This window comes from Falco punctatus (genome assembly GCF_963210335.1).
Source record: "Falco punctatus genome assembly, chromosome: 1".
NCBI lineage: Eukaryota > Metazoa > Chordata > Aves > Falconiformes > Falconidae > Falco > Falco punctatus.
The window spans coordinates 62,223,894-62,295,982 of record NC_137580.1 but is presented as its reverse complement, the minus strand read 5'-3'; positions in this window follow the sequence as shown (position 1 = coordinate 62,295,982).

Genomic DNA, 72,089 nt, shown 5'->3' with positions numbered 1-72,089 from the left:
CAATCAAGTGTTTCATGACTTCACCCTTTCAGTTACTCAACCAAAATCACATTTCTCAAAGTGTTCTATTGAATTTACCACAAAAGCAGAATTTCAGAATGTGATATTATATGAGAAAAACTAAACTAAACTAAACAAGATTGTCAATGTTTTTCTGGTACCCATATGATACCTAAGGATCTGGATTTAAGAAGAAATAAATTTGTTTTCTGTGAAAAAGAGTCACTGTGGGTGAGCAGAAGGAATAATACAAGTCTGGCTCGCTAGGGCTGGCACAGAAATTATGATGGAGCTCATCTTGTAGCCTGTCTCTGTGCCATCCCAGATCTGCAGCTTAATTCCAGCTGCAGCACACCTTCTCTAGAACCAAGTCTTGCTGAATTGTCTGTGGTAAGAGAAAGTCACAAAGCTGCAGGAGCTCTGTCAGTAGCAATCCTCCCTGCTACAGGAAAGTAGCTGCAGATACTGTTGAGGGCTTGTCGCATGCACCGTACAAGCCATGCTTGGTAGTGGTTATGTTTCAGAGGAGAATAATGGTGTTTAAGATGCTTTGTTTTCTGATTCTGGTCCTCCTCACCCTTAATGAAAGGAGAGTTCAACAAAAACACATTCACTGTGGAAAGAGCCTGAGTTATGTTACAGTCATCTACAGATCAGCATCATCTCCCAGGAGAATACTTAGTGAAAAGGCGTAACCCTAGGAAAGCAACAAGGGAAATGGATGTTAAAACAGGTAACCATTCCATAAATGTGTGTGAACTCATCACTGAATGATAGTTGCCTGCTTTTGCAGGGAGCTCAGGCATTGTATAAGCACAAGTTCCATGCTACATTCAGGAAGGCAGCAAGACCAATCTGAGTTTAACACCAGTTTTTGTTGCTGTACAACATACAGTTCCATGGTTTCCTGGTGTAAGACTGTAGAGGGGACAGGTTTTGGGAAGGGCACAGTTTCTGAGCTTCTGAATAGATTTTGAATTCCCAAATGCACGTAGAGGTCTCAGAAATCCTGCATTTTCAGAAGATACAAAGAAATGCCAGTTAAATGTTGGGCTTGGGTATCTGGACTACACATGTAACCCACTCAACAAAACAGGCACATACAATGAAGTAGCAAGACTACATAAAATTTAGTCTGAGTTCAGATCAGTTCAAGAAAAAAAAAGGTAATTTTTTTAAATTTACTTTTACAATACATCACAGTATAATTTTATTTAAGGAGAATGACTATCAGTTATCACATAATGGAAAAAATGGATTAATACATAAACACTCAGAAAACATTTTTTTATTCACTTAGCTCTGTATTTGTTTTTCCTGGAAGCTTTCCTCAGAAACAGTAATTAAAATAAACTAACTACTTGCTTCAAATGTGATTTCAGACTTTTAATGGTTCTGACACCAAATGCCCTTGTTTCATGGCACAATAAGTACATTTTGGTTTATTTTTGTTACAAACCTCTTTCTGTTCTCTCCCCTGTATTCTGTATAACAGCATCCTTTATTACAAAAGAAATGACTTGGCTCCACTTACCCCTGGAGGGAAGTTTACACATTCATAAGATGTTTTCACAAAATGTTTGGTTAAAAAGTGAAAATGCTGCCATGTTTTATAAATGGAAATATAATACTTTTTAAAAGGCAATTGTTGTGCTAACAGTTTGCTCACTTGAGACTGTGACTTCATTTCCTATGGAGCTGAATTGCAATATCTGAAAGGAGAATGCATCACTGTAAGAAAACACTGTCACTTCAAGTCCTGGATTAGCAGAGGCCAGGTTTCTCTGTCATATCACAAACAGGATAGAAATAAAGTTCATGTCCTATATATGATTACCAATTTAAAATGTCTTGAAAACACTAATCTCATTGCCTACACTCATCTGTATGGATACAATGAAGACGTTGCAGTTTGTTTTCCCTTTATATATCACTTCCCAGTTCTCAGTGTGATAAGTCAAAAGAAAGCTGCAGCTTCAAGGTAGTTGAAAATATACTTTGTAAAAAACCAGAAGCTATAGGGTTAAAACATTGATCATTTTATATCCAGTTCAGGAAAAGTATTTATGTAAAGGGACTAGGAAAACTTCTGTCCAAAGGTTTAAACCAAGACTGATCTTTAAAGGAGAAAATTAATTGTAAACTCCATATGCAGTATTTGTCACGCAATGAAATTCAAATACCTCATTTGGAACCAGGCTCTGTGTTGTGGTTTAACCCCAGCCAGCAACCAGGCACCACGCAGCCACTCTCTCACTGCCCCCATGGTGGGATGGGGGAGAGAATCGGAACAGTAAAAGAAAGAAAACTGATGGGCTGAGATAAAGACACTTTAACATGTAAAGCAAAAGCCACACACGCAGGCAAAGCAAAACAAGGAATTCATTCACCACTTCCCACGGGCAGGCAGGTGTTCAGCCATCCCCAGGAAAGCAGGGCTCCATCATGTGTAATGGTTACTTGGGAAAACAAACGCCATAATGCCAAATGACCCCACCTTCTTCTTCCCCCAGCTTATATACGCTCAGCATGATGTCCCATGGTATGGAACACCTCTTTGGCTAGCTCGGGTCAGCTGTCCTGGCTGTGTCCCCTCCCAACTTCTCTTGTCCCTGCAGCCCTCTCCCTGGCAGGGCCCAAGAAACCGAAAAGACTTTGACTTAGTGTAAACATCACCCAGCAACAACCAAGTCCATCCATGTGCTATCAACATTGTTGTCCCACCAAATCCAAACCACAGCACTGCACCAGCTACTAAGAAGAAAATTAACTCTATCCCAGCTGAAACCAGGTCACTTATCTTTATACATATAGCCTCAACACCACATCTGTACATTCCCAAGCTGTTGTTATTTCACCCTCTCTCCTCAATGAATGTGAGAGGCAAGGTCCTCATATAATAGTAATTAATTAAATTTTCATTAAATTCTTAGTTTAACTACAGATGGTGTAAATCACACACCACACATACCCTAAAATGGGAAGACATCTTTAGAAGAGCTGCTTACTCTAGGATAGGGTTCTTTCTGGTTACCTTTCTTCAGTGCTGGAAAACTTACGGGTTGAAATATTCTTAGCCTTTAGTACAAAAAAAAAAAAAAAAAAACCCAAAAAAAAAAAAGGAAAGTTAATGAAAACTTGGCACCATCTATTTCAAACTGTAAAAGAAAAATATTGCACTGTAAGAATATAGAGTCTCACTTCTATATTATATTTAGTCTGGTAGCAGGCTCCTGGTAGAGGCCAGTAACCATTGTTTCAAGATAAGGCACATAATAACTGAGAGATAAGCTACTGTAGAATTACTTTCTTCCTCCCGTGCTTTGATACTGAAGATTTATTCAATTATCATGAATACTTATGGAACTAAATTTTATTTACAAAGACAGATGTAGACAAAATGCAAGTAGAAATTAAAGTTCATGTTGATTAGGAACATCAAATGACAAGTTCACAATAAGGCAATTTAATAGGCTATAACAAACATCCATGTGAACATCAAATATTTTTTCTCTAATTGACATCTTTAGAATATCTGATCTGCGTTAGCTTAGATAATGTGTTTATTTATATTTCAGTATATAAATCAGAATTCATCCTGGCAAGATCTGAAATAAAACTGTTTACATTTCTTTATCAACAGAAGAAAAGAAGACCCTTGAAATTATTACAGATATAAACTGTGTAAAGAGAACAAATTTTTGCACCACATTGAAAAAAAATCTATCTTCTATAACTGAGCTATATGAGTTATTCTCTGTGGAACACATTAAAAAGAAGGAACACATTTTGAGTTGTTCTGCTCTACTATGCAGGTCTTAAAGTCCACATTCACAGACTAGTAGTAATTGCAGCATTCAGTGTTACAATATTTATGACAGATAAGGCAGTCAACAATACCTAGTTAAATTATTGTTTCCTATATAACTGAATAGTAAGAGCGGTGAAAATGGGATTGACATAGGTCTCAGCCAATTGGTAGGCAATGTCAGAATAAAATATATTTCTGGAATTCCCTCTCTCATGCATATAATGCGTTAGAAAATATTGGGTCACCTATAGAAGATTTAGTCACACTCATCCTTTTCTTCTGAGAAATAACCAGAGGAGAACTTGGAAGTGGTACTCAGTTTTCCATAAAGGCCTGAAAACAAGATCACTCTCCAAAGTAACAGGAGAGCTGGTTTAGGCTTACTTCTTAGTTAGGGAGATTCAAGTCCACCCATCTTCCTTTTCCAGAAAAGTATTGTAAATACCGTGGTAAAGGACAATCAGGAGAACTCTATTAATTTTAGGGTAAAATACTCTAAGGTCTATAAGGAAAAGCAATAAAAGTGTACAGCTTAGGACGCAGCCAAGAGACACACTGGAATCATAAAAATGTTAATGCTTGTTTCTCATGTTAGCCGTGTATTATAAACTAGAGATATAAATCTAAAGATCTAAAAAAATTAACCTGAAAGCAGGCATGAGCATCAATGTTTATATTAATTTGATTCAGTGACTTAACTACTGCATCTTGTACCTTAGTTCAGTGTCCAGAAATAGATTTTGTTACTATTATTATTATTTTTTAGTTATGATGTTTTTAAAAAACTTAATTGTCAGGCAGGATTCACCACACCATTTCTCAACACTCTTGCTTTAGTGTGTTATCAATAATAGAAGTCCCATTTTTTTAATGTGAAACAGGACACCAGTTATACTTATTAGATGTATCATAGACACTTGAATAATTATAGTCAAAACATCACTTCCCCTATGAGAAATCTGTTACACCTGACAAACAATGCTTGTTCCTCAAGCTTGTGAGCGGAAGTTATATGTCAGCAGAAAATGACTACAGAATTGTTAATCTATTCCCTATGTATGTATACAAATCTTTTGCTGATGATAACCTTTTTCCCTAGTTTTGACAGCATTCATTTGGTTAGGACGACAGTGTAGTGAAAAAAAAAAAATGTTCACATGTTGCTGTTTTGACATGTGTAGCTTATTTTGACCCTCCTAGGATTAAAAGGTGTGGCCAACCCTTCAGAATTAAGTTTTCATGTACTTCAAAGTAGGGATTTTTTAATGAAAACGGGAATGAGATAGCTAATTGGAATAATGATATGAAGTCTGTTCTACAAAATGAAGGTAGTAGGAACAGATTTTGCAGGACAGACTCTCACAGAAAAAAATGGAAAGCTCTTATAACTGTCGAACTATGTGGGAATAGCTGCTGATAAAGAATATAGTTTCTGACTAAACCTTATTGGAAAGTGATTTTTTAGTTTGAAATTTTCACGTGGGACTTCTGAGATGTTCCAGGAAAAGCTGGTCAAATCTATAAGGTCACACTTAGCAAACATAAAGTAGAGTGAGAGATACTTTGATACATTGCTCCAGAGAAAACACTTGTTTAAGACTCTCCATCTGCCTAACAAAAGTCATGGTGCCTTCACCATAGTCCAGCACTTCAAACCCCATGACTATAAACAACTTAGACATGGTCAGCTAAAGAAATGCAAACATGGAGATGGACAAGCTGCTTTTAGGGATAGGAGAACAAAGAGATTAAAGGAATAGTATCTAATGTATATAAAAGAAAACATAAATCAAAAAACCAGACAACAAAGTGAAGTTGCAGCCCAACCAAGAAAGAGCAAGGTGTAGTAGTATGCCAGCAAATACATAAGAAACAGCCCGAGTCAGATCCTGAAGTGAAGGAAAATAAGTTATCAACATGACTGTCCTCCCAGCAAAGGACTCCAGGTGATGAAAACTTGTGGCTATACACACACAGACACACACACTAAGCTGAAGCCATTAACCTTAGGGCCCAGAGGAGCATAACACAGGGAAGTGAGTTAAATACCAGAAAGTGTGTGTATAACAAATTTAACTCTATTACTATGACTGAGAATCTTTCTTTGCAGAGATGTTTATCTATTTTCTTTTTCTTTCTCTGTAAGAATCAGATCTGGACTAGAAATGTTTCCTGGATGAGGCTATTATGATCTTATATAAACTAATGAATTATGCGCTTTATGTATAAAATGTGTAACATGGAGCAGATTTTGAGGATACCACAAATTACACCAGTGAACAGAGTAAGTAAATTACCTTCAGATTTCTTAGCTTAAAAGATAAACCGAAGTACACAAAGCATGATATCAAGAACCAAGGAACTTAGATTTACAGTGTCTCAAGAGACAATAATACCACTTAGGCCACAAATGGAAAAGCAGGAGAAAAAACTGAGGGGAAAACCAACACTGAAATAATTTGAAAAATGTCTACATGCTGTGATGTTAATGTATTTCTACCCAAAAAAGAAGTCAAAAGATTGAACCTGTCAGCAGTTTATTTAAGGTTTGTACGTAATCCCTGGGTGGAAGGACCACAACAAAAGAAGTTAAGGCATGTCTATCACTATGGGTGGTAATCACATTTTCAGAGCACTATGCCAAATGACTGCAAAGTAATGATTTTGTTATTGCGGTGGTGGGGCAGGAAATACAGCAATCTCTTCTTCCTGCCACCTATATTGGTCATTACCTTGCCCCTTCTTTACTTAAAAGCAATAGAATGTTCTCTTTCAAAAGACTTTCTTATTACCTTTTCCTTAATCTCTTTATTTTCTAATGGAATCACACTGGGTCTTTCTTATTTGAAGAGGGCAGTCATTTTATTAGTTTCTTGTTTGTTTGCTATTCATCATCTCAAAGGGAAAAGGGAGTGTTGCTTAACATATGTAATGACTATAATTCTGCAAGTGGCTGTTCCAAAGCTATTCATCTAGTACAAACAACTTTACTATATTTAAACTGACTACCTCAGGGAATGAGTCTGGTCCAAAACATTTTTGAAAACTGGTCTATTTCTGGCTGACTTTTCTCAGTAGAACAAAAGAATCTAGTCCAGACATGGAAGAAGAGGAAATGGAACTTCCTATGTGTTTTGTCTTACTGTCAGCCTTGAACTCCAGTTTTTGATAGTAAAGTTCTTTAACTATCCAAGATTTTGCTGGAACCTCAGTTTATGGATGCTCAGGGATTTGGCGCCAAGATCATCTGCAGTTCTCATAAGATTCTGAAAAACGGGTATTATCTTCCTTTGTCTCTTGAGGTTAAATCCAATATGATTTCACTGGACCCACTTCACCAATAATCATAAACATAGTCTTTTGATAAAGTGGCTGATTTTTTATTTTTTTTTATAAAGGCATGGTTGGCAATAACATTTTATTTTGTATTTAACTAGTTAAAGAACTCAGACTAGAAGACAGAGACCTCATACTGATTTTCTCATGCTTTGAGAAGGTTGAAATGAAGAGAGTCTGAAACTCCAGAGACATGAGCATATGGAACCATAGAACAGAATCATAGAATCCCTTAGGTTGGAAAAGACTAAGATCATCAAGTCCAACTGTGTGTGAAGTAATAGATGCATGTTCTCCATAAAACTATTCCTCTCTAAGAAACACCTTCAATACATAAGAAGGACACAGAAATGTTGATTATCCCAGTAGTTAAAATAATATTAGTTATTTCCAGTGTGCCTTATAATTTCAATTCTAAGTACCAAATAATCTATTTCAAAACATATGTCGATTTTAAATGTCATTATGCTGTAGTCTTCAGTGACTAATTCTGCTCTGAATAAGAGAGAATATACACATATGGTTTCCCTGGAAGAGACCACACAAGGAATAATCATTCTGAGGAAGTGTTTGTATGCTGGTTTTCCTCTGTTCCAGGAAAAAATAATTTTCATTAGTGTAACTGGTAGTTTATTGCTATTTTTCCCAAACTCTTTTCTTGTTTGCATCCATCTTATCTTTGAATGCTTTCTTATATAGCAGCAAAATAATATATTTCAGGAGACTGCTCTCTCATCACATTCTGTAAGTCTTTAGAAGTATACAGAGCATAGGGAGAAGTATCAATATATTGACAAAGGGGAGGCAGTTTTATTAGATTTTTTCTTTTAGAAAGAGGAACAACTTGTATTTTGTGAACACAGGCCCCAGAATACAAAAAAAAAAATCTGAAAAACTGCTTGAAAATTTCTTTTCCTGAATGAAGGGGAGAAGGGAGAATGTTTTAATAAACAGCATAGATGAGAACTCTGGATTTAATTTCTGTGGAAACTGAAATTTTAAATACACTTTTATTTATTTATTTAAATACACAACACCTAATCTGTGAGAGCATTGTACCAAATATGTCCAGGAAACAAAGAGGATTCTCTATCAAAAAAATCACCATAATTGCAGGAGACAACTGAAGACGGGCAAAAAAGTATCTCAGACATGAATAAGGAGCTTCTCACAATGGAAAGAATGGTTTCAAGTTATCAGCTGTAGAAAATTCAACAGAGATTTCTGGCCAGCTCAGGAAATGAAATTTCCTATCGCAGATAATAAAGGTGTATGAAGGTTTTCTTGAGAGAAGAGAAAAGAACTGTTTAAGGATTCTGTTTTTATTAACATAGATTAAGCTATAAATTAAGATACTGGTTTGAATATTAAAAAGCATGAATAATAAGTATTGTAATGAATTAAATAAATCCTTTCAAATGGCACCATCTATTAAAATGTGTACAGTTTTTTCCATCATTTATTACTGGGGGTCAAATTCAACTTAATCTTTATTCAGAGCCACTCCTCTCCATCATTATGAGTTTTGCTCATCTGTATTGGCACAACCAATTTACTTTCATGTACCTCATTCAGCTCGCCATCCCTTATTAAAACCCTGCTAACAGTGCTGCTTCCACAGAATGACTGACATGAGCAGCTACATTCCAAATGCAGTTTCTGTATCTGATACATGAAACTCCATATTTACCTCTGAGTTCAGGACCTACAACGCAAAAGGAACTCCGATGTACTTCAGGATGCTCTCCTTAATCCTGGTCCTTAGGAGAGTAAGCATTCTGTTTAGTTGTGTGTGTGTGTGTGCATATCAGAACAGTTTATAAGTTCAACACAATCATTTGCCAGACTGAGGTGATGTCTGAGTGTACCACCCACGTATGTGCACATCTGACAAGAATGTTTCTGTAAATGTTGTGGAAGAAGAGAATGCCTAAGAAGTGTCCCCCCTTGGAGAAGCAGCCTGGCAATTTCTGCTCACAGTTGAATAGTTCAACTCACATCACTTCTAAGCCTGACTAGGAGAGATCCTTTGCTAGCACCTCTCAACCTTGCATGACTATTAGATGTCAAAAATATTCAAAGGTCTGATTTCTGTTAAGGTAATCAAGGGATGATCAAAACCTTGCACAAAACTCATCCTGTAAACTCATCCTGTATAAACATTTGTGGTTTTGTTCTGAAATCTAGTTGTTTTCCCAGAAATGTGTCCTCTATAAGAGGGCTTTCAATGGCATTTTCAAATGGCAGTGAACACAACAAAAATGACAGACATCTAGAACTGCTCATAGCCTCACATTTAGGGGCCTTCATTGCACAAGGGGTTGCAGGACCGGCCCTAATCTCTGTTCTAGTGGAGAATGGGATTTAATAACCAGCTTCCATGTCCTTTACCTGTAAGCAACTGGTGTAATATCTTCTCATCACAATCCTAAATTGCATAGTTAAGCTTTTCAAATTATACTTTAGGTAGTCTTATATCCTCTCAATGAAATTTCAGCATCATATGGAGATGCATTATTAAATGTCTAGCCAGAGCTTTTCAAGATCTTGAGGATAAATAGTTGCTTCTTTGATTTCATACACAGTTCTTTGGAGCTGATTGAGAATAACATTTATGTGTCATCAAGGAAAGGAAAGGATTCTAGTAATTCAAATTTGTATTAATACATTTTGTTAGAGGTCTTTTTTCTTGCAGCTGTAAAGAAGAAGGAGGTATCTACAACCACTTCATACCAGAAGTTTTATGGTGCCCATTTTTACCACTTCAGACTGCCTCTAAATCAGGTAATTGTAGGAGGAGGAAATATCCATGCTTTCTGTATCTGCTACTTGTCCTTTCTGAGGCCTTTTATTAAATCCCCATGATATATAATACATATATGGAATACAGTCTTTGCAAAAAAGCTAGTTGCCTATCTGGTATAATCTGGAAGTACAAATCAGCAGATTTTGAAACCCATTCTCCTGAGGCAGATCTTGAACTAGCATAAACGGGGCTAACACCACTGAGATTAGCAACCTACACAGCCTTGTCAAGACTAACCTACTGGTTCTAGCAAAACAAGCACTTTTAACAATAAGTATATGAAAGCCTGATTTTTCAATTTTCTAGGTCTTTGAAACAATGCTTCCTTGATGTAAAGATGATAGGTCTTGTTAGAGATTACTGCAATCTAACATAAAGCTTTGGTGCCCCACCTGCATACTCAGAACACGTGTGCTGGGATAGTTATGACTACAAAGATGTTGTAACCCTGAGCACATCTCTGACAATAAATCCAGCAGTCTATATTGCCTCTGGAGAAAATCTACCATGCAGAACACCACTGGAAAATAGTTACCCTGTTTTGTTCATTTGTTTGTTTTCTGGAGATTAAAGGACAGGTTGTGTATTGAAAAGAAAAACAAAAGAAAACGCTGGAGTTTCTTACATTCCTAACAATCCTTGACTGCTAGACCCTTCCATAGCCAATAAATTGGTTTAACCCCTCATATTTCCAATTTCTTTCTAGCATTTGTCAATGGAGTGAGGACCCTAGTTGAGCTCTGATCACGGATTAGCATCTCCTCTTGCATTGCATTTTATCTTCCAAGTTTAGGATTTACCTTGTCTTTAATAGAGATGAGGGCATGGGGGGGGGTTACATCATATAAGGTTTTCTGTGAGATTTCATTGGATGCCTTTCCTGAAGCTGGTGGGGTTTTGCCTGTAGGGAAATAATTAAAAAAAAAAGTAATAACCACATAAAGAATATTCTGTGGCAGAATAATGCCACCATATAGAAAAAGCATGTCACTAAATAATATGCTTTAGAAAGGAACTTTTTTTCTAGACAACTGAGCTTGTATCAAGATTTAATTAAAAGTATATTATTCCATTTACACTTCATTACGTTATTATCTGTTCATCTCATGGAAGGATCTTTAAAGACCAGATTAGTCTGAAATCTTCACAGTATCAGAACATCTTAAATCAAGAAGTAATTTTAAATCTAAACATATTAGCTGGTGAATGGAACTGGATAGAACTATAAGAGCAATTATTAGTTGCTTTTAATGACAAGGTCTAGCCCTTTGGTCACAGTGGATGATGAGTCCAATGAGTCCAATGTTGTAGTGAGCAGTCATGAATTATTTATCAAAGGAGAGTTGATTAACAAGAGAATTTAACACATGCCAGTGAGGTTTAGATTCCTGCAATGGATAAACTGTCACCTAAAGGAGTCTTCACTTATGTGTGGGATGGAAAATACTAGAGCTATATTCTTTAAAAAGAAACAGGCACTGTCTCCTTATGTCACTGTACGGGGAAGCCTACAAGGCTAACCTAGGGTACAGGTTAAGGCAGGGGAGAAGAGAAATATGACACTTGAACCTTACCTGGCACTGGTAACCACATGAAAATTTCATTATTTGTTTTAACTGAAAGGTGTGGTTTTAAAAAATGTAGTTTTCTTAAGTACATATTTATTTTGGAGATTTATACCACTATACCAAGATATGGTGGAGGTGTGGAGGATTTGCTTTCTTAATATCATATTTTTCTCTAGCAAGCATTAAAAAGAGGCTGAGCAAAGTAGCCGTTACTTATCATTGCTTGAATTTTTTCTAGATGTACGTACTGGAGTGGAGTTACAGTTGATATGCTAATGCGAAAAATATTTGGACTCCACCTAATGCAATATCACAGCAAGATGTACATTACCTCATTAACAGTGTTTATGCAGAGACCTGACAATTCATTTATACTTTACTAATACATTGCCATTGCTAAACTCTATTTTCCTTTTCTGTTTCTCTTATCTTTCTGTTTTGTTCCAGTTAAAAATGTTAGCTATTTAAATCACTATAAGTTGCTGTCATAGGTATATAAACTGTTGAAGGGCTGCTTATTCAACTGTATATGAAATATATTAGTATATTCTGCTTTATCCCAGATAAGTATATATGTAAAGTAATACCATTTACCAAGTTACTAAGAGGTGGTTTAGTAACTCTTTTTCTGCCCCCTTCTATCACACATTTATTTTTTCTAGTCTCCTGAGATACTAGATAAAAATAACCTAGCAATGTGAAGATTTTCATTCCTGGTTTTGATGCCAATAGAATTTAGGTAGGAAAATCACGAAGAAGGAGAAGATAGTGAACAATGCTTGAAAGCTCTATCCAGTCCTTGTCCCGTCCTTATGCTTTGTGCTTTAGAAGTTTTTTAATGGCATCTGTCGTGGACTTTATCACACCATTGCTGCACTGAACTTAGCCAAGGGTAGCCTTTAAGGGTTAAAAGCAGTATTAGTCTCGTGTTGCCTGACCTAAACAGCAGAGACATCAGACCTCCAGGGAATAGAATAGACAAGTAAGAAAAAGTGTGTGGTATTATGAGTCAAATAATTAGTTAAGACCTGGATTTCTTTTCTGGAAGTTACTGATGACATGTTCAAAATAGTCAGAGCCTTTTTTTTCATCTTGTTTCAAGACACGGTCATGAGTTTAGTCTGTCTGTACTTTGAAAACTGAGAAGCCCCTTAAAACAGAGGGTCTAAATGAAGCTCTGTCAATGCTGTGTGTTGTGACACAGCACCTTTACTGAAGCTGGCTGTGACAAATGGTGAGGCTCTGAACTTTAAAGGACAATGGACAGGTTTGAAATATTATGCTTTCCCCGATTAAAAATAAGGAGAATAGCCATTCTCATCCATAAGAATCTGCCACTTCATATAATTAAATTTTGGCAGACAACATACAGCAGGTGTATTTTAATTAAATCTCTCCTCTATTACATCAGGAACAGTATGCTGTCTCTGTGGCTCTTCTCCACCTTGCCCCCCATCCCTCCTCCCCTCCAATCTCTCTAAGTAGCTGAGATACTCTCTGGGAAAAGGTTAGACAATACCTATAAGCAGGGACTAGAATTCACTAGAAGATTTTTAAATAAAACTAACTCATGGGAAAATATGCCTTTTGGCAAACAAAAATGTTGCATTTAAACAGTTAGTTCATGGAGTATAAAGATTACTTGTGGTCCTGATCTATAGATTTCATTTGGTAACACTTTCTGAAATCTAAATATGAAAAAAAAAAAAAAAAAATCTTAGAACTGGTATAGAATTTAGTCTTTGCAATAATTTTAACATATTATTTAACCTTTTTCACACATAAATTAAACGCTTGTAAAATATATTTTTACTAGCTGATCTTTTCACTAACATCTGCTGGTGCTTGCAAGCTCATCGAAAGATAATCTTATATATACTTCGCCTTACTGGATGCTAGGGATCTATATAGAAAATAGAATCCCTATTATGTTGAAAAAAACCTTCACAGGACATTAAATACATTTATATAATGTAAACCTGGAAGCTATGTTTTAAAATGTAAGCTAGGATTTAAAAGAAGTTTAAAAGTGAATGTAGTATATAGCGTAAATGGAAAAAGAAGTAGGCACTATAATAGCATCACAAAAGAAACAAACTTGAATGCAGACATACAATCATAGTTTTTTGCCATATGCCCTAAATGAATTGCTACACTATTAGTTTTGACTCATCATGGCAACATTTCCTTTCCTTTCTAAAAATTTATTTTCCTTTCATTTCTTCACTGAATCTAATCCTTTCTAATTTCTTTAAATAACCCTACTTTTTAAGGGGGGTGGGGGTGGGGGGGTGGGGAATATCCAAAACTTCTGAAATGAACCAGGAACAAGCAAGCTGGCATTTTGCAGAAATTCTGTATTTCTCTATGACCTGTATTTTTATGGTAATTGCAATGATGAGGAATCAGTATGTGTTTAATTTTTTTTTTTTTCCTGTAACCCATTAACTAATATGTGATCTGCTTTTCTTCAGTGTCTTGTTTTGGGAGGGTGTTTTAGGAGGACTAAAACAAGCCCAGGAAGAGATGATGGAAAAGCTTGTCTTATAACCACAATCATTTCAAATACATTTTAAAGTTTATTTTCATTTCCATCACATGGAAGTTCCATTTATTCACATGACAGCTTAACAGGATGAACCATTCTTGAAATTAAATATTTTCTAAGTCAATAATAATAAATGACCACAGTGAAAGGGAATTAAAAGAAGTAAGAATATATTTTAAGCCCCAAATTCCAGTGACAACCATTTCATTTACAACCTGAATACGTGAAGTTTATTTTGAACTGTTCTACAGAGAGAAAAAAAAATAATACTGTTTCACATTATAGTGTCCCATATGATCCAGACTATTCACTGCAGTTTTGAAAAGAAGTATTTTGGCATTCCTAAAACTGCAATGTTTCATTCTGATTTGTTGGAATAGCCTGAAGCACTGTGATGTGAATCACTTAAGAAATGAAGTTTCGTTTTCCTGTGGTGCACCTAATGTGCAATAGGTTCTGTAGAGCCAGACCGCCTGCACCCCTCCTCATTCTGTAAGACAATATGCGCATCAAATTTTGCACTATAAGTGACATCATGGAAGATGAAGCATTGCAGGGATGCTGCCCCATATGAAGGATGGGACTATAGGGATTAGTTGCCTCATACAGAAAGCCATGTACCATAAGAAAAGTTGTTTGAAGTCCTTGTGCTCAGTTAAAATTCTCTACTTTGGCTCAAATAAAAATTATAATGAAGTATATGCTAATTTTTGAAAGGATAATATATTTTTTGGCATTATAAAAAGCTTTTCACAGAAATCAGTTTTCCAGAAGCTACATTTTCTGTTGGGAAATTCCAATGGAAAACTCATAACCAGCTCTTGTTATAAATAAATTTCTTAAAAGCACTCAAAATGTGTTCTGACTGATGCTATACATGGCTCTAAGAAATGTACTGGACTAGTTTTTTTAACACATTCCATTCCTAATGCCAAGCAGAGCAGCAAAACGCCCTCCACCGTGAAGCCCTGAGTAGTCTGCAGGGTGCAGACCACCTGGGGATGGCATGCCCTGCTGGGGGGCAAACAGCCCCGGTGGAGTTTATGCCATGCAGGCAGACCTCCCAGGGTACCAATGCCATGGGGCTCCGTGGCAATGCACCTCCTGGCATCCTCTCAGACTCATAAACTCTATCACCCTCTGCAAACCTGTTAATATGTGTTAGAGGCAACAGGGCTGCCCTGAGCAATTATCACCACATTGGGAAATCAGCTGTTTTTCCAGGAAAAAAAAATAAAATAAAATAGTAGTTTGTTGGTTTTGCTGAATGCCTTATCTACCTGAGACAAAATACCTCAGTGCTGACAGTTCGGCATTGCTGACGAGATCTTGCTTCTGCATCCACAGGAAGTTTGGAGCTGGGGAGTTTTCTTGACAAAATTGAGCAGCTCTGGTAGTTTTCTCTCAGTATTTCTGGACTTGCAGAGATGAAATAGAAAATGCTTGTACCATACTGACACAGCCCGTTAAAGGAAAGAGAGAATGAAAGGTGAAACAGAGAAAAGTTGAAGATACATGCTGAAGGTTGAGCCTTCCTTCATCAGAGCCCACAGATGCAGAAGATTACTCTGGCAGTGAATACGCATATTCCTGATGTCAAGATCTACAAGACAACATGGGGGGAGGGCGGGAAGATAATTCACTTCCCTCACACATTGAATCAATGTGAGATTCCATATGAGCATCATCCCACGGAATAAGCAGATTGGTTTGCTTTTGGTTTGGGTGAGGAGAGAGAGGGAAGGTGCATTTCTTGGAGCATCTCTGAAAATTGAGGTTGGAGCACTCATGCTGCAGGGTCTGCCATTAGGACTGCAAGCCAGGTACAGCTCCATGCTCTCCCGACCTGCTGCACCCTTCAAGGTGTCAGGGGAGCTGAGCTGGAAGAAAAACAACACACCAAAAAAGGTGCAATATAGACTGTTGTAATTTGTCATTGCCCAAACACTACTTTATGTATTCCAGGTTCTGCATATATATCTTCTTTGGGAGAACTGTCTTACACTGTGCAGGTGACACATTAGATTTATTCTTTACTTCTTCATTACTCAGTTCAGGTTGCTTTTATATTTTCTCTCCTCCTCTCCAGCCCTTACAGATTTACAGCCTTATGCCAGCTCCCTCACGTCATTGACACTGTTGCATTTGACTTCTGCCTGCTATTTTAGCTATTTTAACAAGATACTTAATATTACCTTTCTACTTCAAGATAATTAAGTTATATACTAAGAAGAATGCATTTCTATCAATCAGTCTCCATACCTGTAACAACTTGATCCACCATGTAATGCCATTTTAACATTTTAATAGATAATTCTGCATGAAAGAGTGTTTTTAAAACTTTTCTGTTTCTGTCTCATTCCACTATAAACTGTTTGGTTGCCACCTCCGTACATTCTGGATATCCCTGACTTTGATTAGATTAGTCAAAATTAGATTTTATACTCACTTGAATGATAGCTGAACAGCCCTGGTGTGGGACTGGGGTAGTTACAGTAAAACATATTCATATTAATTGCTCAGTATTAAAGTATAATAAAATATTTGTACAGCAGCTAGCAGTCTTTTTTGTACTGCCGTAAGTATTTGCTGGTTTTGTATTAACAAATTCATCTTTAATAGACTTCTAGTTGACCTGAGGAAAAAAAAATATCTTTAGCTTGCTATTTTACACTCTTCTATCAGTCTCTTCAAATATTTGCATTACAGCATCACTGTTTATCTAATAGATCATCTGGTGCTTACCTTCCACATGTGTGAAAGCACTGCATCAAGACATAAGAATAGTCATTCTTAAGCCTGGTTTGAGAAAAGCATGTCTAATCAGTGATACTGGTGTACACCACTAAAATATGCTGAGGTATACCAAAGCATACTCTAGTATAATCCTAAAATGCAGCACAATCATAGATTTATAACCCTCTTATTAAACTGGTTTCTGCCCTTTATATACAAGGAATGCCTTGTCAGTATTCACTTCCTTAATACAAAAATTAATCTGGGAATACCTACCTACACTGTGTATCTTCTACTATTTAAAGTAATATGAGTATATTTTAAATATACTTCATCATTCTTGTTCCTGGCCTCTGGACTCCTTTATTCTATTCCTGTCCTTCATTCCTTCACCTGCTTCCTATTCTGCTGACAGAACCAATAATTTAGTGTATGAAATAAATTTAGAGATAAAACATTTTTTCTGGTGATAAAACATATTTGATTTGGGATTATATTTTTAAATGCAAAATGTAAAGCCTTTCTTCTAAAGACTCACTGCTTTTTCCCCTTTTCTTTGATGCTGTGTGATTGATGAACCAGACATTTGAAAACTTTGAAAGCTTAATAGTTTGAATATATAAACATTCTTTTACATGTATGAATCATCCTAAGAAGTTAGAGCACAAAAAGCAGGGTTGAAAATTGTTAATTTAAATTGAACAGTTGATGTTGTTCTCCATCACAGTAGTTACTGTTTATTTTCTCAAGAAGAACATTTGGCAGATTTAGAGAATTATGTTCCCTAGAATCTAGAAGGAAGACTTATTGCAAAACTTAGAACAAAGCTCTTGCCCACATGTTTCGTGATGTGGTGTTAATTAGACAGTCATGGGAAATTCTTGCCTAATTCAGAGTGCTGGGTGAACTACCTATTTCCAGAGGGATCTCTGTCCTTAATTTGGCTTTGCTACATGAACATGTACTTTAGATAGAAACATCACTGTTAGATTATATCACCATGTACTATGTTGAACAGTTTATTACTTTGAAATTAGTATTACTAATAAAAGGTATTGTGGATCAGAGTAAATGTATTAAATCGGGCCTTAAATATTGATGATATACATACCAACAAGAGCAGCATTAGAAAATGGTGAGCATACAATTAATATATATAGACCACATATATAAACTTGTCCTCCCTTTCCTAGCTTAGTGAGGACTATATTTGAAGGAACTATTTAGATAAAGCTGTGGAGAAGCTGTGCTCATGAGATGTCTTCTCCAGGAATGCTTTCAGGTATTCAGCTCTGCACACTACTCTTCAGCCAGCATGAATCAAGGAGGCAGAAACTTCACTGTAATTAAAGAAGACACATCAGAAGAATGAGTATCTTATCAACCTAACAGTTCCCAGAACTGTTAAACTATTTCCCAAAAATAATAGGAAAGATTTCAGCAAAGGGAAGTGGAGCTCACTGTGGAGCTTCTCAAGGAAAAGGTGGGCACTGACATCTTCACTACGCCAGCACTGCTGCCCTTGTTCAAGCCACCTCCAAAAGCTGTTCTTGAAAAGAGCAGCTTAAATCCTGTCTCAGCAGGAAAGTATTTTAGAGACACACACAGTGCATTTCAGTAAGGGTTCCCTGTGAAAGGTCTCACAGAAGAGGATTCAAGCTGGTCAGTGGCTTTCTCATGGAGAATGATGATCTAGGGTTTCTCCCATTTAAGTCATAAACTCTGCTCTCTCCATCTATTCCGTCCTGGTTGTTCCCCTTCTAGTGCTGCTCTCCCAATGTGTTGTGCCCATGGGCAGCATAGGGGCTGCAGTTACAGTAAGCTGTAGAGGAAGGCAGGCAGGTTAATTAACACTGAAGATATACAGCTGTGGGCTGGCTTCAGGGGTGGTGGGTTGGCTGATGGGTATAATGTGCAGCTGTGGCTGGTTCCTGCTAAGTAATTAAATAGCTCTAAGGACCATATGGAGGAGGAACAGCTAGTGAAGAGAGACCTGGAAGAAGCAGAGGGAGGAAAGACAAGGAGCAGCAGCAGCAGCAGCAGAGTCAGGCAGCAGTGGGACTGGCCTGAAGAGGATGAAGAAACAGCACAAACAGTAGATGGACTGTTGAAACCTTGTGGAAGATTGGTGACTGTGCCAGGGCAAGGTGTGGGAACTTCTTACTGAAGTTAACCTGGTATGTCATGGTAAAAGTCTTGGTGCAGCTGGCTGGTTTTGATAGTGCTGCAACAGTAAGCCACATCAGATCAGTCAAAACAAGCCCTCTAACCAACCATGTTCTCTTGTCATATCCCTTAACTCCATATTTAAAGCACTGTTAAGGGCACTGTGATCTACAGAAAGTGTTTTCCTACCCCCCACCTCTGACTTAAATGAAACTGAAAGATGTCTCTTCCAGGTTTCTGTTCGGAATTAATGGTTAAGTCAGAATGAGAGATAGATGAAGATGATGATGATCAGAGAATACAATGTGTTTTTAATGTAAATGAGACATGTCCATTAGTGATGAGGGGTTTTCTGACTGCAGAATAACTGTGTGTAAGAATCTATGCAGAGAAGTTCTTGCTGAAATCTATACATGATATGTGTTGGGAAGTGGCAAATTGGAGATATGCTTAGCCCTGTATTGTTACAGACTAAATGTAATCCCGTGCCCAAAGGTCAATACAAATGTATTTTGACTCTTAACAGCACTTGAGAGCCTCACTGATCAATTTAGCTCTGGTGCCAAAGAAAACTAGTCTGTCTTTGAATCTGCAGAAACCACATGCTTCCACAGAGCCAGAATATTTTAGGAAAGTGTATGATGACTAGCTCATGACCCAGAGCATTCTGACAATTTAATGTAAAGCAAGCATGTAGGTCAGATATGACATTAACATGAAAATCACTCTCTCATATGTCTATTATTCATAATGTCTAGAGTGGTCTCTCACTTCATCCATGCTAAGAAACCTTTCCTCCATGAATGGCTAAATTCACCTTCAGGCAGAAATGAACCATAAAAGTCAAAACTAAAAGGTTAGCAAAAGTTATGAACAGTTATTTAGAATTTTAACATAAGTTGATAATTTAAAAATCTAGAAACATTGATTTTAGGTTAGTTCTAACCTCACCAGTCTCCAAACTATGTCAAATTTTAATTTCCAACTGATTCATCTATTTAAGATGTCTCCTTTTGTAGTGCAAAAAAAAATCTCTGGATTCTCCAGCTTTGGTCTATTGCGTTATCCTTGCTTATGTTGCCTTGGGCTGAACTCGGAGCTTCACCACTGACTGAAGCTTATGTTCCTCCTGTTAGGCTCTCCCTTATGTCTTCTTATTTCCCTGCATAATTCCTTTTCACTTGTATTTCTCGTCTCTGTCTGTTGTTTAACTCTGCTGACATGACATTATCACAGCCTTATGTCAGCTTTAGCAAGAAAACAACCTCTCCTACTACGCTGTAGTGAGCCTGTGACAGAGAGAAGTAAGCTGTCCAGCCATTTGTCTTTTTTGTCATCTAAAAACCAGTTTCAACAGAAACAAACCTCAGAACCCTATGAGCTTCCAGTCATCTTGGTTCTTTGTTTTTACTCAGGCAGAATGACTTTCATAATCCTTAGTCTAAGTAATTGACTTTCAAGCTTAACGTTTTCCTCATAAAACTTTTTACAGCCTACAGGAAAGGGAGTAAGGGATATTGTTAAAGTAGACTTAATTGAAATATCTGTAATATACTCATTATTTTCTCCTCCTAGTAAGTACCATTCTAAGGCTGCAGGGGCATATCTAAAACATCTGATGTGACAGGAAAGAATAGCTACCTACCTGCTCGTGTTGTTTCAATTGATAGTATTTCCTAATTATTTCACTAGGTCACTGTTCAGAAGGACAGGGTTGGAATTGTAAACATAAGCTAACTTACAATTCTCCAAACCATTGACAATTGGTTTGGTGTGGAGTTTTTTGGCCAAAGATATAAAATAACATTTATTTTCATTTCATTTTAATTTAGCTTTTGCACATCTTAAGCAAAATCGTTCAGGTCCTCAGTAGCTATGAATGAATATGCATAATTATAGCTGTATAAAATCTTTCTTTTATTTGGAAAGTATGCAATGAAAATGTGCAAAAAAAAAAAACCAAAACATTCCTTCATAGGAATTTTGCATGCAGGACAGACAGTTAAGTGAAGCCTGGCTTCTTCTGCCAGGAAAATCTACATCTGTGTTTTAAATTTTTAGGCTATTATGTGACACATTTCAAACCACTTCGGTGTTTAACATTTTCTAATATTGAGTCAAAATATTAACATACATTTCCTATTATATGGATGTTTTAATCTTACATTTCACCCATTTTGTTGGATGTGCACAGGTTATCTGGGATTTATGTGGCTAAGAAACAACTGCTTCAATCCTTTTACACTACTTACACAGTTTTGTGTAATTAGTCTAATCATGCTTATTCTACTCCTGATATAAACTCTGTGGACATCCTTTATATGTGGTCACAAGACCTTAACTTTTCCTGTAATATTAGAAAAATGAAATGTTTACAAAAAAATGCATTTAACCCTTCAAGCAAAAAAAAAAAAAAAAAAAACCACCAAACAAAAAAAACCCCACAATATATTTCAGTTAATTCAAAATGGGAAAAAAATTATTTAATGAAATTTGTTCAGTGTGCTATTTACATTACCAAAAGCTGGACTATTTATTCTCCTTCTCCCCATACTAAATTTGAAGTCAGCTGTGGTTCTGAGGATTTCTTAAACACCTGTTGACAAAAACTGCCATACAGCTCCATATGTTGAATTTGTCTACTGGGATACAACTAAGTTTCTCAGAGAGATTAACTTCTGCACTGCAGTAGAGCTCATTAAAAGGGAAGTTTCCAATATGCCTTATCTGAGGGAACTTCATTTCTCATTGTTATTCAGTTTTACACATTTATTGTGCACTTAAGAGGCCTTAGCTCATTAGGTACCAAGGACTCCAGAGGTTTCCTTATAAAATACACTGCAGGCAGCATTGCTTAGAAAGTCCTGTCAAGCTGTCATCATCTGGCAATTATACGAACCTTTTGATTACTTGTTATGTGCTACTTTCCCTAAAATTCTTGTGAGTTAAACTTGGGCAAAGGCCAGACATCCTTGATCCAAGTCAGCAATGTTGTGCAGGCTGCCTGTCCAAAGCATCCAGATCTACTAATTCACCACTGATTCCAGACAAACTTTAAATCTAATTTAATTTATATGCAACTACACTGTGAAATTGATGGCCTTTCAGAATAATTTTTTTAAGATCTCTGGGGAATATTTGTGCTCTAGGAAGGTTACCTTTGCCTCTCTGACAGCTGGATGTTTGGGCCAACATCTACCGATGTTTGTTCAAAGATTCCTATTGACTTCCATGGTCTTTGGATGATATTCTAGATCTCTAATTGGCCATCTGTGCACCCATTCACTATGACTGTCCATACATATTGGACCTGGCCACTACATATGCAGTTTCCAAAAACCATTAATAGTAACTCACTTTAAAATGCTATATTCAATAACTATTTCAGAATAATCTACTGAAAATGTCACCAAAAATTCAATGAACTCTATACCCAGGTATGAATGTGTGCTGGTATCTGCACTGAAATGTATAGACAGCACTAAGTTCCCAAATTGGCTTTTAGAGCCTGTTCAACTCTGGATATATAGGTTATCTTTTATGCTTGTTTATTCTTCTAAGGAGAAATCATGTACATTTCAAGAACTGTGTTGAAAGGCTTTAAAAAAAAATACTCACTTTGGCACTTCAAATAATAGATTGTTATTGTACCTTCCATTTATCTGCAAAAGTTACCAAAAAACTCCTCAGAAATAGATGCACAATCCTTATTTGAAACGATGTTTAAACTAATAAAAATTAAGAGAATGATTAATTATAAAATCATAAATGGAAACAGTTCACAGAACTGCTACTGTCAGGCATTTACTAATGTCACAGTTTCACCCCAACAAGCAACAAAGCCCCACACAGCCACTCGCTCAGTCCCCCTGCCCCAGTGGGATGGGGGAGAGAATCAGAAGAGCAAAAGTGAGAAAATGTGTGGGTTGAGATAAAGACAGTTTAATAGGTAAAACAAAAGCTGCGTACACAAGAGAAGCAAAACAAGGAATTCGCTCCCATCAGCAGGCATCTCCAGGAAGGCAGGGCTCTATCACATGTGACGGTGACTTGGCAAGACAAACACCATAACTCCAAACATCCCCTCCTTCCTTCTCCCCCCAGCTTTATATGCTGAGCATGATGCCATAGGGTATGGAATGTCCCTTTGGTCAGCTGAGGTCAGCTGTCCCGACTGTGCCCCCCCCAGCCTGCTTGCTGCCGGGGTGGGGTGAGGGGCAGAAAGGCCTCGGCTCTGTGTCAGCACCGCTCTGCAGTAACCAAAACATCCCTGAATCATCAACACTGTTTTCAGCACAAGTCTAAAACATAGTCTTATACTAGCTGCTATGAAGAAAATTAACTCTACCTCGTGCAGAGCCAGCACAACTAAGGACAGTTCCTGTAGCTGAAGAGGTAGTAGAAGCAAGTCTTTTTGATCTAGTAGGTCACAAAACAAGCACGCATGCTCTAGTTATCTTTGAAGTTCAGTGAAAAAATAAGCTTGCAGAAGCCAAGTGAATTTTACTGTATCACTAGGGAATAGAACTAGCTAGCTAGGAGAAGGCTAGTGCTAAAAGGGTTACCTATAGCTTTTGCTATGTGATGTTTTTCTCCCCTGATATCTTACTGTTTCTACAATTTGTTTTATCCCAATAGTTTTGGATTTTTCCAGAGCATACAAAGTAATGCTTCTCCCTGGATATTACATCTTATTAAACTTCAAAACTATTCATACCAATGTATTTGTAGCGTCTGTCCATACGCATGGGATGTGTTTGGAAAGCAAACTTTGTGTCCTGATAGAACTGTTTATCTATATATGTATGCATGATCTTACATGGCTGGCAGTAGGTTAAACAAGGTGTGGACTCTTTTTTTATATATATTTGCTATATATACTTCTTACATTTATATAATATATTATATATACAATTTTATATATTATATGTAAGTATTAAAAGCTTATATTGGTATGTCAGTGATTAAAGTAGGACTAGGGAAAAAGTGGTCCCTCTCTGGAAGGAAATGGGAAACCTGGTTACCCAGGACATGGAGAAGGCTGATACATACACTCAATGACCTTTTTTGCCTCTGTCTTCACTGAAAAGTGCTCAAGCCATGCCACCTAGGTTTCAGAAGGCAAAGGCAGGGACTGGGAGAATGAAGAACTGCCTACTATAGGATCAGGTTCAAGACCATCTGATGAACCTGAAGGTGTGCACATCCATGGGACTTCAGAGAACTGGAGGTTGAAGCGGCTAAGCCACTATCATATTTGAGAAGCTGAGGCAGCCCTGTGAAGTTCCCACTGACTGGAAAAAGGGAAATGTAACTCCTATTTTTAAAAAGGGAAATAAGGAAGAATTGGCGAACAACAGCTGGTCAGCCTCACCCCTGTGCCTGGCAAGATCATGGAGCAGATCCTCCTGGAAACTATGCTAAGGCACATGGGAAATAAGGAGGTGATTGGTGACAGTCAACATGGCTTCACTAAGGACAATTGTGCCTGATTAATTTGGTGGCCTTCTAGGACAGGTTTACAGGGAGTGTGTGTCCTGTGTGACAGGATGAGGGAAGAGCAACTGATGTCATCTGCCTGGACTTGTGCAAAGCATTTGACACTGTCCCACATGACATCCTTGTTTCTAAACTAGAGATACATGGATTTGATGGGTGGACCACTTCGTGAATAATGAATTGGCTGAATGGTCGCATTCAGAGAGTTGTGGTCAATGGCTCAATGTCCACATGGAGACCAGCGATGAGTGGTGTTCTTCAGGGGTCTGTACTGGGACTGGTGCTGTTCAACATCTTTGTTGGTGACATGGACAGTGGGATCAAGTTACCCTCTGTAAGTCTGCCAACAACACCAAGCTGTGTCAACATGCTGGAGGGAAGGGATGCCATCCAGAAGGATCTTGATAGGTTTGAGAGGTGGGTCCATGTGAACCTTAAGAAGTTCAACAACGCCAAGTGCATGGTCCTGCACGTGGGCCAGTGCAACCCCCAATATCAGTATAGGCTAGGTGGAGAAGGGATTGAAAGCAGCCCTGAGGAGAAAGGCTTGGGGGAGTATTGGTGGACAAGGACCTCAGTGTGGTGTGAGAATATGCACTTGCAGCACAGAAAGCCACAAAGACGATCATGTAGCTAAAATACCTCTTATGGAGAGGAGTTGGAGTTGTTTAGCCCAGAGAAGAGAAGGCTCTAGGGAGACCTTATTGCAGCCTTCCAGTACCTAAAGGGGGCCTAAGAAAGCTGGAGAGGGACTTTTTACAAGGGCATGTAGCGACAGGACAAGAGGGAATGGATATAAAGTGAAAGAGGATAGATTTAGATTAGATATTGGGAAGAAATTTTATACTGTGAGGGTGGTGAGACACAGGAACAGGTTACCCAGAGCAGCTGTGGATGCCCCATCCCTGGCAGTGTTCCAGGCCAGGCTGGATGGGGCTTTGAGCAACCTGGTCTAGGGGAAGGTGTCCCTGCCCATGGCAGGGGGGTTGGAACTAGGTGATCTTTTAGGTTCCTTCCAACCCAAACCATTCTATGATTCTCTGTTTCAGTTGTGCTCATTCTCTTTTACATACCACATGTTTGAACAACAGTGAAAAAAGATCACTGCAAGACACAAGTTTTCATTTTTCTTTGGCTCTCAAGATCTTGTTGTCTCTCAAAAGCTGTATTAATACATCTGCTCTGTGAAAATCAGAATAAACTTGGTAGTAGAGTCGAATCTGAGACTTTCAAAATGTTCCCCAAGAGTCTGACTTTCATATCTAACACAATTGCAAACCACAGCAAAAAGATAATTTTTAACTTGTATATACCTTATATAATAATCCAGACATGGGCCAAATGTCTGCCAAATATATTATTCCAGCTGGTAACATTTTGCATTTTCCTGCAAAGTTATATGGCAGTAGCAAACCATTCAGTAAGCTTTTATATCTACATTGCCTTTGAAAGGTATTATTAACATAATCTCTCTCTAATCTATTCAGTGGAATTTGGTCAGTGTAATCCAGGATTATTTTATTAAATTTTCTGATCTGTGAGGCATATGGAATTTTTCACTAAGAAAAGCAAATATATATGAAACTAGAACCCAAACCAGAATTATGATCCTGCTTTCAAACTCCATATTCATTTTGCATCTCATTTAGCAGCAGCAGTGAGGTTACATTTTATTGCAGAAACAGAAGGATGAGTGAGCAGTTTGCTAAAGATACCCAAAGGCAACAGTTACAAAACTACTTGGAAACTGAGACACAGGTCTAGAACAGCAAGGTATTATTGTCCGCTAAAGAGGAGGAAACAAAGCAACCAATTGAACACCTCTCAAGGTATATGATAGAAAAGAAGGAATCTGATTATAAGAACAAGTAGAGCAAAGAAACAAAGTTCTTGTGTGCCTGTGCCTAAAAATTCAAACATCTTCACAAATAAGTAAAAAGCCCTAGGTGGATAACAGAAAACCAAATCCAAATTGATAATTACAGGAAAACGGGCACCTACCTGAACAAAGAGATTGTTAAAATGATGGAAAGCAACAGAATATACAAAAGGAGGACAGTTATTCCAAGAGGCTACTTAAAAGGACAAACAGATGGGAAAATGTTACCCCCTGTAGATGAGTTCCAGTGTCTCCTGTGACAAAAGTGCCCAGGAGGAAAACTGGTGAGCTCAGACTGCAGCAAGGTCATGGGTGAGGCATCAAACCTCAGATAACAAAAAGGTGTTGAATAGGTCAATCTAGCAGAAAGAACACTATATCTTAGCTGAACAGCAACAAATGGGACCAGATCTAACTGGGGTCATGTTTCTAAATGCAACCAGATAATGTAACAACCAGTGTTAATGGAAAGGCAAAGCTCTTTTTGCCCTGGGGGTTAACTACAATAACTTTTACTACTCAGATCAGTGATACCTTGATGCTGTAATTACTCACTGCATGTGTCGGTCGATATTTGCAATGTGCTTATTTACTGCCCACTTTCAAGTTGGAAAGCTGCTGTGGAAAGTGCAGATGGCTTGTCCTGCTGAAAATAAATCCATGTAATTTCTTTTTTTGCTTTTTTAGAGTAGCAAGCAATTTTTCAGCTCTGCTGTATCTTACAGCTGGCTGAGCATGCAGAATCATGAGCTACAAAAATGGAGAAACTCTGCTTGAATCTTGCTGAAACTTAATAATTACTCTACAGTTAAATGTGCAGCATGTATAGATTCAAAGATGGATTCAGACATGGGAGGGGGGGAACCCAAAATCTAAGTTTTGTTTAGCTCTGAGTATAAAGCTGTCCATTACGTGTGTTAAAAGTGTTCTAGAAAAAGAAACTGGCCATTTGCTCTGTGAATCTTTCCTGTACATAAAACTAGAGATCAAGAAACTCACTTTCTTTAACTTGCAATTTAATCTTATGTGGCCCCCAAGTGAGCAAAACAGACAAGATAAAGGTTAAAACTATCTCTAGCCCTCAGTGTGTCTTCTCCTTTTCAAAGGTTCAGAGGACACAGAAGAGTTTACAGTGCTGAATAATATTATTCTCTTGTTGACTGCCGCCTTCCTGCTAGATGAACACTATGTGCATGTGTTTTCTCATGCAGTGTAATGAGTAAAAGCTTTTGGGGGCAACTTTTTGCACCTTGTTTGCACGCACAGAACCTCTTTTAAAGAAGTTAGAGAAGTTTCTGTCCCAATTTCTAGGGTCCTAAATATTACAAATAAAAAATAAACTTTAAAAATTACCAATTCATTACTTTAATAGATTTTAAATTACTAAAAAGTGGAGTATCAGAAGATTAAATATTTTGGTTTCTTCAATTGTTTTAACTTGCATCAGGAAAAGTCAATGTATATCAGCTAACAAAAACCTACCAATTTGCTTCACCATCATAGTGTTTCTGAAATCAGATTTTGAAACTTGACAGCTGGAAGCATTTTGCATTTCCTGGTATGGACTATAAGTAAGAATAAAATGGGAATAGATGTCATTCATACAAGGACATAATTTATCTGGATAGTAAATCCCTTTATTTCTATTTAGGCTTCATTTTTAACATGTATGAAAAGCAATTATAGTTATGCCTAAAGGTATGATTTGACTACAAAGTTGCAGGAGTTACTTTTTTAAAAAAAGAAATTATGAAAGATCTATCTTTGAAATAATTATATTTGAAATAACAAATAATCCTTCTTACTCTTGAAAAAGTTAATAGTTTTCTATTGCATTAAAAATTTTCAAAGCTTCTATCCAACACATTCTGTCATACTGTTAAGGCAGCAGATTGATAAAGAACTAATAAGTAGTATATTAAGGAATAATATTCAAGGACAGCATAAAGTATCTTGCAGGTATTACCAAAAACACCTCTCTCCCAATAAAATGCTGTTCAGTCTTCACTATAGTGAGCTTAAAATAGCTGACATTGTAATATAACCTGCCATAATAGGTCTATTCCAAATGAATGGCTAAAGTAATAGAGATTGGAAATGGAGTAGTTGCCCAATCTCTGCAAAAAAAATAAATTTTTTTGGTATTGGATGACATTCTGAAAAATGTTTGCATTTTGGAACTAAAATGACTTTTCTTGCCTGTAGCCAGCTAAGTTGTCCAGAGCCAGTGGGCAAAAGGGGCACTCAGGAAGTTATCTCATGGTAATCTCACTGTGAGGTTGGTGCAGAGGGAACCTGCATTCCAATAAAAACAAATACATTACTTCTATGTATATTTGAATTGTATGCAATTTGCTGTTTTACAAAAAGACTTGGCAGGTTCTCATAAACAAATCAGAGACCAGTAACAGAGTATTGCCTATGTGTCTGGTTTAGCTGAAATCAGTGTGTGACAAAAACAAGATGCAAATCTCACTGTTCTTCACAAGCAAGGAAGCTACAGAGGCATGACAAGGGCACTTTAAGCTGACAGCTGAACTGAAGAGACACAAGGAATTATTACGACAGCAAGCTATCTGAATCATGAATGAAATGATAGCCAGCTCTTGGGAAAATTTTGGATAAAACTTTTGTATCAGACATGCTGATTCATTAAAATCAGAACCACTGGTCTTAACAAGCTTTTGTGAGGAATATTGCTTAGGTCCAGGATGGATTTCCTCAATAAAGCCAGAGAAAGAAGTCAGAAAAACTGTAACGCAATGGTTAGCAAGAGAGCTCAGAGATGAGATAAGCCAAGAATTCAGTGCTGGGTCATCATATGGAGATGACATAAAGTGGTCTAAAGCTTTGAATTAGCTTTGATCAACTTTTATGTGGTTTTCCAAAACATTGGAATAACATATTCTCACAGTATTGAAAGGTCTCTTTTTCATCCTGATGAAAGAAAAAAAAAAATCTAGTATTTGCATGAAAAAGAAATTTTCTTTTGGAAAGATGGAAATGGAATTCTGTTCCAGCTAGTCATAAGAACTGTGGATTGTAAATGTATTAATGAAATAAGTGGAAGGTATAGTTAAATGTGGGTCTGTCTTAGGGTTTTTTAAGTGTGTTAAGTGGCAGAACGTTGTGTCTCTGTGTCCTTACCTAGAATGTACGCACATGGTGGCACAGTTAACCCTGCTGAAGTTCTAGAAATAACAAGGAATCATATGTCTGTGTGACAGATGGCATAATTTCTTTATGTATTTTTTGCAATTTGTGATATACTTTGTTAAAAGACATGTCTGAGAAGAAGGGTGGAAACGTTGCCTCTGTTCCTCATTCTGCCACTTTCTTTCAGATAAAAAGCCCCTTAAAGGAGAAGTTGTGCCTTTCCTAGAAATAACTGTAAAACCCCAACAGAAACACAAGGCAAAATACTTGTTTAAAAACAGGTATTTTCTCCTGAGCAAAACCTGGAAACCACTTGTTAGGAGTAGAGATCTTTCTTCCAGTGGACAGACTGTCTACCTTCAGAGATGGCCATAAGAATATTTTCCTAGATGTTCAGGACACTGGGTAGTTTTTCAGACCCACAGAATCACCATGTATTGCCTGACAAGGAAGTAAGCTTGGGAAAAAGTTCTCATGCTGCAAAGAGATGGGGAAGGTTTGTTTCCAAACATAATTTTCATCTGTCTCACGAAGAAAATATGTTACAGTCTTGAGACCTAGCTTAAGAGGTGGGAAGCCCTTTGTGGGTATTCTTTAAAGAGAAAGTGGACAGATCATCAAAGAAGTTTTGAAAAATTATTTTTAATTTTATTATTAACTAGTATACTTAAGGAAATCCTTATCCCCTATACAAATGCTCACTACCCTTTCCTCATATCTGACCAATTGATTAACGTAACTGTGTTAACTGACAGCAATTTCTTCAGTATCTGCCTTGAAATTTCTGACTCTTTTTCAGACCCAAAGATAACCTTGCCTACTTGTTCTCCCCTGAGCCCTGTCAACTGCCTTGATAAAAAGCTGCAAGTCTCCTTACAAAACTTACTCCTGTATCATTATCAGTTTTACCTTCTCACTGGAACATCCCCTTTGCACTGAGCTCCCCAGTGTGCCATTGTACCTCCCACCTACCTCATGTTCCTGCAACTCCTGCAACCCAGAAAGAAGTACTGGGCTAGTTTTCCAAACCAAATGGTCTTGTCCTGATACGTAATCCAGGTGCTAAAGAGAAGTGCTTTCTGTTTATCATATCACATATTCTTATATCAACCATTCACCTAGCACTGAACTAACTCTGAATTCATCTGTTTACATGTAACACACAGCTTCCAAAGTTGTGAGGATGGGAACTTACTTCAGTAGAGATGAAGAATTACATGGCTCATTTTGACTGACTTCACCGTCTGAACTGAAATCACCCACCCATCTTGGTAGATGCTGTGGCTTTCAAACATGTGAAGCATAATCAGCAGGCCTTCACCATTTCATTTGAATTCACAAATTCAAAAGCAGCTAGTGGTAGCTCAACTGTTTCAACATTTTAACATTCAGAGGAAACAGTTGTAATATGGCTGAGCATTCACAAATCCTGCATCAAATATGCTACATCATTTTTACCAGTAACAATATCAAGTCAGGGTACCTTTCTTATCTTCAAATTGTGCATATTACATAGCATTCAATTTTCTGTATTTGTCTTCAGGGGAAAAAAAACAAAACAAAACAAAACAAACAAAAAAACCCAACAAACTTGATATGAAATTGTTTTTCATTGAGCTCCGTCTTAAAAATCTGTTAGCTCTGATGGTATCAGTGCATCATATAAACTTGAACATACGTCCTAACAGTAGCATAGTATAGTGCTTATCTGTGCATTTAAACCCTATTTTACAGTTTTATCCTATGTACCTATTACACATAGATACCATTTGGGTTTGAACACCACCAGGCATATAAGTAAGAAGGCAAATATTCCAAAACAGATAATGAAATAACCTTGCAATTATTTTAAAACAGCATTATAAACTGGCATTAGTGCAGCTAGAAATGATTCATACAAGAAAATAAAATTATGGAAAAAATTCCCAATTATAAATAAAATTGTATTGTCTACTGAGGAAGTTGCTCTATTATTTGCCATGCTCAATGAAGTAACTTGCTAAACAATGTGAAATCTAAAAACATAGATACAGTTTATTGTACATTCCACAATTTAAGATTAATTAAGGCTCAGAGATGGCTACATCCACCACTTCTACCTATATTTTTCTGCATTCTTTTTTTTCACCAAAATATATTGTAATATTTTCCACACTTCCATCACATACAAAATGGCCGTACCTTCTCTTGATCAGGGTGGAATACTACCCCAAGGCACATCTGTGCCATCCAGTGCTGCCTGTGTGAGTCATTGTTCTACACTCTGCTCCTCAGCGTCAGAAATCTCTTTTGTCTCTTTTTGTGAACCAATACCAAATGTCATGCCTCTGGAGCTACCCTATGCACTGAAACTCATACCCTTTGCCCTGCCGTGCTCCTCACTGCCTCCTGTGCCCTGCCGGGCTGCTGCACACCTCAGCACAGAGCATCTCCCAAGGCCGGTGTCGCTACTGTCGCCGTTCAAGCGGACCGAGCAGGGTCACCACATATCAGTCCCAGCTCTGCCACATCTCCAATACCTCCTGGTGAAGGGTTTTGAAAAAGGGGCAAAATGAAAGCCAGGCAGTTCCTCAGACAAGAATGTGTGGTGGCTGGGAAAGGGGTGGTACCGAGGCAGGGGCTCTAGAGGAGGCGGCGTTGCAAAGGGAGAGCCTAGGAAAGCAGACTGCCGGTGACCTTTGAAGGCATTTACTAAACATAGTATCCATAGCTAAATGGACTGTTTTTTACTGGACTGATCTGTAAGAAAAGGGGAGAAATATCAGGGAGAATAAATAGACAGGGAGAATAAAAAACTGAGAATGAGATACTGAGACCAATGAAAGCAGAAGAAACTTCAGGCTTGGGAAAAGATTGTGATTTCATGTAACAGTAAATGTGGATATTACTCCAACACACAAGAAACAAATGACAAAAGTTATTCTATAGTATGTCAGTTGTTTGTGCTTCTGCACTTTCAGTGAGCTGGCTTGCAGGAACAGATAGCTGCACATCTTTCCCCCTTTGCCTCTCTACTTGGCAGCATAGCCTCCAAGAAAAGAAATGATCCTTTCCAACTCCCTGAGATCAAAATTTTTTTCTCCCATCACAAAACAGTGCAGTAACTATAAAAAGTAAATGTGTTTCTCCTGCTGTTCTCATCATTTGACTCTCTGACTTACCTGCAGTATGTGGCAAGGCACCTTGGATGCTGGGCGCACATCCTCTCTCCCTGAGAGGAATCTCTATCTCCCTCCTGTTCACCCCATCAGACATTTACACCAGCAGACCTTTTAAGGAGTCTATACGTTTTATCTATTGCATCTATATAGGATATCCAGACAGTATTAATGCCTTGCATCTTGAGTGTCTGTGTTTTTTATGTCTGATTTAATACTGTGTAAATCAAACTGTATTCTAGATTATTAAGGACATAAAGATGCAATATCCTTTTCCAGTACAGCAGTCAATCAGGCTAAGACACAATCTAATGCATAATCTCTGTATTACTGATAAAATATTGACACAAATGGATGGCATTCCAGAACTGTCTAATCCTTTAAGAGGCTGAGTGCCCTGAGAGATGCTCAGCAGACTCCACTCTAAAAGAAATCAGTGAGCCTCTGAGACCCACCACTTCACAGAACCAAATCCTTTAACTGCGTTAGAAATGCTTTCTACAAAAATAGTAATGAAAAAACCTAACAGCCAACCCTCCTCATTATGCCAATCTAAATGAGTAACAGATTGAAAACAGTGCACAGATAGAAGTCTGTGAGGCAATGAGTGGGACTGCTGGATTACCAGGTCTAAGGGGTGTAATTGAGGCTAAGATACTGCAGAGAAACCAAGGGCCGCACTGTAAATTGCTTACTCGTGTGGCTAGCCCTACTGGAATCCTCATGTCAGCAATACTACCATGGGGATGAATGCTCGCTCATCTGAAGCTGAGGCTGTATGAGCCATTTTTGCTAGGAGACTGTGCTCTTGCTCTTTCCTAGGTCATTTTGCCAATGCCAATGACAAGCTTCTCCCCATGTTGTGGCAGTGTATATGTTTGTATGACCACAGAGTGACTTGGAATAACAAATCAGTCTCCTTAGGTGGAACAAAGATGGATGACTTGGTACACTGCATGAACAGCTGTATTGGCACCAGGGAGAGGATGGGCAGACCAGAAGTAATAGATCCTACAATTTTGCAGTCAGCTTCATCGAATAAAACTGTAGACTAATGCCAAAAAGCCAGTTTCATTGCCCACATCTCCGCTTCTCCCACTGTCATCCATCCATCCATCCCATTCCTGCCTTTGTGAGCACAGCTCCTTCTACGGGTATGATTCGACTTAAAAGAAGGTTAGGAGCCTAGCCAGGACCACTGTTTTGGCAGGAATCTGAAATGACCTGGGAAATGGAAGAAGGAGGGAGGTGGAAGGTGATAAATGTTTAAGCTGGCCATAGCAAAATGGCTGCTGAATGTAAAACCATGGGCACCACAGGGCTTTATAACTTGACACTAAATTATTCCTTTGCATTCAACTTTAGCACAAAAATTATTGGAATGCATTTCTGTCAAGCTCCTTCTTTTTCAGGAAATTAGAGGGAAATTTTATTTTGCTACCTCAATTTCTCCTAAGGGGGTGCTGTAAAAATTCAAATTGTAATTCACAAATCATCAGGAAACACATCTCCAGGTTTATACAATTTGTGTTCCACAGCTGTGGAAGAATAAAATGTTCATGCTACTCGATCCTTACATGATGTTTATTACCAGGAGTTCATGTATTCAAAATATGCCACAAAATGCAGGTGTGGAACGCACCGTCCCAGGACAATACATAGCTCAGAAGTTTAGGAAAACGTTCAGAAATGGATGATGCATTTCTCACAGCACATTAACAATAAACTGTGATTACTAACAGGAAGAAGGACTTTCTAGAATAATTTTAAGTGTTCAGGTATGAAAAACAAAACTCTAGCAATAATGCATCAGCCAGCACTGACTGGTGCCCAAAGCCATTTTAAGATTCCTAACCTTGAAACTGATTCTCACAGCAGCTCCACCATAGAACTCTCTTGGATGAAGAAATAAACCTTCTGGCACATCCTTAGGTCATTACATGCAGTGTACTTTAGATTACAATGATTAGTAAATTCCAGATTCTCTAAAAATTCTCCAAGTCAAACAGTCTGTCTTTTGATAATTCTTTATCTTACAAAGGCAGCTCAAGGCTCACTGCTTCCATTGGATAAAAATGTAACCCTCTGGCCTGAAAAAACAGCTGTTGCTCAGATAAGTGTGTCCTGCATACAATGATAGCCTTTTCTTGTTGCTGCTGATAAGGAGGTAATGCCCTAGAGGATAAGCAAAGCATTGGCAGGAAAATTTCTGTTAAAAAAAAAAAAAATCTTTTTCTTTTGAGCACTTTATTCTGCATTTGTTCAAGTCAGTCACTCCTGCATCTTACCCTGAAGCATCTGGTGCTGGTTACTGTCATGGGCTGGCCACTGACTTACAGCAATTCTTTAACAATTACTGGAATCTCAATAGTGTCTTATGTATGATATAACCCTTGAGACGTTTTTAAAAAAATACAAGTAAATCTGTAGTTTCTACATCACCCATTATATAAAAGGGGACAAACCTGAAAGATAATTTTGCTTATGTACAAAAGCAGCAAGAGACTTCTGAAGGTCATACTACCCTTAATGCCTTCTCACAGCTTCTCTTAGTTTTGATGGGATGACCTAAACTTCAAAGGGTAAATTACACCTTCTAAACTGTCTTAAAAGACTCCTATTATTGCCACAGGTAAAATCTCCTGCCCAATTATTTCAATATTATATGATAATAATTCAGACTTGCATAAATAAATAAAGCTCTCAGGAGACTGTATTAAAAAAACTATGAAGAAAACACCAGAATAAATCAAAGCCATTGTTCTTTGTACTACAGGTTATACGTCTCCAAAGTGACCACTGTTACTTTTGAGGGGATGGCAAGGGCCACAACAGAAAAATGGATATTGCAAGACAACTCTGCATAACCCCCAGCTGTCCAGACTGTGTTTAACACTCACATCGGGGCCTGCGCTGTTCACATTTGGGCATACTGAAAAATACACTGGGGAGCCAAAACACTTGATTAAAGTGTTCCAAGGTCTGAATTTATAGGCTTTCCATCCCTTTAGTTTGTCATCACATCACCTAAAATAAGACTGAACACAAGGTGGGTAGACTGGTTTAAGTTTTTCCCCTCTTCTTCCCTCCATAATTATTAGGTACTTCTTGGTTATTTTCCCCCACACTTCCATATGTATATAAATATCTCCATAATAAGCTGGTTGTCTTCTATACACATTTCTGCTTCAATGAGACACACAACTTTAATTCCTCACTTTGGTAGCTACTCAACTTTCTCCAATAAGGAGAAAGGGAACTTTTTTTCCAGGACTGAGCATATAGAAGTTTTTTGCCCATGTTTTTCTGCTTTTTAGCAGAAAGATATTCACCATGGTTTTGTTATTAGCATGCTGCACTTGTGCTCTCAAGGCGTTCATAACTTCTGAAAAGATGACGATGACCACATGGTGTTACAGTGTACTGTAATAATCTTTAACTACATCTTTATTTAGCTATATCAAACATACCTCTGACATCAGTGGAGTGAGCCATATAAGTTGATCCATCTGCTCTCTGTAGACCTTTAATAGTCTCAACCCATTAGGATCCAAGCACACTTGGACTGAACTGGAGCTCAGTATTTATCATGCTGTCACATCTGTCTCCGCTACCATGCAGTCCTTACATACCTGCTTTGCAACACACAACTAATTACCATGGGAATCCCCACATGTTTGAGCTAGAGTTATAGACTGCCAACAAAATGAGGGGAGAGGAAGGCCTTTTTTCTGATTTGATTCATAATGGTCTTCTTAAAAGAAAATTAATGTTCTTTGATTTTGAATTCTGTATGTTAACTCCCAGCCCCAGGAAAAAAGTATCTGGCTTAAAGCAGTTTTTCCAGGTTTCTTAAGATCACAATACCACTACTTTCTTACAGCGTCTTTGCCACTATAGGAAAATGTACCTTTAACAGACTCCTGTTGAACGGCATTGGTATTTATGTTTTGTAACATGCTGGGAGGTGGAACTCATGGAAAAGATGGAGCATCATCTTGTCTCATCCAACTATTTCCTCCCTTCCCCCTCCTCTGGTCCCCATTTCAACGATAAAATTTGTTTTCCAATAATACCACCTTAAAGAATGAGAAACTGCTCAGGAACAGAAACTGCCCCAGAGCAGGAGCTCCTGCTGCTAGCTGCTGTACTCCAGCTCCAGACCTGGCCAGGTCTCCAGCTATGCTGACACAGCTCTCAGTGCAGAGGACTGAGGGATGAGGTCAGGGAACAGGTCCAGATTACTTTTGGTTTGATCTGGTTTGGATCTGACTGGTTTTGGGATTGATCTGGATCAGTTCGCCATTCAGTTCATACAACTGCCTAAAATTTGATCTGTTATCCTAATTTGTTCCATAGCACATTGTAGAACAGGGACAACAGTAAGTGGGAAAGAATGAAATGGAGATTTCAATGAGTGATCATGAAAGTGGACCAGAGAGTTACCTGGATGCTTTTGTTGCTTACTAGAACTACTGTTGACTTCTTACAATAACAGAGTGAATAATAGAATAATTAGAAAACAGATCTTCTCTTTATGGCCTTAGAAAAATAGCCAAGCAAGCTAATAAAAAGAAATCCTTCCTCCTCCTCTCCTCTTCCTTCCCCTTCTCCCTAAAACAGCATCAGAACTCTCCCAGCTGCAAACAAGCCCCTTTTACGGTCACTTGCTTCCTCTTTGTCCCTTTTCTTTGGAGTAATGGCAAGAAAAGAGAATGAGCCTTTCACACTTAAAATGTCACCTCAGTGACTGCTGCTATCACAAAAACAAATCATTCTGACAGATTTCATATGCTTTCCTTCTTAGACAATCATTTCAGATGCAAACATTACTCATACTACTTAAACAGAGGATATCGTTTTAAAAAAAGGCTTTTTTCAGTTTTACTGAAGTCAAAAGGAGTCATGTACCGTTGATTTTCTTGACAACAAGCAGTAATGAAATTATATTCATAGCTTATATTTTATTTTTGACAGGACAAATACTTGTGCTACAAATAGCTCTGAAAACACATCAGATGTGAAAATATGTAATTAAATCCCTTTGAAGTGTCTGGTAATGGCAATGAAACAAATTCTGCAGTAATATAAAATCTATCCATAGGTCCTTCTATGTTCTAAGTTCCCTTGAAGAGCATTTATCTGTGAGTTGGTGCCTCACAGCCTCACTGAGCATTGCATTTCATCAGAACAGTCTGAGCAAGTTTTAATAGACTTTAGAGTAAAAATGCTTATTAAATTTAAAATGTTTAATTTTGAATTCAGAATAGTCTGAATTATAAATAGAAACTGAGATGAAAGATAATAATTAATTTGAAGTTAGCTATAATATGTGCTGATTAGTATAGAAATTGGCATCCTGGCCATCAAAAACAAGGGTTCTTGAATATGAGAGGAATAACAGAAAAGGAAACGTGAAAAACTAATACATAAAAATTAAGACACTTCTGAATGAACAGATTTGGAATTTATTTTTGAAGTGCATTGGAAAATCACAAAATCAGACTCTTGGGAAAAAATAAATACAGTTGTAATTTATCTGGTGAAGGTCACTTTACATTTCAGGCAATTTATTTTATATTCCCTCTTCAATATACCTAAACATTTATTTTTTTTATTTGTAAAACACCAATGACAAAATAAATCTACTTGTTAGGGTTTTTTTTAGACAAGGATAAGACAATGACATTACATTTTTTTGCTGTCAACCTAACTGAAAACCTGAAAAACATGATTAAGAACACTATTAAGAAACATATTTCTAAAATTAAAATTATTGCAATTTTTTGAAGAATATCATATTTGTGGGAAACAAAACCATAGAATCTCCCTTTACAATAACTTATGAAATGTATTAGTATTTTGTAATACACTGTCTTAGATACAGTTGAATATGTAAATCTAACTTTAAAAATGTTCTGATTATTCAAGCTATGTATGTAGACAAAAGATTTTGTGGAAAGTTCTGAATGAACATTAAAAGTCTAAAAAGGTATTATAATTTTTTTTTCATTTTAATCTATATCACCACAGTGTGACATAACCAATATTTTAAGTGCTGTGTGGCTTTAAAACAGTACACTTTTGTTACTTACGATCATTTTCAGATTTTCTTACAATAATGGTTTCCTAAAGGCAAAAAGGAAATGTGAAATTGGTGCTTGCTACAGTGCTTGCCATTAAAAATTCAACAGTGTTAGCAAATTCTTTACAGTAGCCAATTGTTTTGTATTCAGAATACATGAAGAAAAATCAGCTCAGGTGACATTTAGTGGAATTCTTGTTAAAAATTGGCTTTTTGATATATGACTACCATATTTCAAATGCTACAGCCTTCCATGAAGCCTGTGTTGAAACTGCAATTAGACAGTATTGCCATTGTGGCAACAGCATGCAAAATTTAGGGCCAGACCTAGAGGGTCAGCTCTGGTATGTGACATGAATTCAGAGCAGTCACAGATATGCACTTTTTATATTTGTTTATCAATTTCATTTTGATATCTACTTTTGCACTACCCTATCTACTTTTGCACTACCCAGGCATCTAAATTTGTGTATTCATGCACAATGCAGTTTCAGGAGCTAAACTTTTTTCCTCCCTGAACTTCTGCTGTGATGTAGCCCTGGGTCAGAGGGATATCTGAGGACCCTGAGCAGTCACCTCTGTGAGAACACGCAGCAATCTCTGCACATCAATCACTGCACGTCAGTAATAACACTGTATCCAGGACAAGACAGACACATTTTAGAAGTGGCAGAAAGATCTGCCTGCTGTTCACATCATGGTTGTGTGCCCATTTGAATTGCCTTCCCCCAGGGTAGGCAAAACAATCTTTACTCTCTTTTCATGCTGGCAAGATTTCATACCTGCTACTGCAGCTTCTGGTGAAAGCAGTCTAAGAAGGCTGTAGGTGAAACTGAGTATGAGACTTTCTACTTCTTTGTGAGGCTGTCATGCCTTCAGGAAGATCAGATTTGTGGGGAAGGAACAATATGCAGAGAGGCTGCTATTCCATGCTGTGGAATTTAGGGACACCGAGCTAGAGGGAAGTAACCCTGGTTTTCAGCTTCTGAACTCCAGAATATATCTGCTTTTATGTTGAGAATAAGTAATATAGATGCATGAAATATTCTGAGAATCCAGTTTCTGCTCAGTGTGAGGACTTTCATTGAAAGAAAAATCTACATACCAATTCTTTAAAAACACTTATTTTAAAACACAAGCCAGGCTCTTATCTTTAGTAGACGACTACTAGGGCATGCCAAAGTACGAGTCACATGACCTAGCATTTAAAGGCAACATCATTTCTGTATTGCCTAGAAACTTCATTTTGACTCCTGTTGCGTTAAAAGAGATGGAGTAATTTGGCAGAAAGTAAACCCCCTTGCTTTCTAACTCTCCTCACCAGAATGGGAGATTAGGTGGGGCTAGGTTCAAATTCTGAGTGATATCCAATTTGCCACTGCCATTCCAGTCGTGTTTAATATGTAAATTAAACTACCACGATTCTGGATACACTAATAGCTGTCTGCACCTTCAGTCCAGTCATGCTCATGAACTGGCACAGCCACGCTCTGGGGTTCAGTCACGTTCAGTGAGAAACTGTGACAACTGGCTACTTAAACAGTTTTATTTGTGCAACAGATGTACAGGTTTTTAGATTGCTGGTGATAGTGACTATCTGCAAGAAAGCATGTGCAAATATGATGTTATTAAGTACAAAATGCGTGAAAAGGTTATAAATGATACAGCCTGGCTATAAATGTTAGGGAGTAACTCTCTAGAGAGATTTCTAAGATGCCAGAGAAAAGTGCTTAATCTAAATCTCACCCAAGGCATCCCAAGGAGGGGGAGAAGCAAGGCTCAGCCCGTCGGCCAATCCCGGTAGTCAGAGGCAGTCTGAGATGGAGTTCCCCTTGACTTGCTCACGGTGATTTCTCCTCTCAAATTCCCCATTTCCCTGGCTGTTTTATATCCTTTCTACCTTCAAGGTGGAGTTTGAGTGACTGTAGTCATACATACCTTTTATCATGATTGGTGTAAATTTCTCTTACTTCACATTTAAAGGTATAGTTTACAAAAGATCAAGGATGCAGACTCAAAGAGGAGTGGTTGCACCTCGGAGGCGGGTAGCCTTCGGGATGGAGGTGTGTTTTGATATTAAATTTTGATATAAAATTATGCTAAAACCAACATAGTTCACAAAAAGGTAACACTTTGGTAAGGTCTTGAAAAACTGTTGGCTCAGGGGACCAGATGAGCTGCTTATCAGTTCTCAGAGGACCATAGCTTCCCATTTATCATCATGGAGCATGGCCATGGAGTCTCCACTCTGCTCCACCCTCTATGGTATGTTGCAGGGAGTTGCTGTGTCAGTGGATTCCTCGCATGTCTGCTGCAGCCGTGTCCCATCCTCAGAGCTCTTTGATTTTATACTTTTCCTTTATAGGTGATCAATGCTATGTTTTTCATACAAACCTTAGTTTTCAGATGCAAATCTTAATTTTACTAATAATTCCACAACTCCTTCAGGCATAGCTAAGATCAAACAATCAATTTTAGGTACTGCAATGGCATTGTTATAATTGTTTATGTAGTTTCTTAGGGTCACAGTTCTGCAGGTTCAGGCTCAGATGCAATGTTTGAAGTGCAGATGCTCAACTGGAACAGTATCACTCACATCCATCAAGGGCAAACAAACCTGAAAAATATCGCCCGCTAACTCTACCTGCATGCAAATGACTGTGTGAGTATAACCACGACGTGCTGCAGAACAAGGAAAGTAGCTGTAGGATTGAAGAGAGCTGCAGTTAAAAGTGCCTGTCCTCACACCTCCTGCTTGGACTCTGGGCACACAGCCATGCAAATTATGGCTGCCTCCTGTGCAGGTGCCTGCATTTGGGGGAAAACATCAGCTCCTCTGTTTAGCACATTTGTTCAAAGCTGAGAGAATTTGGCTGAATGCTGTTAACCCTAATCCTAAAAGAACAAAAGAAGCTTCGTGTCAGAGGTACTGTCTTTTATATGAAGAGTAATTACAACACATTATACTACAGTCAAGTTTTGGAAAAGATAAGAAGAATTAGCCTTGGGTTGAATTCTCCAGAGATTATTTTATTGAAAGTAAACAGACTAACAATGTATCTGCAGTCTCCTTGGCTTCCTTTTTGGGTTATTTTATTATGATTTATTTTATAAAGACTGGAATAAGGCAATTAATAATTTTGTCAGAAAATAACACAGATCAACCATCCTTCATAACAAAACTACCACGGGTTTTTCCTTTCAAAGAGGTATTTACATTTGAATATCAGCAGAGCTCTACTTCCTAGAATATTGAATTTGCATTCAAATACCTGATTATCCATAATGTATATCTTTATGGCTTTACACAGAGAGTTGTCATAAGCATTTCAGCATTAAAGTATAAGAGCATTTGGCATAAAATATTCCCTGTAGTGATAACTGAATTTTGAAACAAGTAAACATGGCAGTCTTAAGAAAAGTAACTAACTTGTACTTTTCCAGGCAAGAGGTGTGGAAAAGCCCAGATGACATGGGATAGTACCATCTCTTTATTGTGCTTTATTAATGTGACAGTTGAGCAGTGAGCCATGCAGTATTATCACTGCTGAGTACCACCTTGAGATTTCACAAAATGTCACATGTTATAGTGGCAGCATTTCCTATTATGATTTCAACTCCAGAGGTCCAATGCATTTAATAATACTTCAACTCATCCTGTATAAATTATTGCTGGTTTTAAACGTTCATGACAAACTGCTTATTGCACTGAAAGACAGAAGCAACTATGTTGCATGATAATGCCCATTAATTTCAAAGTGAGGAGCCTGAAGACATCAAAAACTTTTTGATCCCATGATCTTTTAACCAAGATCTTCAATTTTCTCTAGAGTATTGAGGACTTGCCTTCATCAACAGTTAGGAAGAAAGGAGATGTGTAGAAAACACTTCTTGGTGTGTCCTCATTGCCATGCTTTGTTATGTCTACCCACCCACTGAATATTTTATCTATTTATTTTTTTGGTGGGCTGCATGCCACACTCCTTTTTATGTTCTTTTGAGTTTTGTCAAATGTTAGTATTCTTTTTTCCTATTCTGTGTCTAGAAGCCACTGAAACAGATGAATTTACATTACTTTTCTCATGCCATCATATGATCCTCCTCCATTACCATAAGGTTTCAAAATAACTACTGGACATCATAGATAAAAAAGGTCCAACATCATCAGGATGGTCATATTGGCTAAAAAGTTTTAGGTATGCCCTGTGAATTCAAGTCATTTCAGTGTGTGGAACTGCATTTAGGGTAACTGAACCATGGCTGGTAAACAAGACAAGATACAACTACATTTACCCTACGTTAAGTTTATAAAGTACTTAAAAGTATTTAATTTCTTAAATTCAGATAGTCTTCTTTATGCACGTAGAATTGTGAATAGTCCAGAAAGGGTTTTTTTTTGTTGTTCTGCCAGAACAATGCAGAAGGACTAGCTATGTCCTTCATGTAAACCCTGAAGAGATTCAAGTCAGTCATGCAACTTCCCTTAACACTTCGTAAAAAACTAAAACCAAAAAGATTCTCAAAAGAAGACATCACAAGTGATGAAAAACATCATACTGCAAGTCCTGCTAAACTGCAGGTACTTTCAAATGTAATTTTTTTCATTAAAGAAAAAGTTCTACCATAGGTTATTCTATCTGCCAAGACTATTTTCTTCTTCTAAGCTTAGGAAGAAATAGGTATAAGCATGCTGTTTGCAATCAACTTCCTTAAATTTATAACCTCACAGATGCAGAATGCATCTCTGAAGTTTTTTAGAAAGTGTTGAGACTGAAAGAAGATCTCTGTGGATACATGTTGAATCGAACTAAATAAAATCAGATGTATAGATCTATCTGTTTCTCTGGATTATAAAACATTAGAGTAACAAGAACCAAGTCCAAAACAGAGAATGGCTGGGTCAGAGACAGACAATAATCCATAATTTTCAATATTTTGAGTCAGGAGAGAAGGAAAATTATTCCAATCTTGTGCAGAGTACTTCAAAATCCTACACAGGTAGTCCAGGAAAACCTATTTTTAAGTGGTTTTGCTTGTATTTTCTACACAGAGGTGAATTCCACCATTGGGATCTATAGATTAAATAAATGACAGAGAAAGTATTGTTACATCTTAGATGTAAATATAAATGACTTTTGCACTAGGTTCATGATTTAAAACTCACATGGTGTTTTATGTGGCTAATTTCCTATTTAATACAACAATTTAACTAAAAAGCACAGTTTATTAATTAAACTGTAATACCTACCTGTGATGTTCCCTGGTCATTGAAAATATTTTCATACTTATTCTTGTAAATTTTATCATTAATTTCTTCAAAAATTTTATTGAAGTTAAAACCTAAGTACAACTAAGAAAGGATTAGAGATTTATGGAAACTAGGAAAACTTCCACAGTTATTTATGCAAAATGAAAATATATGCTGACTATACTGACATATATTTTAGGATTCATACCCAACACCAACCGCCTGGGATGTGGAAGAAACTCTTCTACAAGTCATTTATTCTCTTTTACAGTTACAGAGTTTCTTGCACTCCCTATGAAGCAGTGAATAATGAGAGAAGATACTTGACATAATATTTCCAGTGGTAAATCCCCAAAATCAATAGAATAACTTTAGGTATGAATTTGACCCAGTGAAGTTTATTGATCCGCTGAAGTTGTTGACCTAACAGAACAGTGCAGTCTTCCTTTGACTGGCTATTTAATAAAGCACCAAAATTTGCTTCAATATTGAATACCAATTTGAGCTAATAGTTCAGATCATGGCTTATTGATAGATTTGAGGTAGCATATGTTACTTAAACATGCTTATGATACTTAAATATCATTATTACAATGCTATTTGGGGAAGAAATATCTGTATTTTTCCCAGTGTTGAGCTATGGAAATATGGATGGAAAAGAGAACAGTATCAAGTATTCTTTATACCCCTTATTCATAGGAGCTTGGAATTTCTTGGGATTGTAATAGAACAGTATTTTTCAAAATCACTAAACAATGGCTTATCATTATTCTCACAAATGCCCACTGTAAGTTCATGGCTGACTTCAATGGAAGCAGGGATAGACTGCTTGTTGAACACCTTTGGAAATTCTACTGTAATCAAACAATTCAAAGAAAAGCAGTGGCTCCTAGGATGGAACAGGTTTTTTCAAAAATAAATAAATAAAAAGATGACAAAGGAGCAAATAACCACCCTCTAAGTACCAAAGATGAAATGTAATTTTCACATTTATCTGTACCCTCCACCACACTGAAGGGAGAAGCCAATTACATAAAGAGATCCTACATCCTATTCTCCCTGAGGGGAAAACAGCTTTCAAACAAAACCTGTCTTTCAAAGCAGTCCTCCCAGCAGATATTGCCTCTCTCATCTTGCTCTGGTTCACCCACATCCCTGTCACCCCCAGGCACTATGTCAGAACAAGAGGTTAAGGCGGCAGATGCCTCTAGCATGCAGTGAGTGAGAACAGTGAATGAAAAGAAGTAACATAAGAAAAGGAAAGCTATTTTAGTGAAAGATTACACTGCCATCTTTGTTAAGTATATCAAAACATCTATCATAGAATCATAGAACCATTTAGATTGGAAAATACCTTTAAGGTCATCGAGTCCAACAGTTAACCTAGCACTGCCAAGTCCACCATTAACCTATGTCACTAAGTGAGACATTGACACGTCTTTCAAATACCCCAGGAACAGTGACTCAATCGCTTCCCAGGGCAGCCTCATACCATATTTGATCTAACATATTCTAAAAAATCCATCTTGTTCTGCACACCTTCTTCTAATTCTTCACATTCTTTTTTTGTCCAAAGTATCACAGCTATAAAATACCTCGTGGCTGGTATTTTTTTACTATTTTTTTAATCTTATTTCACATACTAATTTCCAGTCCCTGGACAGGAAGTTGTTTAAGAGGCTTAATCAGACAGTGACCTATTGGCTAAAGCATTAAAAGAATCAAATACAGTATTTCCAAACTCAATTAAAAGTTTCTCATTCCCTTGTGACATTCGCCTTAACAGAAAAAGAAAAGGTTTATTTTTTTTTTTCTTTTTAAAAAATAAGTCATAGCATACATTAGCATGTAGACCATGATTGCTGAATTGAACATCTCAAACTTGGGTTCACAAGTTCTGAGGCTTTCTAATAATGTTATTTATAGTTAGTTTGGGTTCTGCTTTGATCTACAAATTGGTATGGATGCCCAGGCATACATCCAACATTTACCAGTTATAGGGAGAATGTCCAAAGAACAAAAGCAGCTGCCTCACATATATAGATCAAAGACTGAAGTTATAGTTGTGGTGCAAAATCTTATCCTTGAAATCTTCCTAACCATTTGAGAGCAATTTTACTAGTACTTACGGTGTGGTGATTTTAAGTTACCTTATGAAAACTTTCTATGGATAACTACTCTTTGGGAGGCTCACGGTAATAATGTTTTTCAGACCCAGTACTAGAATTTTCAACATTGACATTTACATAACCGGTAAATCACCTTTGAAAACGTCCCTACACATGAATATACCAATATCAATCCAACATAAAAAATGTAAACACGTTGAAGAAGGTAAGATAAATCATCCATAATGCCAAAAATACACCTTCTGAAGTTTTGGCATGTCACTGAAAATACATTTTTAAACCTGCTCCAAAACTGTGAAGGAAGAAGAATAATGAAGAGGCCAGGGACCTCCAGTATTTCTTCTTCTTATATATGTTTATATCTGGTTTCCAGTTTCTCTGAGGGACAGGGAAAGAATGAAAACAAGCTTTTCATAGGTTACCATGAGAACGTGAGAAACTGAGTTGTTGCAAATCTATACTAAATCTTCTGTGAAGCTTCTAGAGTCTGAAACCAAACCCTGTTAGGAGATTTTGTAAAGGACTAAAAAGTGTAAAGGGAAATGTTGTATGGTACAGGAAGATAGAGTCTGATGTGAGGTGATGCTAGGGTAAGCTGATGCTTATAGCTGCTGAGGTAAGGCTGATGTGTTGTGAGAGCTGCAAAAGCCTAGCTGCAGCAGACCTGTGCTACCAATAATTTGAAGAGGCAGAAGCCATTACTTTCCTCTGTTATTTTCTTTCCTTCAATAAAACCTCAATTTCCCTTTACTTGTAGTCTCTTTGCTCTGCTTTTCTGTATCACCTAGTGATCAAGACCTGTCTGAGCATCTATGAAAGTATTTATTAGAGCTGCAGTGTATGTATGCTGATTTAGCTTGGAAGTGGTTAATCAATCTGAACATTTCTAAAAGACCTTTTGTTCCAAATCAGATTAGGTTGTTAGTAGATTAGGTTATATTAGATTATGGTGTCATATTTACAAGTGAAGGTTTGAACTCAGAACTTGGAAACCAATTTCATGCTATCCTGAAAACACCAGCTTGGGACCAGCGGCAGGAAATTCATCTAACACAAAGAAAACCAATCTACGTAAAACAAGGCAAGCGATGAATATCCACATTTTTTATCTGTACCACCGCTTTTAAATGGGAAATGCAGAGTTTTCATGTTTGCTGCACTGGGCTCCCTGTCACTGTTTGAACTTGCTGGACTAAAACCAAACAAAACAAAAAACAAAGGCAGACATTTCTTCTCAAGGTAAAACAAGACAAAATCACAAAAAACACAAACAACAGAGGGAGAGAAAGAAAATATAAGGTAATTTCAGGCATTAGGATTTTACAAAGAAATCCAAAATATGACCTAGAGTATTTTTTAAAAAATTAATACAACAGAGAATCAAGCCCTCATGTATGTATTTAGCTCTTCATTATTCAGTAAGCTGAAATACTCCTGACCCCAAATGATGAAGCTATGGAGGTCACTGCAGAAACGTCCCAGTTCTCCATAATGAGCTAGTTCAAAGTCAGCTAAGCTTGTTAACTCTGGCTCAGCACTTTCCTGGCCAGACTCAGCGTGGCTGCTGTGAAACCTCAGTGGGGCTCCTTGCTCTGCACCTGAGTACTCCAGCAGTGAGGTTTATTAGTTTGAGCACAGAACAGCCTGGACCTGGAGTACCTGCATGGCTAAACCAGCCTCATAACCCTCCTGCCACCAGAGGGTCAGTGGATCTGTGTAGTTGGCATGGCTAGAGATAACAAGTCTACCTGAACTTGGTGTCCTTCCAAGCAAAATATCTGTGATGTCTCTGAAGCACAGAGACCTTTTAACTATTTTAAGAAAAACGTGCTGCCTTTAGCAGCAGAATAACCATGTTTGCATGAGGTTTACCTCATCTAACAGCACTTCCTGGCCCAAGAAGTCCTTGTAGCTTGAGAACATCTAAAATATGGTATCAAAATTGAGTGTCATTTCAGTATGTTCTATGAATATCAAAGCTTACAGATGCAGAGTAATACGTTATAAAGAATTCAGCTCATTCAGGAAAATGTGTTTAAAAACATTTATCTTTGGAACAGAGATTAAGCATATGCCTAAATTAAATTTGCTGTCATAAACTGCCCCAAACAAGGGTACTTTCTTCATTAGGATTTAAATGCTGGACATATTTCAACAGCTATTGAAATTCAGCAAGTGAAACATGACGCCTTCATATCTTAATTCTTCACCTATCATTCAAGAAGGATCATAGCTTCCTTAAAAAAATAATGACATCTCATATAAAACATATTCAAGATCTGGTGGCTTAATTACAAATAATTACGGCTAGCTTTACTCACAGCTCAGGAATTCCATATCAAATATTAATTGCATTTAAATGTTATATGATATCATAAAATGTTTCTCCAAATATGTTTGGGCAGATATGAATTACAGGTTGTTTTCAAAATGGTAAATAAGTGTAAAATTATTTTCATATTACATTCCAGTGAGATGCACTAATAGAAAATTTTTTCATGTAAGAATGTCTTTACCCGGGGCACTAGCATAAGCCATTATGTTTAAACTGATGGGACAGAAAGAGTGAAAACCAGCTTTTCTACAAGACTTTGAATCCATGGATGTAAGCAGGTTTGTCCACTGAAATGACTGAAACACACTGTGATGACACTCACCTATCAGTCTTGAAACCTTGGCACTTGATCTCTTTAGTGCAGATGACATATTTGGGTTTTTCTAAAGAGTTTTCCATACTGTCCTAGCTAGAGGAGGAAAGCTTTTTGATTCATCCTGAAGCATGACTTCCAATGAAAGGTAGAAATAGTTCTTTTCTTCACAAAATTACTTTGAAATAAATCTACACCTTAGAACAAAAGTTTAAAAATAAGTCAGTTAACTCAGGTCAAGAGTTTTTTATTAAGGCAGCAAGACATCAGGAAAAAGCAGTCCAAAGCAGGATGCTTCATACTGCACCATCCATGTAAAATTCCTAGTTCCATTTCTCTAGCAATCTGGATTGTATTTTTTTATTAGTGCTACCAAACCTAAAAAAAGTAAAATAAATATCATATATCCTCAGATAATACAGCACTGTAATTTTCCACATGAATAAAATAAAACAAATTCAAAATCATGTTTCTAGGTGCTTCTTTATATATGAAGATATAAAGAGATTATAAAACAATCAGTGACAGAGAATCATGCAGATTAAGTATGTCAGAAAAGAACAATCTCACTTTTAAAAGGATATGTAAGAGTTCTCTAAATATCTGAGATATTCTGACAACATTTAGTACAATGAACACTTTAGGTATTTGTTGGCTTACCATTTATCCCTGCATGAGAAATCACCTAAAAGGACAAAAATCCTTGTGTATGGATATCAGAAGAAATCTCTGGTTCTGAGAAGGAGATGGCAGCAAGGCTTATTTTACTAGTAATGTAAAACCGTGCTTCAGAGCTAAAACTACATGTTGTACACGGTCCCAAGAGCAAAACAAGAAAAAACACAGTATTCGGCTGAATGTAACTGCAACATATTTGTATCAGAAATTGTTTGAAATTCCCTTGAATTCCAAAAATTTCTGAAGCTTTAGAGTGCAGATGAACCACAGTAATTCAATTCCTCCAAGAATTCCGTATCTCCAGCAAAAAGGAAGCATTTCAAAAATATTCCTGAAAGAAACTGTTGAAGACTATTGAGGAGACTTGTGATTAGGGAGTTCACTTGACACAATGGAAAAATCCCCAGAACCTTTTTTGCTCAGTTGAGAGTAGTATTTCTCAGGACAGATCAATGAAGCAGGAAGAAAACAAAAAGGACATTTCATGTGAGTGTCCAAAGCAAAATGCAGCTTTGGCTTAAAGACATATTTCCAGCTTGCTTTCACATCTTAAGTTAGAGAAACTTTCCCTAAAGATCAGTAAGTAAATGATTGAAGTCCAACAAGCCAAAATATAAAATGGAATTCAGTTAAATAAGAGTTTTGTATAGAAAAATCCCTTAATTTTTCTTCCAACAGCACTATTACAAATTATCCTTCAACGTTATGTGATTTGCAGTAAGACAAACCTGTTTTGATTCTCAGTCATGAGTAACTAGGCAGATGAGGAACATGTCAGTAAGTTTCATATAGTTAGCTCATTAGCAGAATTATGTCAGTTATGGTCTTTTAAAAGAAGGAGCCTGGAAAAACCATTAAAACTATAAAGACAAAAGGAAATCTAACATGCTAAAAAAAAAAAAAAAAAAAAAGAGCAAATGAAAATGTTCAACTCGTATGATTGGAAAGGGAAGTATAGGCTACTGCCACATCAGCTGAGGTAAGTGCAGAACGTGAGAAATTTAGGTTGTTTCACAAAGGAAACCTTTTCCTGGCATATTTTGAAACATGAAGTAATAATATGAATTTCTATTTTAGATCCGGTCCATGAAATAAGGAGGAAACATAAAGGAAATATAGGGCAAATGTAATTAATAATTTGAAATAGAGTGGATGGGAAAGAGTTGAATTTACTATTAAACAGTATTTGTAGGATCTTTATATACCTGAAATTTGGATCAATCTCTGCAGTTAGGTAAGCCATAGATTTTTCTGCCTTACAGGTCTAGCAAGAGAGAAAGGCTAACTAGAGTGAATTCTTCCTTTTTCTTAGGCTTCAGTATTTCAATGGTGCAATGACCACTTCCATTGAATAAGTTTACGAATAAAGAGGCCCTTTTATGAGGACCAGGTTTCTCTCTGTGACAGGGTATACCAACACAGACCACAGTTAGCTGTCAGAGGGACAAATCAGTCACAAGAAGCCTGCAGGAGCTGTTTCTGATATCCTCAGCTACTGTGGTACTGCTACATCACACTGCTGTCTGCACTGGCTCACTTTCCTTACAGTAAAGAAGCAGCAATGTAATTAAAGAGCATTTAACGGTAGCGTTTGAAAATGTAGATTGTAACAGGAAAAAGCAGTAAGTGTAAGTTAGCTCAGACAGTAGAGATAGGAGATAGCTGACATCTGGACTACTCTTTGATTTCTGATGAAGGCAGTTTTAGTTGCCTGTTAGGAGGAATTTCAAGAGAAAATTAAGAGAATGAATTCAAACTAAAGGAATACTTAAGCAAATGCTGGCTTGGGTTTTATGGTGTTTGTTGGGTTTTTTTTTCCTTTCAATTAATTTCCTCTTTAGATAGCTATGTGATTTCTGGGTCTAAATTTATTAGTTGAAATAAGACCTGAAAGCAGAGTTTTTTCATCCAGTAATAAACCTGCCTTCCAGCTCTTTTGGCAAATGCAAAAAAAATGCAGTATGAATCAAATCTAGGCTTTTGCCTTCATAACTGTAAATTCAACAGTTCTGAATAAGTGCAGATACCAAAACCACTGATGAAGCAAAATCTGGGAAGATATTGCATGCTAACCGGCTCTGCCAAAATTAATATGAACAAAGATGCTTATCCTAAATAATGTAGAAGCCTACAACTACAGAAATAATAGGAATTTTAAGTGTTAAGATGAACTCCAAACTTATTTCTAAAATGTTAGGTGTTCTGCACATTCTGAGATCTTGGGCTTTTGTTAACAAATTTCTTATTTATTGATTGCTGTCGAAAGATTAAGCTGAAGAAAAAGGAAGCTATCGTCCTGAATACAGACTCAAAGGGCAAAGGTTGATAACAGTGAATCTATGACAGGGTAACAAATGAAATTACCTTCCTTCATATGCAAACTAATGAAAAATAGACAAAAACAAGGCCTAACCAACATATTGGTTTAAATAGCATTCCTCCATCCTGAGGAGGGGAAGAGAAAGAAAAAACCCTAAGGCTATGCTTGCTTTTACAGTGGAAGAGAACAAGTTTACTTTTCTTCTTTCCTTTCCCATTAAAGTTATTGATATTGTATTTCCTATATAATTAGTTACCTCGTTGTAACACTGTTATAGTACAATAATGTTATTCTATGAAGAACAATGTTGGATTATGATTTAGACAATTCATCAGTGTTAAAGGAAAAAAGACATTAGAGGGAGGTAAACAAGGAATAGTCTTGGGATGGAATTTACCTGTGACCTTAGCACTGTTTATGATCAGCATGAAGGAAGCTGCAAATACAAATGATATCAAAGACATTGAGAAATAGGCTCCTGTGTGGGAAGGCAGTGATGAGCCGTAGAGAGGACAGAGGAAATTGTTTTGGATTTATAACAGGTTATGTTGTTACTGCAAGGCACAAGGACTTAGTTACCTGTTCCTGTATGACAGCTGCTGGCGTCTTATCTATCTGCTTCCACATGGGTCCTTCATTTACAGAGCACTTCAGTCCACAGAGATGCACTGCTGCTCAGTTAGGGTTTTGCAGCGACTTTCCCAGCAGGAGCTGTATTTGACTTACCCAACTTTTCACATGGAGCCAAAAGATTAAGACTTTCCATACATGCAGTGAATCTCACCTGTAGTTGCAATGTGCATCAGTATTTCCATTCATTATGTGCTTTAATCTGCAGCCAATCTCTGTTCTCTCATGTAGGGAAACTATTTTCAGTTCACCTCTGGAGCTATATACAGTGCTAAATTTCCTCCTTGACTTGAACGGAGTCCAGTACATTCCTATATATTTTGAAATGCCTTCCTATCAGTGTGTTTCTCAGACACTGGTTTTACCCAAAGGCAACACGATTAAGTATTTGATGCATTATTTATACTGCAGGCATGTAAAGGAAGACAGAAACACTATCTTTTAGCACTTGCATTCTAAGACAAATAGAAGGCAGTAAAAGTAACAGGGTAAGAGCATATATATATATTTGGAGTTAGAATATGTATTATATAATATCATGAAGAATTTGATTGTGAAAGGATATTAATCACAATTAAAGAAGCATAAATGAGCAATTGGAGAGGACTAGTTAAACAAAAGCGAGTCGTGAGAAAAAGGACACAATTGCTATGTCAATTACATCATGATACACAGATTTTAGTCCCGGTGAGGTGTATATCAAATTCCTGGCTGCTCAAAAAGATGGCCTGACATTCTTGATTCAAAAACAAAACAAACAAACAAACCCCCCACACACACACACACACACACACACACAAAAAAAAAAAAATAGCTATTGAGACCATAAGGAGAGAAAGTTGGCAACAGTCAAATACAGGACTAGAGGGTCAAGGAATGCCTGGCCTCAGCTTGTCTCTGGGACTTAATAGTGCGTAAGTGGTGAACTAAACATAATTTGGCTTAAGGTCTGAATAAGAAATAAAAAAAAAAAAAATAATTTCTGTAACCTTATGGTTCCTGGAAGTAGTTGACAGACAAGAGTGCAATGTTATAGCATGAAGAAACACGCTGTCTCATTTAGATCATTAACTTCAAGAAAAGGAAGAAGCAAGAGGAGCTGAAGATAGGCAGAGAAAGGAGGCTAGGACTCTGTAGCTGCGGTACTGCGGGGGTAGGCTGGGAAGGAACAGTCGTGGCTACATATAAAATGAAAAAGCTGTAAGCCTTTTCTGCCCACACCTGCCACTCCTTGCTGTCAGGATTGTTGTATTAATGCCCGGAGATTTCTACTTTTTGTTAGTAAAGAGTAGAAGACAGTGCTGTGTTAAGCAGTCTGCATGGTGCCAGCTACAGAGATAGTAGGATGTTCGGACACCTTGGCATGCTCATGCTGCCTCTGGTTAAATCTGTGTACTGCTTTTAATAGAATAATGCTTTTCTTGTGTGTAGATTGTTTCACAGTGGTAAGTAAAATGTCTTTCAAGAGCTGAAGCACCTTGAAATTTTTATGATAAAGTACAGGCTCCCTTGCTTTCCACTTGAAGGACAGTGTACAGAATATGCATGAGATGGCTCTGCAGCATTCTCATAGCAGGATGTGGTTGAGTTGAAGAAAATTCTATTACCTGTTATAGGCATAACAATTTTATCTGCCTTTGCGCTTATATGTTCTGGTAAGAACTAGAACCATTACAATAACAGCTCTGAACAGAGCTGTGAAACAGTTAATAAGAGAATTCTTTAAATAACATGAATTATGATTGTCCCCTTCAAAATCCAGAAAGGCTGGAAACGTCAAGGAAAGCAAGCCATGTCTCATGAGATATCCAGTCAGGTGCTGCATCCTAATCAAAGCTCAAAGAACAATACTTATGAGGTTTGACTGTCACTAATGCTAACTATTCTTAATTACTGTATTATTAAAATTTCTTTTAAGTATCCTTTGATTTCTAATACCATTAGAATGGCAAGTATCTAATAATTTTCCATCTCTATCTTTCAGAGATTTCAAAGGGTTATTACATAACAGATTGTTGATTCATCCAACAATGAAGTCAAAATGCAATGCATAAATCCAGACTTCAAATAAATCTGATGACCTAATTCTTTATCAAAATCTACATTAAGAAGCAGAAGTAGATGTTTAATTATAACAGTTTCACCACTATTAGGGTTAGAGATTCAAATACAGACATGAACTACAAATATATATTCCAATACTTTTATTACCTGGGTTTATTTTATCTTCTGTAATACAAAGCTATTAATACCTTTCCCACAGCTGTACATATCGTAGGTAGCAGTATGAAATATTCACAGGAAACACACTTTGAAATGTCTACATTACTTGGCAACTTCATGTCACTGGAAGAGGAATGTACAAGTGGAAGCTCATGTAACTTTTCTGATGTTCTATTCACTTTGCTATGTTTCTCTGTACTCTAGGATTTCTTAGCATACATTGCAAGTGCACAGCTATAAACTGGATTTTAATAAGGCCTCTTCACATAGCAAAATACTACTAGCAAAGTATGTTGCAATCTTGGAATTTCCTATCTTAACATGGCTGTCTGTGGTACTGAAGCTTTACTATTTTCTCAAGGTTTAGGTTCTTTATTCCTAATGTATCTTTTATGCCAAACTCACGTTGCCTTGACCCACATATCATAAGTTTTCTCTACTCAGAAATACATCTGAATTCATTAGCCTTCTTAATTTATCTTGGCATACACAAGTAAGACAAACTTCCAAAGGTGCAATAAATGGGATGAATCAATTATCTGCAAAAAAAAATAAGCTGAGAATATAGTTAATCAAACAATATTCAGCAAATATTCATTACTTTGTGCTGAGTTCTTAATAATCACTATATTGTGTGGTTAGATTTATTGTAGTTTTACTATTGTTCCATATGTATGTATGTTTGTGTAAAATGTGTTTATCTTTGTAATGGATTTCTAATGACAGCAGCAGGGTTGTATAATGTTTTCTAATGTTATTTATGTATATCTCTATTGCATTGTATGTATAAATTAGATGTAAAATTTATCATAATGAATAATAGCTTAGAAGAGAGGTTCTATATACAATATGCATGGAACTTTAACTGTTCTGTACATAGTATACTCAGAACCTTAACTGGCCTCTATTTGACAGAATGCATGGATCCTATCTGCTGGAAATCAAAAAAAAAAAAAAAAAAGTGAACTCCACTGTCAAACCGTTCATATACAACATAGTGTCTTGTCTTCCCTCACATACCTGAACAGATCTTAGAGAAAGTACCTTGTCACTGCATCTGCCTTCTGAGCCAAGAAATTATATCCTGCTCTTCCTGCAGTACTTGTGTTCTCTTGTTTACACATCCCATCTCCAATACACATCTCCAACACACAAACATAATTGCAAATTACATAGACTGCCCAAGCTAGCCCGGGCATGCTACTTCAGCAGTGTACCTCTCAAGCAGCACATGTTGAACTCTGTGGAGCTGTAACCACACAGTTATCAGGAACTACCATAACTAAGGTGTATCTTCACAGGCTGCACACTTTGTTGAAAGCATACACTGTTTTAAACATACACATTCACTTATCATTGCCTTTCATCTTTACTGGGAAGTAATAACTGTGAGTAACTTGAGCAGTTTACATACTGGTATCTGTGATAGCTTTTTTCCCCTGTACAAATGTGTATTGGGAAGGGTAGGAGAAGTCAGGTTTTGTAAGACAAAAAACCCTTTGAAGCATTCTGATCTCAGAGATTATATTTCATTTCCATCCTATGCAGGTTTTGACCAAATATTTGGAGACATTCCCAATGGGGGCAAATAACATTCCAGTATATTCCATGGAGCTTGATAGTTGTAGAGCTTTACAATAGCTTGTAGTGTATTTTTACAACTAATATTTAAAGAGGTAAGGAAACACCTTCCTTTTTCTGAGAGGCAGTATTGTTTTCACCAGGTGAAATTTATAAAAGATTGAATCTCAGTATCTAACCTTCACCACCACCACCCCCTCTAATATGATTTTAATGTCTGACATTCACCAGTGTTTGCTCTGAGACTCTGGGGTTGAATAAGGGAGAGGAAGCCTGAGGACGTCCTCCAGCACCGGCTAACTCAAAGACGCCACTCACCATTTGATCAAAAAACTGCTTCTTGTAACTCAACTGAATTTACTAGGGTCAATAAAATGTGTTTTTAAAATGACTCAGAATATCTTAGTGCAGGAGCAGCATCAATGTATTCAATTTCATCTTAGTTGTAGTTTAGCTATGAACTGGCAATTCTGTACAGAAGAAAAAAATGGAAGTTTTAAAATTCAAGAAAAAGGGCTTTCACTAAATTAAATGGTGCAAAAAGTCTCTGCTGTAGTTTCCAATGAATGATTCTGGGATTATGTCTCATAGAATGTCTTGCTTTCTTTGGAGGGAAAATACAAAGCAGTAGTGGTTTACTTCATTTTTACTGAGGAATTTGAGATAAATTCTGGCTTGGTAGAATTAACTGGATATTTTATCATTCATTTTGATGGATCCTGGTTTTGCCCACAAGGCTGCTGTTTTTTCAAGTAAGTTTTTCTTCTAGTGTTATGTCTGAAATAAAATGAAATGTTTGGAAATTGAAATTTTAGTTTTAATGTTACTTTTATTTAAAAAAAAAAAAAACCCAAACAACTAGAAGTTCTTTTTGAAGGGCTGCTACTAAATGAAGAGAAGGTGTGCCATTCTCATTGCTTCATTCAGTTCATGCAGTTATGTAAAAAAAATTATTAGAGGTACCCTTATAACTTGAGCCTAGTACTCCTAAGCATTAAGGCAACAAATTTAATTCTCCCCTGATGATAGATTGCCAGTTTGTTTAAAGATGTACTTTCCCCTTCCTTTCTCCTTTTCAATGTGTGAAATTCTGTGTATTCCTCATATGTTGTTAATATCACACTTTTCAGAGATTTTGCAGTTTCCCACAGAATTCATCTATTTATATTTTATCTTTTGTTACTTTTTTAAATGAAGATCATGTTAATTTTCTTTAAGTTCAGACCTGCATTGGATTTTGACGCACTGCGTCAGTCTGATTCCAGTAAATATCTTTCCTCTTCATGTAACAGTACATAAAAAAGATAATATATATATATATATATATATATTTCCCTGGTAGTCAATGACTATTTGTCATTACATAATGCATCTTAACACTTGAAAGACTGAAAAAAAATGTGAATTTCCATTAATCCACATGCAAATTTACTTAAAAAAGGAGAAAGGATATGTTGTATGGTATAGTATGACTTTTTCTAAATTATGCAGCTCCTACTGTTATAAAGTTTGGATGCATTTTTATTGCCTGAAATTCAGTGATGGTTCTCTGCAAGCTTCCATTTGAAGGTTTACCAGAAAGAGAAAATACATGTTTTTTTGTTCTTTTCAACTCAGATACAGAACTAAATCAGGTTTTGTTTTAACCAACTAGAAGAAAGCATGACCTGGTTGTCATGGTTACCTGTCTGTGTTAGGTCTGTCACTGACTGAACCATCAAGAGTAATTCTACTAACACATGAAGAGTAATTCTACTAATACATGAATGTACTTGACTACCCCTTCTGTTACTTTAGCAATAATAAAAAACATAAAGGTGAATGGATTCTTAAATTACACCTAATTATTGACCTTTTCATACTGACAGATTGTTGTTTATAACAATAACGGAGTGGCACATAAATCTTTATGATTATCTTTGCTATTCTTTCATTGATCTCCCAGAAAATTTGAAAGGCTTTAGAGTGGACTGAGCACAATAAGGGTGTGAACTCAGGTTAAGCAGTATGCATAATATGTAATGTGTAGCAGTTTTGTTCTCCAGCAAACAATTGCTCCTTCTTCTACAGTAAGAAGCAGAGAGCCATAAAATAAATTGATATAAATGAAAAAATCATACCAAACATCACCAATTGACATTCTGATGTCCACATTAAAATATTCACTTTTTATAATATATATCTCCAAACCAGCAAAATTTTACTTGCAGTAATTAAGACAACTTAAAAGTGCTTCTCCTCATCTGTATCTTTTATTCCTTTACCAGCAGAAAATCTGACAGTAACAGAAATATCAAAACAAATTATTCTTGAGATAAGTAGCTTGCATAATAGTGAATCATTAGTTGTATTGCTTCCAAGGCTTCTTATAGTGTTGAATCCTGTGGAGTACATACATCTGAGAAATGTTTACAGCATTCGATTTTTTCATTAGCATTTTCTGAGTTGAATTGACATAGCATAAAATAGAGGCATGGGGGGCTGAAAAAAAAAAAAGGTATCATGTCATTCAAGCTCCATTCCCTCCCCTGTATGAATAAGAACTCCATTGACTGCATGGTCTACTGAAAAAAAGCAACATCCTCAAATAAAATTTATGAGCTGCTAGTCATCTGGGTGAGATCTATGGGTGTGTAAAGGCAGAGATTACTTAATCAGACTGGAAAGGAAAAATAACTTCCATAAGCTCAAGAAGGAGGAAAGGAAAAGTTAACTAGGACTTCTTTGGGTCCCCACTCCCGACTGAGAAGCAACCTAATGGCAAAACAAGTAGGACAGCGGGAGGCAGAGGGACTCTGCCTGGCTTTCAACCTAACCATGAAAACCAGCACTTTTCAGAGGATCATGATGAAATATAGTAGTTTAAATACAGACAATGTACTAGGCAACCTGTGAGGTTATTAGGGACAGCTTTCTGTTCTAGAATGATTGTCTATAAACCCAAGGTACATAACTGAGGTAAGTAGGAAGTATATATATTTGAAAAATCAACCAGTAGGATATTTTTAAACAATTTTTGGGAACGCTTTGTATTTGAAATTCCAGAAGATATCTACAATAGCTACATGGGACTTACTACAAACAAAAAAAAATATTTGCTGAATATTATTTATTCACTTTCAGAAAGAAGACACTGGTTCCTTATAACCAGTCATGTGTAAAAGAGCTTATATTTTCAGTGCACTTTAAGTCTGAGTGTTGAACAGATATGCCCACTGTTTAACGGGTCTGTATCCCTGTTTGAACAGGGGTCATTATGCCTGGATCACAAGACTGTACTGTAGATGTGTACAGCATCCTCTGTGCACTTCCAGTTCACATCTGTGAACATGGTGGGGAGAACATTATTTAAACTTTTTAATTCACAAGGGTTAGAAATTTGAGTTCATAAGAAAACAGGAGCCCTGTTTTGGAAAGTGACAGCATGACACCTCCTCGCAAGTACATTAGCACTAAAGCACCTCATTAGTTCAGAACAAACAGCAGATGGCTCTTGGAGTGTGGGATGCTTATTTGGAAACAAATTGTGGGCAGGTATACAGAAAATCAACAGGTTTAATCCAAATAAAAAGGTACAGGGCCAAAGAAACAGCTGGCATAGACTGGCATACCTTCACTGAAGTCAATGCAGGAAGACACTCCCTTTTTCTGTTAGTGAAGTCCTGGACACCAGAGTTTTCCAGCATTAGGAAAGGTTGCAATTAGAAGGGGGTTCAGGTAGAAGGGAGCATAGCCATAAATGGAACAAAAAAGCCCTAAACAAGCAAGTTGCAAGTTATGCTCTGGAATACCTTCCAATCCAATTATTTTTGGATTAGTCAAAAAACTGTTTTGTTTTCATTGGAAAACGTTAAACCACTTCCACTTAAGTCTGATTTTATCCCTTAAAAATGTGGGGATTTCTATGTGAGTGATACATGGAAAGATATTTCTGGCAACTCATTTTGAAATTAAAGTTCCAAACTTCTCAATTCAAAATGTCAAAATTAGGAAACAAGGCTTTATGCACACGTATAATTTCAGGGAACTTAATGTACTTTTGGAATGTTCAGATTCAACAACTGCAAAAAATCCAGCAAACTTTTAAAAATAACTTTAAAATATCCTTTCCTTTCCCATTAATAAGAAATATATAGCATTTTTCCTCTGACTCATAAAATCTGATAAGGCATCAGCTGCTATATATATATATTAAAAAAAAAAAAAAAAAAAAGTGGCCAAAGGATGTATTTTCAATATTTAGCTAGAGTCAAAAGGAATCTTATATAAAACCTCTGCCAAGAACTTGAAACAATCTGGTGTTGATGAGATCAGCTTTAATTACTGTTAATTTTCTGAGAGAGAATTGGTGGCTTTTTGTTTAGCTGAAGACATTAAATGGCCCATGATATTTCATGTTCCAGCTTCCTCTTCTATAATGCTTCATCGTACCTTTCTATTGCTACAATCATGACAGGCTCTTTGCAAGGTATGAAATGTGGCCCTATGAAGATGAGTTGATGGTACATACAGAGGACAATTTCTGGTCTTTCAGCAAGAAGTAATACTCTGATGCTTTAGTCCTTTAGCAATGCAGAAATAAGTAAGAATTCAGTAAGAACATAGAGCTTTTATCCAAGGAACTGACTGACAGATCTGGGGCAGGATCTCACAGCAGCTTAATATGTTCTGCAACCTGTTAGAGGCTTTAAATCTCAGTGCCTGCTTCGTTCCTCACTACTTTTCCAGCAGTTGGAAGATATTTACAACTTGATAAGCCAAGAAGCTTTTTCCTTCAAAGTTTTTATTATATTAGCTTAAGTTTTACAGCTTGATAAGTATCCCTTTCTGCTAAGACTTTGGTTTCTTATTAAATACTTTTTCTTAACACAAAGTTCTAAGGAATGGGATATTTTTAGAATCCATGTAAGTAAGAGATTAGGAGCTGAAAAATATTCATTGAAATGCTATGTGCTTTCTGTAGTACAATATTTACATAATATTTATTAAAACAAACAAAAATATTTTGGGACACTAAAATTGTGTTGTAATGTCTCCAGAAGGGCCAAATGTGGAAAAGGCAAAGTCATACAACATACATCTATGACATCTGCCATTCACTTTTATTACATGTAACTCCTCAGATGTATTTAAGTAGAATATGGATTGGCACTCAAATTGCTTATAGAGTGTTTGTTGTGGTATTTATACTACATTAACAATTTTAGTAATATTTTCTGTATGTCTCATCAGTGACATTTATTCCATAAGCTGCTACAGCATTATGAAAAATATCTGAACAACTAACCTTCTGAGAAACTCTTCTGCATTATTTAAAGGCAATTTTAACTAAATGAGGGACTTCACACAATCTTGTTGGTGTTTTCTGGTGATAGAATTGGGAAACCTAAATTTGATTAGACTATTTTTGGATCTGAAGACCAGAATAAGATGTTTCTTTTAATGATAATATCAGTCCTTTTGGCTATGTGTTTTACAGCAGCTTTGAAGTGGAACAAGCTACTCACATTGGAAGTCACTTCTCAGATCTCAAAAAAGTATACTAGACTACTCATTCACAAATCCTTCAATTCCCTCCATTTTCTCAGTTCTTTAGCTGAGTAAAAATATATTTATTTTTGCCTCTCTTTACAAGTAAAGAGAATCAGAATGTTCATGTGACCTAGTCATGCTTAGAAAGTATTACATATGGTCTGTAAGTATCATCTAGGTTAGCTCTAATAACCTATCACTGCCTCAAAGCAAAGCAATATCGAGCTGAAACAAAAATATCCCAATGTAAAAGATTTAGAAGCACATCTGTAAGAATGTGGGCAACTTATTAGCTATTCTGCACATTTAATATGAACACTGTGAAATACCCCCCAGCTGGCTGAGTTTCTTCCCTTGTACTAAATTTCACTCTGGTTTAACACTAAAAAAATGTTCACACCAAAGACTAGATTAATTTTGTCTGGTTTTTAGCTGCAACACAGAGAGAAAAAGGGCAGTTCTTCTAAAGGACTAATCGTCTGAAAAGAAGTACCAGTACTTATTCAGTGTATTCATTAATGACATGGAAAATGTTGAGCAATGAGGTGACAAAAATTGCAAATTCTGTTAAGTCATTCCAGTTTTCAGTTTTACAAAGCACTTCAGAATGATTTAACCAAACTAGGTATTTAGGCAATGTGGTGACAGGTGTGATTACAAGAGAGAGGATAGAAGTGGACATTAAGAAGAACTCTTCAAAGTACATGAGAATAGCTAATAGTAGAGACTACCCTGTCTTAGCTCTAGTAGTATCCCTGTGCTAGCTCTAGCACTTCCCTACCGCAGTGGGAGGAATCTGTTTTAAGTGTTCTTTTCCACAGATTTATATTACAAAGCAGTCACAGAACAGTTTTTGATCTGCTCTTTTCCTTAACTCCTCCTAGACGAAGGAGAACTGAGTCCTACCAATAGATAACTGGTTCACTTTTTGTTACTTACACATTCTGGCACTGTTTTTCCTCTTTACTTTGCAAGCTTCTGGAAATACAAAATCTACTTAAGAGACAGATTTGCCTGTGAATAATTACTGTTGTTTGATCAATGTCAAGGAGTACTAACCTTGTCTGAAAGACATGAAATATTCCAGTCCTTCAGCTGTAATGTGGAAGATCTCTGAAGCTGTAATAAGACCAAATGATTTTGATATTAGCAAAAGTAGGGTTATTCTGTCCTCATTATCTGACCAGTATATCTGTAAGTTCCTGTGGAACTTTTGGTTCCTGTCCTCCATTGATTTGCCTTCAATAAACTACCATGTGAAAAGTTACTGCAAGACCGTGTTCAATTTTGCTGTTGAGGGTAAGTTTCTATCACGGCTACCTAATGAAGGAATGTTTTGCTGCCACTGAGTAGATAAAGCACTTCTCGTAAGAGTTAAAGCTGTATAAAGCAATGTTTTCTGTCCCCATATGTGGAGATTTTCTATAAGGATATGTATTTTTTCCCCTTTTATTTTTCATCCTATGAAACAATACTTTTAAGAGTAATTCAAAGATACCTAGCTGCAGATTGAAAGAAAAAGGGAACTTTTTGAAATAGTGAAATGTGTTATTTCAGAAGGAAAAGCTGCAATCTAAAGTAACTCTGATAAACATCCATATAAGAAAAAAAGGTCACGTGGTTCCAGATAGATACTGTATAAAACGGGATGTTTTTTTCTTGTCAGAAAATGTCATTTTAATTCATTGACATCATTATTGTCATCATCCTCTACAGTTATTGCTCTTAGCGTGGGGGCAGGGGGGGCATTGTTTTGCCATACTGATGGAAGATTAGTCTAGACTGCAGTAGAAACCTAAATGAGGAGATATAAATGATAGCTCTTTTACTGTCCAAGTCACAGATATGATCAGAAGGCCTGACAAGTAATATGGAGAACACTACCAACAGATATAATTATCTGTTCTCAAGTGTCAGAAAACAATGAATCTAAATTACATATTGTTGTGGTTCTAATATATCTTGTTGCATTGACCCAGAGCACTAAAAATTAAACTTGGAAACAGTTTTCTGGAAGAATATGTGAAGTCTATGCAGAACAATCAAAGCCATGCAACTCATCTTTAGTATACAGGTGAATTCATGGTATGCTAAAATTATTTCTGAGACTTCCAGAGATTATGCTGTGTTGGAAAGCTGAAGAAGCAATTACAGTATCGTAAGGCTTCTCACAGAGGAAACTGTAGCACTTAACCCAGATTTCTTCCACATGGGTTACTAAACACTAGAGACAAAGCTAAAAATTGCTGTCTCTTTCTATATTAAACAACTTGTTGAACTCACCTCAGCATTCAGAGGTGAAGGACTTCAGCTTATCTAACCAGAAATTTTCCATTTCAAAATAGAAAATCTTTTTTAAAGGTAAGTTTATCATTCCTGTCCAACTGATTTAAATGTGCTTAAAATGTTTAACTTCTCTTCATGTAAACCCCGAAGAGCAAGGCAGTGGGGTTTGTATGCAAAAGAGAGCAGGTGTTTCTATCCCCCTGCACGACCTCTATTCACTGAATTCTACTGACCACACCACCCTCCTTTCCGTGTAGCGCCGTGGCTGGTGACCAGGCAGGACAGACCCCGTGCTTAGGGCAGTGCGACTTGATCTGCCGTCTACAGAAGTTGCAGTAATTCTGCAGCTGTCGGCGAGCTCCCTTGTGCTGCTTTCCCCTGAAAGAAAGGAGGATTCAGGGACTGAACTAGGACTTTTACTCAAAACATAACCCTTTCCTACTCCTAGGAAAAAGCAGTTCCACACCATCTCTTATTAACTCTTAATCAAGTTGAAATTTTGTGTCATTATCTGATGGGGACGAAACAACAGCTCTTTTTTAGGACAGTTGTAAATTCCACACAGCACAGTTTGCTCTACTTTGAACTTTCTAGAAGACAACACTATATCTTGTACGTATTTTGATCTCAAACTCATTTTTGGATTTTATAAAAATAAGCATAAATGCCAAAAAAAACTACTTTTCTTTTTTTTTATATTACCCTTCTGGAAAAACAAAACAGTAACTTTTAAATCACATGACAGAACATGTTATCCAAAGTATTAAAAAAGAAAATAAAGGCTAGTGAAACAATTTCTAGTAAAAATTGTGTTTGGCTTTCACCGTAAATTAAACTTTTGAAAAGAAAGAATGTTTCTGAAAAGCAATAAAAATGCAGTCTCCCTGCTTCCCTACGTGTGTGTGTATTCCTATTTTAGGTGTGATTAGGCTGCCTCTTGATACATCCCTGCTATTAGATGTCAGGCACCATTTATCCTACTCAGTAGCGAAGAGATGCCTCCAATGAGCAGTATAAAGCACCTAAAGTTAGCTCCCTAGACTTTATCAAAACCCAGAGAAGCCAAATTCTGTGTGTTGTCTAACAAAAGATTATTCTACCTAGGCAAACGTTTGCAAATGGGGTTAGGACTGCTTGGTCAGTTTGATTTTTACCAGTGAATTGGACTGATGTTAATAACATTCTGAAGTCCCGGTCAGATTGCTGCTCAAGGCAATCTTAAAATTCATCATTCTATGTATACAAGCAATTAGAAGATTTAGTACCTGATTTTTCAGGCAAATATGCAGATTAGATAAAAATGTTCTGGATAGTATTGAGGGAAAGAGGGAAAGAGGGAGAGAGAAAATTATATTCCATTGACAATAGGCAGGAATAGAGTGGTATTTTAGGGAACAGTTTTTCTTCCGTATACTTATGTAACACTTTGGCTGCTGTATCTATTTTTTCTTTTAGGATAGAGTTCTGTCATTACTCACTGTAAAATCTAAATCCTTCTTGCATAAAATGGTCTAGTAATAACTCTTACAGACCATGGAGTCTTTGACTCGTTTCTATATTTAGTGTCCAAAAAGTCAGAGCTGGAATAGACTCTCAGAGAACAGCTGTGAAGTGACTTCACATATTTTAAATCAGGATCGAAGAAATTTATTGATTTACAGATGACACTAATTAACTCATAATCAGTGAACTGTACAGTCAGGATCAATATGAGCAGCAAAACATATATAAATTACAACTCTACACACTTACAAAATGTTAATAAACACCTATAAATTTCTAAATACCCTACTAGAACTAATGTTAAAAAGTTTGATCACACAGTTGCAAGCACCCTTCTGCTTCTCCCAGGAGTGCAGGCTTCCACGTTTCCACACACTTCCAGCTTTGTGAGTACCTGTGCTGCTCCCTACAACCCATTAAAACACAAGTCAGGATGAAAGCGCCCCTGGAGCTCACACACAGGCACCCAGAGTGTGGGTGCCAAGTGCTGCACCCCAAGCTGTTAGTCAGCAGGGCTGCGGCTCTGGCCCAGGCAGAGGGTGCAAGGTGACTTAGACCAGGCTGTCAAAAGTGGGCTCGCGCGTACTTCCAGACACTTTGTTCACCATTGCTCATTTCCTTGCTTCAGGAGGGTTTCACTCTTTTGGGAAGAAGAAAGGTGAATATTTTTATTTTCTTAGTATTTTTGAGGGTGGGGTATGGAATGGGGATATGTTTGCAGAAATAGGCCAGCAATCACAAAATTATGTTCCCCAAAAAGCTGAGCAGAATTTGAGCTATGGGTTGTTAAAAAATGGTCCATACTTCTGGAAATTTATTGTGTACTTGGCTCTTTTATATGAATCCATATATATTTATATGCATATGTACAGGCATACGTATACACTATACTATACGCTCTGAATGAAGAGTGATAAATGAATATGTTTCATCTCCAGATAAGAGGAAACCGGCATATTTCAATGTTAAGATGTATAATCAATGTTGTTGATGATCTGACTTCTGAGATGCTGCCATTTTAGTATGTTAATACTGTATTGCCGCATGATTTTTTTTCCTGAAATCTGAACTTTACTTTCTCTGAAGGAGTGAATCTTTGTTACTGTAAGCTCTACAAATGACTGTAGAGTTGTCTTGTGCTGAGTGCCACCAAATAGCTATAATTCAGTAAGTAAACCTCATGGTCTGCGAGATTTTAGCTTGCATCATCTATAAGACATGAATGGAAAAATAGTATTTTCATTCCTTATTGATAACTCCATACTTTGTTGAGAGTTATGAAAAAGACAGAAGCAGAAATTAGCTTTAATCAATCAAGAGGAACACAAGGTGACAGAATGCACATCAAGGTATCAGTGCACGTACTATACTTCAGTTTGAAATAAATGGAAACGAACATTACTTTCACTATGGAATGAAAGACATGCTGTTGCCATTTTGGCAGAATAACTTGGTTTATAAGTCCATAAACAAACATGAAAATTATTTACCTCTGTCCTTATGTTCCTTAAAGCTGTCTTTCTCATGTATTATTATTTACATTCAATTTTATTCAGAATGGACAACATTTCTCAAATTTTGCAGGTATTATGTTTTTTGTCCACATCTGAACACTCTTCTGGGATAAAAGCCTTTCAGAAAAGTCATGTTGATCACTGTTCACACACTGCCCAGCTGATAAGGTTCATCTTCTTTCTTTGCTGTCTGAATTAGATTGATCTGCTCTCTTCACTAGTTATTTTTTTCTTTCCTTTTTTTTTTTTTTTTTTTTACTTCTTTTTCTCTATAATTTTAATTTTCTTTTCTACAGGTGATTGATTTTAAACTTGGGAACATTTAAACTGGACCAGTAAGTCCCTTAATTTTCACTGCCAATAGGGACAGTGGATACTGTCCAAGTCTTAAATGTAGCCTATCAATGTCAGTACCTTGGGCTGGAGGCTTGTGTTTTGGAACTTTGAGGACTGTTAGTACAAATGAGCTTTATCAATAAAGTACCATATCAGATATCTAAGTCATAGATTTTGAAATCAAAATGTTTGATTTTCTTGAACAGTATTTATAAAGTTGTACAGGTATTTATGAAAAAATATCCAAACTGCATAATCTTTAGCCATAAATAAGAAATACATCCTCTTCTCTCAGACTTCTTATCTACAACTTCTTTGACCTGGGAAATATATTACTCCTAATAAGAACGATTTAATGGCTTTTATAGCCTCATATCTTTGACCAGGTTATATAACAAATTGGGAATTACCATTACCATAAGTACTAAAGCCTTGATATATTCCATAGTACCTATTCTGATATAAATTTCCATTGCCAGGCTCTGAATTTTCAGCAGAGAAATATAACAAGCAAAACATATTTACTAACAAATGTAAATGTAGCTAAATGTAAAGTTGTGTCAGTACTAAAAAATTAAAAACAAATAGGAGGAGATCAGACTCATGAAAATACTATTAAACTTAGTCACAAACTGCTACTTACTTTCTCCTAAAGATTTGCTAAGAAAGGCCAATGACTCAAGTACACGAGTTACAACTCATAAAAATCTACCAGTCAAGGCTCATAGTTTCCTAAAGAGGTCTCTCAGTTGTGTTAAGATTAAATATAGTCAGGACACACTAAAGGAATGCACTTGTCATCATGATATAGGTTCCTCAGTCAAGTCAGATACAGTTTGTAAGTGCAGTACTGTGTGCAATCTACCTCTAAACAATGCCAAGTATCACAGCATGGACTATCCACCTGCACTGATTATTCCCCTGACATGACACCAGGTCAGCTTGGTGTCCTAGCTGGGCCAGAGTTACATTTTGTCTTAGCAGCTGGTGCAGTGCTGTGGTTTGGATTTGGTGTGAGAACAATGTTGATAGCACACTGATGGGTTTGGTTGTTGCTGGGTGATGTTTACACTAAGTCAAGGACTTGTCCATTTCTCAGGCTCTGCCAGGCAGAGGGCTGGAGGGGCATGGGGAAGTTGGGAGGGGACACAGCCAGGACAGCTGGCCCGAACTAGATAAAAAGATATTCCATACCCTATGATGTCATGCTGAGTATATAATCTGAGTTGGCCAGGGGGCAGGGGTGGGGTGTGCATTGCTGCTGGGGAACTGGCTGGGCACTGGTCAGCGGGTGGTGAGCAATTGTATTGTGCATCACTTGGTTTGGGTTTTTTCCTTAAGTTTAATTTGTCTTTCTCTTTTTGTTATTTCCCTTTTAATTACAATTATTACTATAATTATTATTATTAGTTTATTTTACTGTATTTCAATTATTAAACTGTTCTTATCCAAACCCACAGGTTTTACCTTTTGTCCAACTCCCCTTCCCATCCCACTGGGGACGAGGGGCAGGGGAGCGAACTGAGCGAGCGGTTGCATGGTATTTAGTTGCTGGCTGGGGTTAAACCCCAACATGGGTATTACTTAGAGATAATCACAATTTTCACCTCAATTACCTGACGTGAAGTTTTACTTCGTATGCAAGGGAATGTGAATACAAGGATTATGGTACTGGAGCGAGTTTATCATGAAATCAGTAATATCTCTAAATGTTACATGCTTCTCAGAAGGAAGGCAGAATGTGTACTATAAATACAAGGAATTATTGCAATAACAGAACGAATGGATGTCTTTTTACAGGCTCAGCCTGAGTTCCCTTAAGCTAACTGAAAGATATCCATTAGGGGATAATATACATAGGTTTTATCAAGTGGCATTTGCATACAGATATAAGGCAATGTAGAACTAGAACCTTAATAAATTATATTGAAACTCAGCTCTCTAGCCATTTAGCTGCATTATCCATAGGTATCAATCAGATCTTTTAATTTTTAGATACAAAGCTGCCTACTGGAATACCTAACTTTTTTAGGTGCACTCTGTAGCCATTCCATGGCTAGATCTGAATGCTTCCAGAAAAGATTAATAGATACTAATGTCAGTGATGTGCTAACCCCCTATTCTCCATTCTGTCTTTCCATCTTATAGGAAAAAATATGTAGTTTAATCTGGAAACAGTTTGCCCATTTTAGTTTTCCTATTCAGCCAGCAAACGGAAAAAATCAGTCAATCGTAATTTTGCGCTTGATGTCTGGTCACCAGAAAAGGAAGAATTAATTTAAAGCATATTCAGCCAAGTTTACCTGTAAAGTATGTTGAACACTCCTCTCTGAAAAGCATAACAATTTTCAAGGAGCATAGGCTGAATTTATCAGAATATTTTTATGAGCCAGAAATAATTTTTTTTCTTAGCACATTGAAAACATCATGATACAGAAAGACATTTCCTTCATTTCCTGTTCTAATTTGAGGATTTCTTTCAAAATTTGTTGATCACAAGAGGACTTTTGTACTTTCTCTCAGCACTACAGTGATGTTGAACATGATTGAAAAATTACTTTCATTTTCATAACACTCTTCAAACCCAGACATCACAGCAAGCAGATTCTATTCTTCATTGTAGTCTCTTTCTGATAATTTTACTTCTCTCACAGTATTTATACTTGTTGAAGAATAGTGACTTCTGTGCTATACATATTTCTATATCTCCTATATCTGCGTTTATTTCTGTCACCCTTGACTATGTGCAATTGTGTTTAATATTGGAAAAAATGCTAGGCAGTATCATTTAAGTAGCTTGTAAGACGTGGCATCTTTAATCATGCAACTCACAGGGCAGGCATACAATCTTCTGTTTTTTTCTGTCTCTCAGTTCTAAGATACCTTTCATAGTAAGCCTTCCATAGTGAAGCATTTTTTCAGCTAACAAAAATCAAACTTTTTGGCCCTGTTAAATTGTCTGCATTGTGAATTTGTGAAAAATACAGACTACATCAAAAACAAATAGTACTATTCTCAGTTTATTAATCTGTGTATGTAGATAGTAGTGTTTTAAAGGTGACAAAAATGGTGATTATAGGCCCACAATATTTTAAAGCATGATAAACAGTTGCATGACATTATGTGAGTCAAATAACATACATCATGTTACATGATCAAAATGTAAAAACAAAAGCCTTATATAACATGCTGTAGAGTGACTTGACTTAGCAGCGTCAGTTTTGTTCAGTAGAACAGAATCTGCCTTTCAACATTGTCAAAAATCACCATGCACTTTCATTATGCAAATCAAATTTCTTCTTAGTGATCCTCTGAACTCCATCTGCAGTAAAACTGCAAAGCATTTCTTAGTTCTCCTCCAATCAGTATCTCCTAAAGTGGATGAATTTTTGAAAGGTCTCTGACTAGATAATTTTATTCAGTTGCATGTGCATGCTAAACTGCTTCTCCAGAAATTAGTATATGCATCTGAATCTTTATGCAGAAGAAATCACAAAAGCACATTTTCAAGACAATTTTTAAATAAATTTTCTTCAAATTTGATCTGTTTTGTACTCAGTGGTTCATAATAGTTTACGTTAAATTTACTGACTATTGAATTTACTGTCAAGTAAATTCCAGAAAGAATTTGAGCTTATGGAATATGCGGCAGTGCCATCCTGTTTGAATAACCAAAAATTAGATAGTGTTTATTCAGATAATACATTTTGAGAAATGGAAAGCAGGTAACTTGTTGCAGGGCAAACACATGGTTCTCATTGTGAAAGTGTATTTAATTTACAAAGGTCTGTAAATGTCTTGGACATTGCTATCTTTTGAAGCGTCAAAATGTTACCAAAGAAAAAGAACAGTGGGAATACATCATGGTAATGAGAAGGAAAGGAAAAGTAGATTAGTTTAACTTTGTAAATTTTGTTCAAAATTGTTTTTAAAGTTATGTGAGTACTTTGAGTATATACTGAGAGCTTGTAGGTTAATGCAGATATCATTGTGGTTTTTGCAAATATACTTGGATATTTTGTTATTATTCTTAGTGTTGTTAGTGTTTTACAGAAATTTGAATCTGAATGTGAATCTTGGTAAATCATTACAAGCATATAAAATTTATTAATTTCTGGCTAATCAACAAATGTCATTAAAGCTCCTTCTTTTGTGGAATTAGGCTACTGTTGCATCCTGTTTACTAGATATCTTTTTTAATTCATAGATTAAGTTTTGAACAAGTGAATGCAAAAGCTTTACCATATCACAACAAAATAGTATAGACAGCTCCCATCAAAAAATAAGTCCAAAATAATATATTTACATTTACTCTTATTTTCATGTCTCCCTAGTCAAAAAAACAATTTAAAGGTTATATATCAGAATCTACCGAGCTGTTTGCACATTGCATGCATCTCTAGTAAAACTATTCACTCAAGATAATACTCAATACACTTTTTTTATGTTGTTTCAAGCTCTCTTTTCATGCAGCTTAAGAATTCTTATTGATCTAGATTTCATATTGCACATTGATTGAACAGTTATTTATTCTAATTCATAAATCACTTGAATTCAACAATATGAGTGCTTCACAAAGGAGACATCTTTCCTTTGGCATCATTAGCCCTTCTTAGAGACCACATCCTTTGCAATCATGCTGTATAAGACTTTCTAAAATATATTTCAGGTACGGTTTAATGCAATAGAACAGTGCCAATCTAGTTCTGAAGG